Raw genomic sequence first — 72,089 nt, 5'->3', positions numbered from 1 at the left:
CAATATACAATATTAAAAATGTAATATGTTGCACTAGTATGTTGTTTCTTTCACATTTCACCAGGATTAGGTTCAAACACTGCAACAACAAATAACCTCCTCACACATTATCATTATCACCTAAATTCAGACACTGGCTTTTACAATGATCAAATACAAACACTATCATCTACACGGTGTGTCCAAGTCTGGGAGTCCCAGGACATTTCCTCTGGTGTCAGTCTTGACCTTGGATGTGGGTGTCTGGCCTTGGATACCTTTAGACAGAGGAATTCAATATATTGAAAGAAAACAGTTCACATTGATCTACTCTAAAATAATGAAGCAGTTTAATTTGCTCTGACTGTTTACAGCTACAAGGCTTCCAGCCTCAGCCTCAACCTTGACCGGACGGCTTGTGGCCTCATGCTAACCTCCGCTGCCTGCTATTTACCAGCGTCAGGAATCGTGATGATGTTGGTGTACATTTTGTGTTATTATTATTATTTTTGTGCCAGTGACTTTACAGCAATGTTTAATAACAATAATAGCTGATGTTATTAGTTACTGCAAATTTTTTAAAAATACAGATGTTTTAGGCAGCCATATTCAAACTGCAAGCATTGCTAAATCATCAAAATATTTTAGATTAAGGATTGTAACAAAGACATGACTTTGACCCCTAAATAAAAATAACAAAAATCAAATCACACCTGCCGGTCGCCTGCTTCAATTAAAAAAGTGATTTAGGGAGCAATCAGCAACCAAGGTCTTACAAATTGGACTGGTAGGCAATCAAAAATTATCTTTACAAAAGCCCTGAATAAAACTGAAAAAGGCAAGTGCATGTTATTACACTTAATAATATAATGTATGGATTGAGAAACTATATTATTAAAAAGAAAAAAAAAGATTCTTCACGGCAGCCTTAAAATACAACTTTAAACTAGCATGGGTTAATACATATATTATATACATTAGCTTCCTAACAGGGCACCAAGACGATTCAACCAATGTTTACTTGAGGCTCGCAAAATAAAAGCCATGATAACCAATTCATCGATTGCATCTTCAGGGATTTGAAGTACATGGTCAAAACAGCATCTATTTCTCCCAGACAGTGTGACCTATTGTAAGCAGGTCATGTTGTAATGATCTCTTCTAGAACTGTACTTATGATGCACGATCCTTGAGACCGGGTTGATCCTCAGTTACTTTGTGGAAAGCTCACAGCCTTCCATTTCCAGCTGCTCCTACAGGAACACTGTGGCAGTGTGCCCTGCCCCTGTGTGGATTTTGTGTTATATGTTGTGAATGTTGTGTTAATGTTGGTGTATAGATATTGGTGCACGGGATGTAAATGGGTCTTTGTAGCATGAGTGATTTAATATATATAGTTGTATTTAGGCACAGGGATTGCCCTTCACGTGCATTTAAAGTATGTAATAGCATGTGAGCACGGGATTGTACAAATGAGTTAATGTTCTGGCATCCAAGTGAATAATGAATTAGTAATTGAATCCTGGCACAACTGTATATATAGATGCACGTTTCACTCACTCGGGGTTGTGTGTAGGTGAGTGGATAACGGGTGTGGAGAAAGAGAGTAAAAGAAAGTAAGTGGAATGACTGTTTTGACTTATCGTGTTTGTTTGTCTGTTAGTCCACTGTTTGTTTAAGTGTTAGTCCGTTTTGTTTGTCTGTTTATTTTGGCCTCAAGTGTCGTGTGCTGTTTGTTTAAATCTTTTATTTGTTTCAATAAACGCACTGAGCGCCGCAGAGTCTCAGTTTTCACCTGCCAGTACTGTCTGCTTGTGTACTCATTTCTGGCCTGACGTCACCCTGCAGCCAGCCTGTTCACAGACACCTACTGGGGAGAAACCTGGCCCCTGAGGGCCATTAGTGGAGAACTACATTCAAATATAACCACGTCCTTAATCCTTTTCTAAATATTCTGTCAGGGAGATCAAACTAAAAGCAATGTTATAAACCTGAAGAGGGTTGTTTCCTTGCCTTGCTGCACTTTGAAAACTATTGGCAACTTCACACAACCCAGAATTGTGTCCTTGGTCAAGATTCTTACCAAAGTTTGGACTCAGATCTGAAGCTGGAGTATCTACAGAGCTACAAAGGGCATTAAGGTACCATACACATTCCTTCAACAAAACCAAAGATAGTATTGAGGTTTCATTTTTCCTGATAGAAATAGTGTGAACTTTGATATTAATATTTATTAAAAATGTAGCTTTTAAATATACATTATTTGTACACCGACAATGGCTTTGGAAAGCGTTACTGGGTGTAGAAACCCAAGGAATTAATTTGAAATTACCAGATGTTTAGATGCATTGCCAAAATTTTATTCACATTCAAGGTTACTACTTCTTGGTGGTAATCTGGGCTTTTATATTGAAAATACATTTTTATTTTACAGTTTTGAAGCCGTTTATGTTTTTAGCATTTAAGATTCATTAAATTGCATTTTATATTGCTATAATGCAAATACTCAAAAAAAGAAGACTATCTTATGAGGCACAGACATCAGTTATAAAAGTTCCCATAGTAAAAGCAAAGTGTGATAAAGCATGATAAAGCATTGGGAAGCATTGGGAAGCACAGAGAGATGTGATAAAGCTTGGCAAGCCATGGTAGACTATGGCAAATGCAGAATATAACCATGAGAAAAGGACAGGAAAAAATGACTGCGAAATGACAGTGCAGAATTACCACAGTAAACTTTAAGAATGATTTCCAGCTATATATCACAAGCTGATCTATCAGGTAATCTAAACTGGATCTAAACATTGCTGATGTATAAATCAGTATAACAGGGCCCTTCCTGATGTTTAATGTATTTTGATATTCACTGACTGTGATGAATGTGGGGAGGCATGTTTTGGAAAGGTTTGATTTGGGCTGTTTCAGCCTTTGTTCAGTAAGAGCCACCCTCTTTTAGGCTCTTATTTTAGAATAGAGAGGATGGGACCATTGCAGAGGAAATAAAGGAGCAAAACAACCCAAACAGTGAGAGGAGGCTTACCGCAGATTCTAAATGGGGACACTGATAATGCTGTTGGGGATAGCTGTTCCTTCTGTCCATATTAATGTGCAGTTTGTTGATTACGCTAAATTAAGAAATACTAAAAGAAAATTAATCAACTCTTTGATAAACACGTCAACTAGAAATAATTCTCAATGTCTTCAATGAATTCCTTTACTGTTGTACAGTGCCATGTGTTTTCTCTTTCTTTATATAACATCCGGTACCATACTAGGTGAATGCAAAGTCTCAGTTTGCATGCCTTATTTTCAGGTAGTCTTCCACTGCACTTTCTCTGCCATTTCACCCCAAATTGAAGTTCTTTCCACCTGTCTACATTCCTGTCATTAAAGAGACAGTAGCACGTCTATTTAAGTTTTAACAACACATGTCAGATCCATTAGATGGTTCTGCAGTTTTTACTTGAAATACCTTTCCATATTATACTGCTCAAAAAAAGTTAAGCATGTAGCATTTTCTTGGATTCTCAAATATTCAAATAAAAACATTTCAAATGATTTACAGAGCTTGCATTTTCACTATTGTCCTTCCGTCTGCGGTTGGCACACATGATTCTGATCACTGTTAGATGCAGGCACCTGAGGCAAGATCACAGTCTCCCTTTGCAAGATACCTGCACCTAGAGATCATTGAATGCGTACATTGAGTGCTGTTGTCACAGGAAAATTGGTAGACTGATATTACCTATACTGCGCATGGGCAAATTCCTGAAATTAAACGAAGATTATAGGACTGAAACATCAAGTTATATTTCAGATACAAAAACAAAGGTTTATTTGTTTAAAAATGTGACATGTGTCATCTTATCTGTCTAGGTGTAAAGTAAATTCACGGGTAATCACTTTTTTTATCTTCAGGAGATCGATCGTACCAAAAAATAATCATATATAATAAAAAAAACGAAATGGTGTGGTTGAAATCACTTTTTGACAAATGCTTACTTTTTGCTTCTAAAATGTCGGTCCTATCATAATGCAACCGTGAGCAAGTTCTGAGTGTTTGTAGGCGCTCTTAAACTAAAAGTTACCACCGTAAATTTGCACATAGAGCTTACAGTTTTCCAAAAATCATCCTGTGCATTTGCCATGTTTTTAATATGCTGTACCATACCTCACTGCTACAATATGCAGCGTTAAGTTTGCAATGCATTGTTCAGTGGTAAACGTACAAGAGTTGCACTAACTATTATTGTGATTAGGGTTCAGTAAATAATAATGCAGCAGGGCTGAGCAGCGCTGCAGCTGAAACAGGATTATATTTCTTTTGCATGCATGTTGTTTGAAATCCACGATAACAATAAGCTAATTTGATTGGCATACAATTAACTGTATTAACGAATAATTAATTATACAGTTTAAATATTGATATATAGACTATGTAACAACTTTAACCCTCCTATTAGGTTTTGGGTCTATTTGACCCAACTATAGTTTCCAATTAGCTTAAATGCTATTTTTCGTGTCATTTTCTGTATAATATTTTATGTTCTGTTACAGTGTTTGTTTACTTTGACCAATGTGCCCTTTTGTTTTGTGTTTATTTAAAGTGTATTATTATTATTATTATTATTATTATTATTATTATTATTATTATTAATAATAATAATATTAATATTAATAAACAGTGAGCGCCATGGCGCTTCATTTTTACCCCGCAGTTGCTGTGTGTTGCCTTTACTTCCTGGTGTGACGTCACCCACTACTGCCAACCTGCCACAGACATACAGACAGAAAGTATCCACTTACACAAATATTCAAATGCTATCAAGAACAATAGTGAATGTGTTTCCATTAAGAACATCAATACACATGCATCATTACAGATTCTGATAGTATTAGCTGCACTTTGCATGGCTATACAATATGCGTGAATACGTAAAATGATGAATGTAAAATTATTAAATATTTAGATCCTACCTGGGATCCCTCTGCAAAATGAGACATCCACCAGAGGAACTTCCAGGCAGTCCTGCTCTTTGGGTATATGTGTTGCTGGTGAACTTCTGCAGCATTTGTAGTTGGCTGAAAGCTCCTGCAGTCCTGTCCCCTCCACGGCAAGCAGTATTTGACCTGTAGCAGGCTTCCCAAAGTTTTGTTTTCCTGCTAGTAACAGTGCTGAAACGTTGCTCCACTGCTTTATTTGATATTGGTAGTATCAACACAGCCAGGGCAAGCTGAGCCACATGACCAAACTACCTGTCCCTGTCAGCATCCTTGTCTTCGTAGACCTCAAACTAGAAAGACGACTCATTGGCTGTTTCTTTCCAGGTCTTGCTGGTTAAATTGAACCATTGAGTCTGCATTATGTCTTGGCATATCATACGGAACTCCTGAGCAAGAGTTGTGATGGGTCTCTTGAGTTGTGGTAATGACACTTTTGAGTGCAACATGTTCAGTTTCTCCAATATGCTGATATTGGCTGGTAATTAAGCTCTCAATTGATGTGTCATCTGCAACAGCATAGTCTTGCATGTCTCCTTCACTGACTCAACAGGTGTTTTGTATTTGAGAGTGTCTGCATAGGAAGTAAAATCATAACCCAGGTACATGGCTGCTGTAGGCATGATATACATTTCAGTTAAAAGTGACCAACTGTGAGGATGGAATTTTCTCAAGCTGATTTGGATTAACTATACGTTTCAACACTGATAGTATAGCATAAGGTCATGAAAAAGCTTGAATGGACTCCCTGTCTCCAATTGAAACAGCTGGTTCATTTTGTTGAGCTCACCAAGGATGGATTTCAAAAGGATAAGATGCAGTTTATTGTACAAGTCAGTCATCATGTCATTGAGGAAACATGCTGTATAACACCTTTCTGAATCTGATATGTAACTTGAGAGCACCCAACTGATCCAAAACCCTAGAAATGATTTCTGCCCGACTGAGGCAGCTGGTTGCTGCTGGTTGTGTCCTCTTTCTGGGGTGGTCCTCTTTTCAAGAGTGTTATACAATCCCTTGTACTCTTTAATGAACAAGGATATATGATCACAACTGAAGGTGTCTGTGTCATTGTACATAACAGTTGTCCATCACTGCGAGAAGGTGGGATAAAGAGTTATGATTTGTAAATTTTGTAGCGTGGCAGTGAATCACGGTTACCCACGTGAAGAGCATTAACTCAACTGGAGAGTCTTTCTTACAGGCTATTGTGAGACTTCCCAGAAAATCACCCAATAATACATTCTTTTATTTTAATGACTGGTTGTTGCCCTGTTTGAAAGTCATGATATTGTAGCGTAGTATACTAATAAGAATATGGAATAGGGGAATAGGGGCCCCGGAATCCAGCTTTGCATGGGGCCAGTGGGACAAATGCAGCCACTGCAACTATGCCTGTCTCAGCTATATTCTAGTTGCAAGAGATATGCAATAGGGCCTTAATGTTAGTGTTAGTGTTGTTTGCCCAGTTTACAATATACTGTATCTGTGACTATAACAGACCACATAACTCTAGAGATATTCTGACGTCTAAATCAATTCCTGCACAGGGTATGAGTTACCTTCACCAGATCGGTATCATTGGGAGGTTTGCTAATCAGAGAGGGTATAATTGGGTAAAATAGTGAAATAGTAGCTGCTATTCTGCACTAAGGAATTTGTACCCGTGGATAATGGGACTGGAATTCTTGTATGCAGCAGGATGATCCAGGTCCGAGTTTGTATAGTTTTCTGGAGACCGAATTAAATTAGAACTATTTGAAGTGGCACAAACATTGTTTGTTGTGTAGCCCCAAGCATTCCGTCTTCTCCAGCTGTTTGCTTATTTAACAAATTATGATATCTGGGAAATAGTAATGTCACCCCTATCTGAGGGTCACGGGCACTTCACGTTGAATGAAACATGGGCAGTGAATCAAAAATGTTGGGAAGCCAAACGGAGAAATGGATAATGTAACAGTTAACAGTGCAATTCCAGCCTTGATTTGATGGCATATCATCTCTTGAACTCCCATATCACTGTTCACTTTATTTTATCTGAAGCAAACCAGGCCGATCCCTGTTGCCACGTTCCTGAAGTGTGCCTGTAGCAGGTGTGGTCTTCCTACTGTGTGTCAGCTATCTCCTGGTTTACTCAATTCATGAAGTCGTCCCTGACATAAAGAACCGCTCTTTTTGATAAAACACACATGAACCAATTGAATTGACAGTCTTCCAGATGGAAGTAACCTTGTTCCTCACATTTTTCTAATGCCTCCTTTATTTCCTTTACATTCTGATAGGCCCTCAGTGGCTAGATTGCACGTTGACATCACAGATGTGACATTAGGTCACTCCTCTCACAAACGATGGTGGTCTTAACCCTGGGGAGTTTTAAAACACGATAATCTATAAGCGAGCTGATTTACCTTGAAAAACTTTCCAAGCTTGGCATCTCAACAGTGTTTCTGTGAACGTCTAACCACATTTCCTTTGTGCACTCTTCCAACAAATACCCCTTTGGAGACAGTTTATATTGCAATAAACTTATCTGCATCAAACAGCTTATTATATATTGCTGCCAGATTGAACATTCTGTCCTTCTGAAAAGCTGAAATGACTGGGTTATGCTGAGTATCCCAGTTTACCACTATTACCTCCTAGATCTGATGTTGTGTCCAGGTCGAGCAAGCACCTGTTTACTGCATCGCTATACTGCAAACATATCTCTGTCCTTGAGTTTGAAACACTACGCCAGGATTGACAGTCACTGTGGGAGGATTACCACTTTCTGCCAACAAAACAGAACCTGAACAATTATATTTGTCTTATTTTGTTTTTAAAATGAATACAAAAAAGCTATTGAGAAAAGTTTGAAAAATACTGTTGGGATATCATTATAAATACCAACAACAGCCAGGTGGCAACCCAAGCAATATGAGTTTGCCATTGTAAAAGCAGAGTGCAGTAGTGGAAGCATGGTAAAGCACAGAGAGGTATTGTGAAGTCATGGAAAAGACTGATGATGTACAAGCATGGGGAAACTGCAAAAATGTACCATGGTAAACATTTTTTAAATTCTACAAACACACATTCAGCATTTTGAGGACTCAAAAGTATAGTGCACTCATCATTTGTTTCAATGATGCGATGCTTAATATACGTAATAGTTTGCAATGTGTAAGGGACTGAAACAGAAGGAGTAACCCTAAATTAAACAGACAGTGTGAAAAGAGTTGACAGGATTCTACCTCAGCCTTGAAACGCAATTCATGAAGGCCAGGCAGAGGGGCTGCAATAGCACAGCGTGTCAGGAACATTCCTCCGCGTCCTTGGAGAACATAACGTATGCTCCTTGCAATGATGACATTGGTGATCCACTGGTGAGAGGGTTAAGTGTGATTTGTTAACTAAAAAACAACAAAACACACAATACTTGGCCTTCATATACAGCTATGGAAAAACAAACAGGGCCCTAAAGGTAGCAATACAAAATGTTGCACAATATCTAATTGAAAAAACTTTTCCATATTCTAACATGAGTGAACTTTTTTTTTTTTCAATACAGGATTGTAAACTCATGCCTGACAATGCACTCACTAACATTGCTGTAAGTGATGTGTATCATGTCAGCATCTAAAGCATGTTCATCCTGATTGTGCACAATCACTCTTCTGGTCAAAACTTACAGGGAAAATTAGGTTTCAACTAAAATAGAGGTAAAACAGAGGCAAACTGTGATTCCAGCATTACTACTGTTGATTAAAAAAAAAAACTACTAACAAGAGATAGGAAAATTTGCACAGAGGCCCGCTGCCAGCACCCAAATAATTTGAGTTATAAACTAAAACCCAGCATCTGTGCAAAGTACAGAAACGCTGACATTAACGTCTTCCTCTTCACTCTCAGCTAGGGTTGCCAACCCTCCAGGACTGGCTGGGAGTCTACCGGAATCGACATCGATCTCCCAGTGACTATTGAAAGCAATCCAGGCTATTTTAATAGGATATTTTAAGAGAATAAACGAATATAATGAATGCACATAACTCATACAGACATTCATTCATTGTTAAAATATAACAGTGTCATCCGATTGTGCTTTTCTTTCCCTTGGCAGCGCAATGACCTAATACATAATGTAAACCGGCAGTATTACCATCACTTGCACATACGATCACGAATGTTGCCGTTGCCGAACGCTAGAAGCATGACATTAGCTATTTAGCTAACAGTTAAAATATATAATCATAATGGTGGTGAGGGGCATTCGAACAGTAGCACGGTGAAAAAGAAAAAACGGATTTTTGTTGTTTTAACGACAAATTGTGCAAAGAAAATGTATTCAAAAATTGGCTTTGCAAAATCGACACGGTTACAGGAGAATGCATTCTATGTCATCAAGGATTTTCGGTGAAATACGAGGGAAGAGGAGAGCTGACCAGCCACGCAGAGAGCACAAAATACAAGGAATCAAAGAAACAGAAAAGAACATCACAAATCACATCGTTTTTTTTTTTTTACCAAAAGAGACTCATCCCAAGAACATCTGGCGACCGCAGCTGAAGTGGGCCAAGTTCACCACAGTATTTTGCACCATTTAAGTTATGTAAGCAAAGACCTTGCAAACAAAATGCCTTCAAGAATTTTACCAGATTCTGAAATTGCAAGAAAAATGTCTTGTGGACGGACAAAAGCAGCCAGCATAACAGAGTGTTTTGGCACCAAAATCGCAAGAACTTTTGCTTAAGGACTTGGATGGTGCAGTTTTTTTTCAGTTGGATCTCCTCCAACAAAGGAAATAAGACATTTTTCCTGGTAACCATGCGTTACTTTTCTGCGACACAGGGAATTAAGAATAGGTTGCTTGATTTTTACAACGACAATGACGAGATAAGTTGTGACACAGATTTCCAATCTTCTACAGGAGAATGGTCTCAGCATTAACAATGTGTCTTCTTAAGTGGCTGACACTGTGAATTTAGGGAAACACAGGTCAGTGTATCAGAAACTCAAACAGCTTAATAACCGATTGATGCAGCAGCGAGATTGACATTGACAAGCTGTGTGATGACTACTGTGTTTTACAGCAATCAAGAGAAGAGATTGTCTCAAAGGAGTAGAAAATAGATCAGCGATGGGTGGAGGTTTTCAGACAAATGCCTAAGTGAAACTGGTCTCTTTCACACTTTCCATTCATGTACCCAATGCCCACTGCGAGAGTGTTTTCAGTTTAATGGAGCAAGGACAGAAACAGACTGAGTGATAGTGTTGCGAAAGCAGAGGTGCAGGTGCAATTGAACTTTAATATGTCCTGTGCAGACTTTCATGAGTTCTTAAAACAGAACCCAGAGTCTTGCAATATTTCTTATTTAAGATTCACAATGGCGCCATATATAATTATTATATATATCATGTACATATGTATGTGTACAAAACATTAGGAACATCCTGTGGTTAAAGAAATTTTTTTATAAAAATTCGGAACCTGTTACAATTGTTCCAAACATGTGTATGTCTGCCATACAGATTGTAAAGACAAAAGATTTAAGATCCTTTGAAAGGGGTATGGTAGTAGATGCCAGGCGCACCGGTTTGAGTGTGTCAAGAACTGCAACGCTGCTGGGTATTTCGTGCTCAACAGTTTCCTGTGTGTATCAAGGATGGTCCACCACCCAAAGGACATCCAGCCAACGGCAGGCCAGTGGCTCATTGATGAAAGAGGCTGAAGGAGGCTGACATGAATTGTGCAGAGCAACAGACGGGGTACAGTTAGTCCAGTACAACATTGGTGCCGAAAGACCCATAAAAGAATGCACAACTCGTCGTACCTTGACACGAATGGGATAAGGCAGCCGACAACCTAACAGAGTTCCACTTTTTTCAGCAAAACACAAGAAACTGAGGTTGCAGTGGGCTAAGAGGATTGGAAAAACATTGCCTGGTCTGATGAATCCCGGTTCCTGCTGTTTCACACTGATGGGAGGACTAGGGTATGGAGAAAACCACATTTAGAATGAGTCATAGTATGATCAAGCTTTTTCATTTGACACTATAAATATTGGACTCTTCCTATAATATCCGTCTCCACATTCGGCACTTCCAGATTTAAAAGAAGTCTTCCTTTAAGAGTCATGGCAGCGGCTTGGCAAAGCAGTGCATTTCTGGCAGCCCCACGCCTATTCTAGGAAACAAGAAAACTGGTCAAAATGAAGAGGCAGAAGCTAACAGTCCCACATGATTGTCAGGTTGCTCCATAAATAGATTTCTGTAGCCACTTAACGGCCTGGAGAATAGTAAGCAATGGAATCAGTGAGGAAGGATATCCTGCCCAAACATTCTGGACAGCTGCAGTCAGTAAAATGCAGAGTAGAGCAGCTCAATTAATTGTGCTGCTGTATTTACAAAGTTAGCACTGTAATGCCACATAGGGGATATGTCATGCAAATTCATGATATATGGTTTTTCTGTCATGGGTTGGGCGTGGGGACAAAACGTATAAATAGGTATAAACAAGATATCAACAAGTGCATCAGTACCACATCTCCCATTGCTACAGCTAAAAAAAAGAATTAGAGCTATCAGTATGACACATAGCACCAGTATATACAGAACAGTACACAATAAGAATGACCAAGTTTCACAACAGTTTGACCATCGATTATCCATTATTATTTTCTTATGGTTTAAGAACTCTAGTGAATTTGTGAGGGTCAAGGTCACTTAGGGTTGCCAGATTAAAAAAAAAAAAAAAAATTTTTACCCCCCCCCAAATTACCATGATGGGGGGGTACTACCCCCATATATATAAATATATATAATATATATATATATATATATATACACACATATATTTTTTTAAAAAAATCTCGTTATCATGAGTCACTTGATTCTGTTTCACCAGCTAACACACAAGTGATTCTATTTGTGTGTATACACCATAAAGTGGTCAGTTCATGTGGTGTCTAGAAAGCACCCAGTGCACCCTCTTAAGCCCCCCCCCCCCCCCTCCCCCTCTCAGGCGTGATGGACAGGTGTACTACCTGTGGTGTATATACCAATCATACTTCATTCCACATAGTTCAAGCCCGTTTGCCTCTACTGTCATGAGAGTAGGTGGCGACAGCAGAGTTTAAAGATCTTATTAAAACTAAAATTATTGTTTTTTAAATGGGTTTGCTGCATTTCTTTCATGACATCTTGTTTAACCTGATGCTGCTGTAAGCTGCCCATTAGTTTGACCTTATCACCTGCTTCTGAAATGAAATCGTCTTCATAATAAATCGAAAGGAATCTTAAAAACACAGGAGCAATTTAATCGAGGCCTAGGCAGTCCTAGGAATGCCTAATATTGTCCAAATGTCTCTTTTAAGCCTAAAGCTAAACCTACCTTAAATATATATATATAAGGATGATGGGCAAGTAAGAGACACCTAGAGGTGAGATATTTAAGGTACATTACTCCAGTGTTTTCTTAAAGAGAAATTAAAATTGAGTGAATTAATGTTTCTTGAAAGATTATGGATGTTTTATTACAAAATAGTATCAAAGGTAAAATAAATATGACTACTCAAAGCCTGTGATATTTTGGTGGACGCCTTTCTTATATATTTACCTCAGTATTTCTTATTTTACTGTTTTTGCTGAATTGGTTTCAAATATAGAACACAGCAATGTATAACACAATCCTGTAATGTGTGTACTATTCTCTTAGGGAGATACTGCCGAATACTGGACAGAGCTGTTAGTTCAGTCGCTGGCTGTCCATCTGTGTGGTACTACTGTTAGATAGACACCGTTGCAGAGCAAATAAAAAAGCAACACATTGAAATCCCATTTGCTTGCCTCGTCCTTCTTTGCTGAACCTGTGTGCACCAGGTGCCACAATATGATTTTATTAAAAGACGGTTATTTATTTTTATCCTCTTAATTTTATTCTCCCTCTGTCATTTTCTCTGTGATTTAAAACACATTGACCGTGACTGCTCTGTGATTTAAGCCCAATTTTTCTGTGACAAACCATGGTTAATTAAAATCAATATAACATGTCTCTTATAAAGATTACCATGGATAATTTGCAGACGGATTTGGTAAGATACTTGGAGAATCTGTTTTTGTTTTGTTCACAATGATAGAACCAATATGAACTTCAAACTCAATCATAATAAGTAAAACTATAAGATGATAAACAGGCAAGTGCTGAAGCGTGGAAATGATGGGAATGCCAGAACACTTAAATATTAAAATGATGCAGTTAGAAAATACTGCCAGTCTGTATCCTGGTTTTGTGCCCATTAGAGGCATGGGAAGCAATTTGTTTGAACAGGACAGAGAGAATCAGCAAAGTGGAAGAGCACTTCTTATTCTATAAACAGCTAGTTTTTGTGCAATATGAACAGGAGAGGAGGCCATGCAAAAAGGATGCAGCTGGTCCTAATGCTGAACTCATTCTAACCCATTATCTGTCAAGAGCATTTCAAAATGTTATCAAGTACCATTATCTCTGTAAATATCACAGATAATGTTTATACTAAGATGACCTTTATCCTACATATTTTTTATTATTTTTTTGGACAAGCCTGGTGCCTAAAATAACTATGCCAAGATGTCATTTGCTTTGTCAGCTTTTATCCCCCCCAATAAATAATGTGCAGGGGCCAGGGTCATGGCCATGTGTTTGAAAGCGGTCGGTTTTGTGGGTTACTTTGTAGCTTGAGAAATACAAACCAATTGGTAAAATGTGTTATTTTAAGTAAAGGTAATTAAGAATTAGAAATGAATGAAGTGAACTGTTTATACATTTCCAGCACGTCACACTGTGCAGCAGTCTAAAGAGTCTTTCATTTTCAAGTTGGATACAAAAAAAAGGGGCACATTTTGGCTGCTGCATAGACACATCGTGTCCACTTGTGAAACCAATCGATCGCTCGCTAAATCCGAAACATTTAGGTCGAAAAGATAGTTATGAGATGATTATCTATTAATGGATGCCAAGGGGCATGATGGAGTACAATGGACAATGAAATGCATCTTGTAAAGCACTTTGTGATGGTGTTCCACTATGAAATGCGCTATATAAACTAAAGCTTGATTGATTGATTGAAAGTTGTGTACGCCTGTCTGTGTTTTAAGTACACTGTTCATTTTCCAACATTTAAACATGGCTATGACTTCACTGTGATATTTTAACTGTTCCAATTCAACTGAAAAATGTGATTAGTAGCCATCAACATTTGCATTGTTATTTTTTAGATTAATAATATATTTATTGTGATAACAGCCCTAGCAGCACTTGAAAACAATGGATAATTTTCAAAGATTCAGATAAATTCCTTCTAGTCTTGTGTATGGTTATCATGGGGATAAATATGAAAAGTGTGTATATCCCCTTGCACCTACAAATATAGCTCAGATTAAAACTTTTAAATAAAAAGACAACACTTTGCATAAGATTCACATTTATTTTTCAAGTTCTAAGACATTGTAAACATGCTTTTAACACTTATTGGTCATATATCCCACAGGTAGTTAAGCTGCAGTGCTCACAGACATTCACAAAGCCATCATTCTGGGATATTAAAAAACAAACAGTGTTGTTATACAGAGCATTGATTTCAAAGGCAGCAGTGACAACATATACCGACAACCCCAAAATAACACCCTACATCAGTGCAGAAACTGAAGCAATGAAATAGATCTGCTTCAATGTTTTATTGAAATTCGTTGTATATTGAGCATTATCCTCAACAACTGTACAATCAGCCATCGTAAAATTAAGAAGTGGGATGTAATTTTTCCCTGAATTTTACAAGGGAACATGAGAAATCCTGACATTGTTGGTGCTGTTTAACTGACTTAAAAGACACACCCCTTCCCTGTGACACATCCTTCAAAGAACCAATCAGCATACCCGTAACAGTTTAGAAAATAAATGCTGGTCAGTCAGGCTGTGTCACACAAACAGGTTACATGTTTTTAATTTTTTTTTTTTTAAATGTATTTTCATCACGAATAATTGAACAGCCTAGAAAAGTTTGAAGTCTTTACAAGTAGTGGTATGGAGAGCAAAACTTTCAAAAGCAATATAGTATTTGTTACTTTCAACAAAGGTTACTGATAATTTATCTAAAAAGATCTACTTCAAAACACACAATGAAATAAACAAATATTTAAAACCCATTCTAGAAATGTTTACAATATACTTTGTGAAAATGAACACACTGAACTCAAATTAACCAAGTACTGAAATGTAAATAGCAGTGCATGGAATATATATATGCACACGGGGGAAGGCAGCAGCAGGGCTGGTAGGTGGTTGAATCACACTCAAAGACCGGTTCTTTTGTACAGCGGTATCGGCGCTATGCTTTAGTGTGAGAGGTCCCGGGTTCGCGCCCGCCCTCCGCCTGTGTGTGGATTGCCTCGCCCTGTGTGATACGCCTGCCTCCATGAACCGAGATCACTACAATATATATATTTTAGCAGATTACATGTGTGGAAGTATCATATATGAACAACATCATATACACCAAACGCAGTAAAGAAACAGTCAGTTACAAACAAATATTCTCATTTGTTACAGCTGAAGGGTTTGGTGTAGTTTTGAGTTCACTTTGAGTATGTGGACATTAGGCAAGGTATATGCAAATATTTCATTCAGTTTACACAACATAAGGAAATATGAGCTGATAGCAGTATTGGATGAGGTAGGGTTATAATGTGCTTTAGGCAATTCAAAAAAATAAAAAATAATGTTTCTACATTTATGTATAGGGAAAGATTGATACCAAAATGAACAGATGGTGGATTTGACACAGGAGTTTCAATAACAGCAAATATTTTCAGAATTTTTCACCTGATCTCTTTGTGACAATAAACAAAAAGATGCCACACAAGAGGTAGATTCGGCGTTGAAATAGGAATCAATTTACGCATCAATTAGAACAACACATTCCACAATTAATAATACTGGTAATAATAATAATAAAAAGACAACAGGCAATGTCAGCTGACCTGGACTGCAAGCCTGAGCGCTCATTTGTACACACATTGTACTTCTTTCATTAACTTTTAAGGAACATCATGTATAATCACAGAAAATGGTGGGGCTATTCAGCAAGACTAAAGATGGAATTCTGTTAAATAAAACTAGAAAGCAATGTATCTAATGCAATTGATCTAGGGCAAAATTTGAAATGTGACTTGTAACAATAATTTTTTTAATTTTTTTTTTTTATAAAGTCCTAAAATCAAAATAATGGACAACTAGCCTGCAATAAGCTAGATTTCACTCATTGACGAAATGACAATTTGTCTGGGAATCCAGTTTGCAATGAGCTCCTATAATAAACTTTCGGTTCTGATGTTTCTTAAACAGTGCACGAAAGAAGCTATCGACCCAAAGAATGGCTCCGCAGTGGACCAGTACAAATACAAATCCCTGAGCTACAAACCCACCCTGCAAGCAAGGAGGTTTGGGTCCACAGGAAACCAGCCATGGGGCTCTTCAGCAATGTAGCATCACTTTGTTTTACACTTTGTCAATAATCTTATACATTAGTTCAATAGTTTTAATATACAGCAAGTCTGCCCCCCTCCCCCCACACACTTTTTACTGCCCTCGGCTACATGGCAGGAATGATTGCCATTTATCATCCTGAGAAAAACAAGGAGATACATCTTCACAGACACCCATCTTTAATTAGCAAATTAATACAACAACAACAACAGAAATAAAACCCTTCACTTAACCAATGAAAACAAAAAAGTAAATAAAGCCATTCAAGTTTAATAGAAGTCATGGATTTGAAGGACTGGATTGTGTAAACCATTAAGCTAAAATCGCAATTCTACAGTACTTCTGTTTGTACACTCTTGAAGCATGCAGCTATGCAAGGACACTGGAAATCTGTTCTACAAAGTGGCAGTAAAGACTTTTGTAACACAGTGAAACATCTTTAGCAGATGTTATGCCAGCTTCATCTTAGCGACCATGTCTGTGCATTAAAGATGTGCATTTATCATTGTCTGGTGCAAACATTATAATTGTAAACACTTATCTTTAAAACTCAATATTTCCTCTTCCATCTACTGTCTAGACCTGTATTATACTGTTCATAATAATTAGCACAAACCCTTGGCACCTAACCCTGAAAACACATTTTATTCCCGTTGTGAAATTTTAACCAAGTTTTTCTTTATAAACCTCAAGACCTAAATACCCTTCAAACCCATAAAATGCCTACAAAATGACCTAAATGTCTCCAAATCTAATCTATCACTACTTAAACTACTGTACTTCAGCAATACAATACCTGAGTAACTTCAGAATGCAACACAACACATTCACTTTACCCTGTTCAAAACACAAGTCATAAAAAGGACTTGAGAAAGCATAAACAAAACAACAACAACAACAACAACTGGTAGGGACCACTTCTTCTGCATAGCGTACATGAGTGCAACATGCCTTCGTATCTACCTCCTTGGATTCACTCAGGAGCTGGATACGCAATGTTACTGTAAACTTGGAAATCCCTGCTTTGTACCGAGGCCTAAAAAGAAAGGTCTAAACCACCTTATATTCAAATCATCACTGTGATTCATGGGGTTGCAAAGCACAGCCATACTAGAACAGGACTAAAGACCACCTACAGTAAGAGGCTGAAATAAAAGGAGGACGGCAGGGATGAAACAGTATTTTAAATGCATACAAGCCTTTGCATTCTTTCAACAAGGTCATTCTGCAACAGCACTGCCTTTAAGAATGTACTTCACTTCTGTTAAAACACTGGGCATAGCATTTCCTAGCTGTGGTCCCCAGTCAAGTTTTTTTTTTTTTGAATACCCGTATTTATTGGTCCCATTTTGTACTCTGTCTTTCTAACAGCTCAGTGAGGTAGAATTGCACATGGAGGGGTTTTGCATTTGAATTCTGCAGTTAAACCGATAACAAAACCACCTTGTAGTTCATTTTGATTATTATTGTTATTATTATTATTATTATTATTATTATTATTATTATAATATAATTATTAATCAATAGCATTGATAACAGGCAAACAAAAATGAATGATTTCAGTAACTCAAAGGATTTTCTTTTAAATGATTTGTAATTCTAATTTTAATTAGGTTGTAATAAACAAAAGTTTTTAGGGCAGTTTATTTAAACAAATTCTGGTAAATCAAAAGATATTTACTTGGGGCGTCATTCGGCTTTTGTTTGTTTGGTTTTCCATACAGACCAAAAGTAATTATAAGGTGCATCGTCCCCCAAATATTATTGACATATTTATCTAAAATATCATCTGTCTAGGCCAGTGCTTCTCAAACTCGGTCCTGAGGACCCCCTGTGTCTGCTGGTTTTCATTCCAACCGAGCTCTCAATTACTTAACTAGACCCTTAATTGAACAGATAATTTGCTTAATTAGACATTTTTACTTAAACAGCTCTTAAACAGTTGCAGTTCTAGTTACTTATCAAATGTTACAGCTAACTTGAAATATGTTGAAACAAGTAAAACGGTCTAATTAAGCAAACTAACAGTTCAATTAAGGGTCTAGTTAAGTAACTGAGAGCTTGGTTGGAATGAAAACCAGCAGCCACAGGGGGTCCCCAGGACCGAGTTTGAGAATCACTGGTCTAGGCGTTGCCTGTAAAATGTTAAAAAGCAACACAAAACACCAAGCAGAAAATGTGCTGCTTCCCGAGTTAAAATACAGCTTGAAAACACCCTCCTGCTTGTACGAGTGGCAGAGCATGCCTGCTTGACATGCAAAGAGGCTGGCAGCCTGCAAGAGTAAAGGAAGCTTATATCCCCACTATTAGAACTACCATCTGGGTAGGTAAACAAACTGGGCATCTGCAGACACACATGCACTTCTATTGTGGTGGACAATTGATCAGGACTGTGGCAGCTTGAATCTTCTTTGGGTAAAGAGGAATGACAGCTCTTCAGAATGAAATCTTCAAAACTGAGAGCACTTACCATTATCCCCATTTGAAAGATAACTTGCTGTTTAGGGTGTTTTCAGCCAAGGAAGTGGAAGTGAATCAGCAAATGATACAAAAGACAAATATGCAAACAACAGGTAACATTAAAACACATTCTGAATTGGTCGAATTCCAAAGATTGTAGTATCTTTGGCAAACAATTAGCTGTGCAATGGAACTAGAAGACGACAGCTTTCAAACACAGACCACATGACAGCGGAGAAAGTACTTGACTGGGAGATGTTTAAAAAGCAAAATGGTACCCAAAGTAGCAGCACCATATTCCTGAGGTAGTCTTAATAAAAAACACAATTCCAATATTTGTCTCAGCCCCTACTCAGAAAGAAATAAAAATCAAAAACAAAAATATAAAAGAATAACTAGTCCTAAAAATGGCAACACTTTAACAATTTAACACGGAACACACTGTAAACTGCAAGAACAATGCATTTCTGCATTTTTTTTGTACAGAAGCATGTGCACTGTGTTGAAGATCATACATTCAGCTCTGTCGTGAAATAAATATATAAGAACAAAAGTAAAAAATAGCTGCTTGTCACATTCCTGGGGAGTCCCCCGTCCTCCCACCTTCAAGGTTAATCTCGGTGGTCCTTTCGTGTGAGTTCCCTGCTGGAGACAACACTGTAAGGCAGAGGAACTGGAGGCCTGTCCTCTTCATTCTTTGTTAATGCTGGACTTGCAGGAGTGCAGAACGGCTTTGAACAGGAGAGGCAGCTGCTCCAGGGGAACAGTCACCATTTTTCCTAAGGAGAGAAACACACAGAATTAGCAACTGAGCTGACAAAAGTTACACACACTAAAGGACAACCTGCAAAGAAACATTAAAGGATATCACTGCCTAACGAACATGAAAATGTACTAGTCAGATTGTTGGCCCACATGGCAATAAAATTACAAAACAGGGACAAGCAATAATAGGGACGAGATTACAGGGGTTTTTTGGCAGTAATAGTGTTCCGCTGAATGACTTCATTAAGTTAATTTTTCGGTGCTTATTTTTAGATATTTTCAAGTTATAGGTAAATCGTTTTTTTTTTGTTTGTTTTTTTTTTTTTTTTTTCCTGGGGCTTTCACTTGTTACACATTGTATGAAAATATTGTTTTCAGTTACTTTTGTTTTTTTTCTGTCACAATATGTATAGTAATCGACAGTACTTGCACATTTTTCAATTGTACCTTCTTTCCTTTGCTGTCTTCCACAGCTAAATCCTTATGGGCATATTCAGTTAAAACAAAAATTCAGAAGCCCTACTTATAATTAAAGAAGTCAGTGTACTTATAATAAAGAAGTCAGTGTATTTTTTTTTTTTTTATTTATATTTTTAAGTTATATGAATATATTCATAAAACATTAAAAATACAATTTCTAAACATTACTTTAAACAGTGCTTTGAAAGTGTAAATTAATTCTAACCCTCTCTAAAATGTTACAAAAGGTACAGTATTAGCTTTTTATATGCTCCTTGATAGCCTGTGTATGGATTCTTTTGAATATCCCAGATAATTAAATCTATGAGTGCGCTTTAAACCCCCTGCTGCTTGTGGGGTTTTGTGTTTTTTATTTTTTTTTTATTTAGAAGTCGCCAATTGATTCTCCCAATTTGAAATATCCAATTGTATTTCAGGCTCAGCTCACCGTTAGCACACCTGCGCTGACTCAGAAGCAGTGAAGATGAACATATGCTGTCCTCCAAAATGTGTGCTGTCAGCTGACTGCTTCTTTTCACTCTGCAGGCCCGCCATGCAGCCAACCCAGAGGACAATGCAGCTCTGGGCAGCTTACAGGCAAGCCCGCAGGCGCCCAGACAGTCTACAGGGGTCGGTGATATGTGGTGAGCTGAGAACGCCCTGGCTGACCTAAGCCCTCCCGCCCCGGGCAGCACTTGGCCAATTGTGCACAGCCCCCTGGGAGCTCCCGTCCACGGTCAGCAGTGGAATAGCCTGGACTCGAACCAGCGACCTCCAGGCTATCCTGGAGTGCAAATGGAGCGCCTTTACCAGATGCACCACTCAGGAGTCCTGCTTGAGTTTAGTTTGAGCAGTGAGGGGAAGCTTGAATGCAGTCAGTGCTGTTGCTCCCCACCCTCAGCACCACTGCTCTCATTACCTGCAATGTAGCGGATCTCAGGCAGACACATCATGAGCTCTGGGAAGCGCTTGGGCTGGTGCGGATACCTGAACTCCGTGCAGTCCTGGCACACATACCAGTAACGCTTGTTCAACTGCTCCAACTGGGACACATTCGTGAGGCCTCGGATATCTGCTTAGAGACGTCAAACCATTGCTTTAATTAGCATGTAACATCACAAACGCTATCATGGTATATCATTTACTAACAGTACTGTTGAGTTTGCATCACTGGGATTTAGAGCTTAGGGAAGCATTACTCCCCTGTTTCTGCATCACTTTACATGTATTCAAAGTGTGTTAATCTGCCACCTTTTAGTGAGAAAGATCTTTCACAGCAATTCCTTTGCAGTTCTGCTCAAGCGGCATTTAGACCCATATTCCCTGACACTACAATGGAAAGTATAAGTGAATGAGATAGGCAATCTTAAACACCCCCACTGTAACTATATTTTTATCAATTAATACATGTCTCTGTATGTTTGTACAACCAAAAAGGAAAGCATATATTTTATAAATCAGAACAGCACAGTTGCATTTTGCTTAATTCATCAGTGCGGCATTTGCAGCTTCCCTGTTTGAGGTGCTGGTTTGCAAGGTGTGTGTAATAGAGCACCTCAGTAGAAAGACAGGGGTGTTCCTATAGAGTGGTATCTATACACTGGACTGGATCTATCTATACACTATGAATCCCTTCATTACCTTGATTAAGGAAATTAATGGCCTTCATGCAGGCATACTCTTCATTGCTGACCTTCAGCTGATTGAATTTCCGAAAGAGGTATATCAAACGCTCCATCACCTCAATGCCATCCTCGCTAAACCTAAACAAAGAAAAACCATTAACAAAAACAGGCATATCAAACACTGCATCACCTCCATGCCACCCTCGCTAAACCTAAACAAAGAAAAACCATTAACAAAAACAGGCATATCAAACACTGCATCACCTCCATGCCACCCTCGCTAAACCTAAACAAAGAAAAACCATTAACAAAAACAGGCATATCAAACACTGCATCACCTCCATGCCACCCTCGCTAAACCTAAACTATTAACAAAAATGTTTAAATTGGAAAACTCATATTGCCCTTTTTGGTGTTTTGCTACTCCCTATACAACATTAAAACACAGTGTACTTAGACCCCCTTAAAATAAGTGTTTAATCCCTTATTAACACTTAAAAGAAAATACAATATAAGTTATTGGTGTAGCTGTATTAAGATCTGCAGCTATGTTTAAAGGAAAGGTATTTGGGATAGTCTTATACACTGCAGGTGCAAAGCTGCAAGGACAGTCCTTGTAATGAACCAAGTGGAGACTCAGTCTGCAATAATAAATTCAACCTAATTGAAGGAATGAGTTACTTTTAAAAATTCATAAAGTATCTGTCCAATTTTCATGTCTTTCTTTTCTCATGTCTTCCTCCCTTCCATTCAACAAAGCAGGTCTGTTCATTTCACCCCAGACCTCACTCCTCCACACCTCCTCTCTACGTGGTGTTAAACAGCTCCAGCCCTACAACTGCAACACAGTATTCCACATGAGGGAGAAAGCTGCATTGGAAAAACAGGGGCCCCCTTTTTATCACAGCTGAAAGGAAAATAAAGCTAGCAATGTTACTGAATTAGTCTGAAACAACGCAGGTGGTTAATTTAAGTACTCCAAAGTCAAACTAAATGCATATTTTTAAAACACCTCTAAATGACCGGTTTTCAATTGTATTGTAAAGTGGCTAGGTTTTTATTTTGTAATAGGTTCATTTAATCTGTGCTGTCCTGGCTGCCTATGGGGTCCCTAAAACCATTTGACTTGTTTTTAGGTTGTATTCAGTTAGAAATTCAGTATTTATTTTCAGTGCAAAATGCTCAAAAGCTCACATAACAGCCCTGTCTTAAATGCATTTCAAATAAGACTTTAGTAGTACTTACAGTAGTAATCAGAAAAAGCATACTGGACAGTTTCCCACTATATGAAGCAATGCAGCATTAAATCATCCATTCTTTCCAAACATACAGATTAGCTGGAGAAACAGAAGCCATAAATCTGATATAATATTAGGGGCAGAGGATGAAAAAAAAGATAATTCAGATATAATTTACCAAGAAAGAAAACACTGATCTAATAATTCCAAATGTATGTACATTTTAAAAGACAGCGATTGTCCTTGTTCCTGATACTGATGTTATATTAAACTTATCCTGTTTCCAGTTTCTCCCTTGTACAATGCCACCAGTGTAAAGGCTTTTAAAGATATAGGACCCTGTTCAGCCAAAGGAACATTTTCAGACAGGAATAAAAACAACCATTTACCTGCTCTCTCTGAAACAAAGGTTTTTTTTTATTCCTATTTGAAAATGTGAAATTTTGCCTTTGCTTTGATTAAAATATATTATAATCATATTAAATACTGATAGGTACTTTTCTGTGCTTATCTTTGTTTTGTGCTTGTTTCACTATTTCTTGGATGTAATGTTTTGCATTTTTTTAGTGGTGTTTTGGTCTAGCTTTCACCCACTCCTTCCTGCAAAATAACAAGCCCAGCTGTTCTCCTCAGAGAATAGTTCCTTACGGCCACTTACTTGTAATCAGCGGGCCCTCATAATCGCAAAAGTAAGAAAATGAAGGAGCACTTGCACGGGTTCAAATATTTGTATAAAAGTATCGGATTCTAGCCAATCACTTTGAAAGGACTATGCGAGGCTAGGGGTGTATGATAAACGCTGGGTGAAGATTGGATGAAATTAAGTCAGTTATAGTGCACACCATGTAGAGTTTGACAGGCAGAGTCCAATGGACACAGATAAAATTATACAAAACTGTGAAAGCTCACGTGACAATGACACTAGAGGTGTGTTTCTGTCAAAAAGCAGCATTACAGTTACCGCTAGCTGTTCAAATGGCCCTTCCAGTTGGACATATGGGCATAACTGCTATATCACTGTAACATAGACAAACATATACAATATTGTATAATGAAAGCTTCAGAAGCATATGTACAATAGAAAACTTTTTTTTTTTTCTTGATACCAGTATTTCTGAAAACGCTTTATGAAAACTTTTGTAATTCTGTACAGTAACTGCAGTTGTGTCCTCCAACTCCAAGATTGGTATTCATTTTAAACAACATGACATTCAATTAAAACTACAGATATTTGTTTTTAAATCACACGATTGAAGGAGAATAAATTCCATGCTTCTTTTTTCTGCACGGATTTCTGATTGCTTGAGGTAAATTACCTTTCAACTACAGTAGAACCCGTCACATCTGACTGGTTCCAGGGGTCCAGCAGATATGTAAAAATAGCCTCAGTGAAAGTTGTTATATTACATTGCAGTTGCTTTATTAACATCGGTGCATTATAAACGGCACATCAGTGTATCTAAAACAGCACAGCACGTATAGCACACAAAATAAATCAGAGACAATAACTGCGAAACAAAGCACTGCAATACAGGATCTGGCCATTTACAAAAGAGCACTACAAAAACAGTTCTTACTGTGATTTCACAGTCTACACAGAAGTAATCCGTCAGGTTTTTTGGGGTGTTTTTTTGCAACGTGCGTGTTAACCTGAGACTTAAAACAACAAGAAAGCATGCACACGAACCCAAACTGGCTTTGGAGGTTGGAGAGAAAATCTTGTTTTAGCTTTTCAAATGGTACAGAATATATTAACCCCTTGTTTTCTTTTATTTAACAGGGTTAAACTGGCCAGGTATGGGAAGTGACAGCATGTAAAAAGTGAAACTGAAATCCCAAACCCAGTCTTTTTTTTTTTTTTTTTTATCATCAGCTGAATTTATACTGTCCTGCTAAGAACTGAATTTACTGTTTTAGACCCATAATACCGTGTCAGTACCATTCAGTTGGTAGCAGAATACGTAAATGACATGTGCCGGAGGTCCGTTGGTTAATAGAGGGTATTGTATAGTACAGGACCGGATATGACAGGTTCTACTGTCGTTTGGTATGGTGGGGAAAACAGAGGCAATTCAGACTGGCCCCACCCAATCCTCAAGGTTCTGAGGATGAAAATGTATTGACTTTGCAAGAGCAGGGAAGTGTTTTAACGTTTTAATGTTCACACTGCATCCACAAAGCAGGGCAATCCATCGGAGTAATGGAAAACGTGTATGCAACGACAGTAAACATGCAGACCTTGAAATACTCCCTTTAACTTTGTTCTTAATAACTGGGTGGTTTATTTTGGTTCCATCGTTCAGCATGAAGATTGTTGGTTTTGCACTTTTTTGTCTTAAACTCTCCGTTTAAATGGATCCCGATAACTTTAAGTAAACAAATCAATTAAAATAGAACTGGATACTGTAGGACACAAATATAACAAGGTTTGTGACTTTGCTTTAAATGAGGAATGACGTGTATGATCATTAAAAGTGGACTACAACTTGTTTACATTGGGCAGCGATATGTACATGTGTATTTATTCATAACCATGCCCAAATGATTGCTATAAATACTCTTAATTTTATGAGAAGAGTGACAGCTCAGATAGCGAGGGTCAAAAAGGGCATCTGATAATGCTGTTTCCTGAACATTACATCTTCCACAGTGCTCTAGAATATGAACTGGTGAAACCAAATCCATCTTTCCTGAGCACATGATCACCACTGAATGATGTGGTGCTCCCCTGATAGTGCGTTTCAGTGTCATGGCCAATGCAGTCATTATTCTGAGTCAACACGAAGCAGGAGGTCCTGATGAAAAAGCAGTTTTGCATCGTAAATGAATGTGAAGGGGATAATGCACGCCATTCGTTCACCCCAAAGAAATACAAAACAAACTGACATGAGCCTGCGATAAGCAAAACAGCATACTGTATATCATTAGATTTGTATCATGTCATAAGTCATTGCTGAAGATTAGGCAATTGCAAACATAGAAGACGTTTTCCAATGAAAGTGCCATTGCTCGAAGGTGCATTATTAATCACCACTACTAAGACTGGAGTTTTAAAGTCTCGTTTTCTAATTCAACGTGAAACACGCACTTAATACATAAATTAAGAAACTGTGTTTTTGTTATAAATATTGTCTCAAAGCTGTATTTAGTAATTTAAAGAGCAATCAAAGATTTTTCTTGTAACCTTGCAATCATCATGTTATAAAACTGAGGTACAGTGTTTGGACATTGAGAAAGATGTTTGTCCTTGTATTGATTCTGTTTCTGAACTCCATTTGAATTGCTCGTGCTTACCTGTGCAGATCAGAGGAGGAGGGGGGGGTGTATTTGAATTGCTCATGCTTACCTGTGCAGCTCAAAGGAGGGGTGTGTGTGTGTGTGTGTGTGTGTGTATTTGAATTGCTCATGCTTACCTGTGCAGCTCGTCGTCGGAGGGCGTGTATTTGGAAGTGATGACGCCCAGGTCTCCAAAGATCTGTGTGCTGTACACTGTGAGGCAGGACAACAGCAGCAGCTCCTGCCACGTGGAGCTCAATAGGCACGTGTAGTCTTTGATTGACAGATCGCAGAAAAAGGGCAGCTTCTTGATCCAGGCGATCTGCCTGAAAAGCAGCTCATCCGCCAGCCGGCACAGCAAGGCGAAGAGCTCAGCCTGCGTCACTTTGTAGCTGCGACATGGAGAATGCATATTACAAAATGGCAGAAAGTGCTTGATTAGTGGATAGCTTCTTGTACTGTCTATTACTTTACCTAGATACCTTGTACCTAGATTACTTTGTTGGAAGTACAAAACACAGAATGCTGCTGGTACTTTGAGCTAGATTCTCAAAGCTTGTTAAAGGAAATACACACCCAATATCAATCAATCAAACAATCAATCGTTACTTTACATAGCGCCTTTCATGGTGGACCACCATCACAAAACATTTTACAAGATGCAGTAATGCTAAACCAGAAATAAACAATTCAGATATTTAACTAAAGCACTGTAACAGTGTTTCTTGCTTGTTTAAGAATTGTACTGACGTTTGTCCTTTCAGAAATATATTTTTGAGTAAAAGCTTTGAGAATCTGTCAATGTTTGTATTATGATAAAGCAGAAAAAAGGGTAAATGTACTATATAGAAATGTATATTCTATGTTGCCATGGAAACATAAAACTATATTGAAAATATATCCTTGTAATCTTCATGTACATATCCAGGTACATGCTAACAATACAAATAGAACAATATGGGTCAGAATATATCATTGTGATTTGCATTACCCTGTAGAATTAACTAATTTTGCTTCATAAAGTCGAACAAAACCTGCCGAATAATGTTACATTAATATATAGAATTACATACCGTTTTGTAGTTTTCTGTATACTTAACGAATAAAATTGACAAATGTGACATTTTGAAATTTAACATATATGGAATACTGTACTACTATTATGTCTTTTGGTAGACTTTTGCAATATCATTTTTTAGTTTCTTTGATTACATGATGTTAAATAAAAGATTTTGTCATGCTGTATGTCTCTTGGCAGTGATGCACGAGTGGCTCCATGCTTGGGCCACACAGGTATGCTATACCATTGTGGGATAATTAGGGCTGTCAATTAATCACACTTCTGCGATTAATGTGTACATTTTTTTTAGATACATTTTTTTAAAATTACATTTATTAACTTCTGTCTTGACCCTCTCAGCATACCTTAATTCATTCCCAGAGGCACTATTTTAATATACTCGAGTGCATGCAGCACAGTAAGGGCGCTTTCTATTTTAATATACTCGAGTGCATGCAGCGCAGTAAGGGCGTTTTCTATTTTAATATACCAGAGTGCATGCAGCGCAGTAAGGGCACTTTCTATTTTAATATACCCGAGTGCATGCAGCGCAGTAAGGGCACTTTCTATTTTAATTCAGGATCGCTGCAAGCCTGTGACACAAGCTGCATCATGTCAGTTCGATACAGGGTGTCCTATGTGAAAGCAGCCCTGTAAGTATTTCAGTTAGATGCTGGCATTCAGTCCATGTTCATGTTGGGAGTGACATTCCTGTATAAAGCATGTTTGTGATAACGAGGATTCCTGTACATGTCTGTGCTGCTCCATCATGAGATTATGTATTTATTATTTATCTGTACGTTATAATATGTGTATTACTAACTGGGCTATTTTCAGTGGGACATACTTTTTTTTTTTTAATGGCAATGAAAAATAGTTTATGAGTATGTGAGTATAATGGATACCCTTTTAAAGGAACCTGATAATATACAGTTTAATTTGAAATGCTGTAAGGGGAGTAACAGACTGACTGTTGTGATTGAGCACTTGGTTCAAACAGTTTAACAGAAAACGCTGGAGTTTTTTCTGTATAATTCTGTGTAAATAAATATAAAACCATAAAGAGGGGCCAACAATATGAATCCAGAAATAAGAAAACAGTGTTTTTATGATGGGCTGTTTTTTTGGATGATGATGACAATAGAAATAATAATAACAGTAATAAAACACATTTGAGTGAGATGGATGCAGTAATTGTTTTTAATCGCTTGACAGCCCTTTGATAATATATTCTGAGCCATACATTATTCTATTTATATAACCCTAATCTACCCAAAATGTAAATGTAAAGGTTCCAAACGCTTGAATTCATTAACACAAAAAATACTGGCATTTTCTTTTAAGTTTGCAATTTCATTCCTGCTTAGATGACTATTTTCTATTATAAAGTGACATGCCAATGTAAGAACCACAGTGTTACCTGGGCTGTCTCAGGAGTTGTGATCACGTAATCACTTTGGCAACACAAAAAGCATACTTTGAAGTATAAAATAAGAGCTAAAAAATGCTAGTACTAATGGACACTGACACACACACAACATACAATAACTTCAGAATCACCTTGAGAATACAAAACAACTGCAGAATCATATCTGTCGCAATTACATATTTCTTCATTTTAACACTTTGTATCAGTGCTATGCAACTGTGGGCAAACTAAACACAATAGGACTTACCCATCTTCTATCAGCATCGGTGTGCAGAGAGGCTCCAGGTCTTCAGACGCCACTAACTGAGTGACCAGAGATTGGGACTGAGGGTCCAGGCTGCGTGACTGCTGGGGCAGCAGGCCAGACTGTGCAGCGTAGCTCAAAAGGTGCGGCAGGTACTGGTAGTGCGAGGACACAGGCATCCCAATGTACTGGTCCCTGAGTGCACTGGTGTATCCATTCAGCTCCACTGACCTACTGGAAAAGGCAAGTCCACACATGTTAGATTCTAGCCACCACTATATCACTTCATCGTACACAAACTTAGCTTCATACTAATAAACCACTTGGTTCACAATTGTTGACAGGGTTCTCTTATACATGGTTTCGAAAAGCTGACTGGTGCTAAAACCACACTTTAGTATGAATTTTACCCCCGTGCCAACTTTTTATTTTCTTTGTATTTAGTGCCATTCAGTTCTCTCAAGTGAGTCTGCTGTATTATGTATTGGATTTGTTATGGGGGCTAGACTGAAAGCACTGACCCTGAGCTGGTTTCAGTTCCTCCAGGGTCCTCTAGGCCTGCTGAATTAGCCCCCTGCACTTTTCACTGGATTCGGCCCTATATCTAAATTGAAGCTTAACATCACTGTGAAGAGACGCGAGTTATTTGTGAACTGTACGTGTGCATATTGGTTAAGGGTGCTGAGCAGGGAAAGGGCCGCAGGCTTTAGCTCGGAACACCTCAGTGCGACTCCCACCTTGATGATAGAGTGGAAACAGGTGACGGCTGGTTGCCCTCGGAAACCCCATTGCCTGGGGAGCTGTGATCACTGTCTCCATTATTACTCCAGGGTATGCTGGCCTCCTCCTCAAATTCTTGCCCAGTCATAATTCTCTCAATCTCTTCGTCTGTTATCTGCAAAACACAAAGGAGTCCAATTCAAGCCTGCTTCCTCCCCTTCTCTCAGGAGTAATTAAATTAAACAGGAAAAATCAAACTGGTGATGGACAGCACTAGGAAGAACCGCCTAAGGTGTGTATTTTTCATCTGGTCATCAACATCATACTCCGACGACTGAACACTGTACACATTTGTATTATATTAAATATAATTCCAGTCTACTAATTGCAGATAATCTAATTGTAAATCACATTCCCAAGTGCAGCAGTAAATATTTGCAAGCCTTTTATTATGTGTTTTTCGCATATGAAATAAATTCCACTAACAATACATACTTTGTATATTGCAAAAGGTCACCAACATTTCTGCAGCAAAATAGGTTTTATGGGTGTGATTTGCCAAATATTTTGGTTGCAAATATTGATGGCTTTACAGTAGTTAATAACAAATATTAACACTGCTGTCACTATACACTGATAGAGACACACTGTATGTAGCAAAAACTACTAATAGCTCTGTATACAATAAGTAACTCAAAATCTTTAAAGTACATTTTGAGACCCTGTCACTGGTTCAGCTACACTGCTGCTCTGATGAACAGCTGAGCTGATTGGTAGGTCCTGTTGGCTGGGAGGTGTGCCCGGGAAGCTTGAGCCTGTTTAGAAGCAGCAGAGTGAAAGCCTGCTGTGCTTACATCAAGGAGGAGAGCGTCCACTTTATGGAGAGAACTACTAGATAAAACCCTTCCGCTCCAAAACGGTGCTCATGAAGGCAGTGCCCAGCCGAGCTGTCAGAAAGAGGCCAGAGTCGCCAGGACGACGCCAGGACTTCACTAGGTCAGTTTCGGGGATTTGATCCCAAACTAAAAAGGTTTTCTAGTGTAGTAAGTTACTGGAGCAGGATGTCTCTTTTAGTGAAGTAAACTTTTATTTTTAGCTTTGTTTTGTTTTCTTTATTAAGTCCGGTGCTAGGATTACCATTGTTGGTACCCTAGCATCGGGCCTGTGTGGCATGTCAGCACCCAGTGCTCTGTGTCTGATTCAGTGTTATTCAGCGACAACCCAGTAGGTAACATCACCCTGTTACAGACCCCTTTCAATCCAGTTAGTAACCTGCGTTCACCTAAACAGAGTAGATTATATGAACCAGATAAAGAATATATACCCTTGGTCAGAGGGCAAGCCTTGTGCTCTGTAGTAATGTAACATACAAATGAAAAAGATTGCAAATATGTTTTCCATTTTGAAATGGAGTTGTTGTACTGTATTATCTGGCTTTTATAAGATACATACTGATGACTCAGCACATACATCAAAGGGACATTTAGTGAGCGGTTCACTTTCAATGCATTAGAGGCTGTCGTGTACAAACAAGTCACATGTTTCTTTAGTGTTTTCAGAATACAATGCTATTTAGACAAAAAGAAAATAAATGCTTTTGCCACTGGATTGTAGCTTCCACCCCAGTCAGCGCCACAAAGAACAACAAAACCTGTTTTATCTTGTGAAGTGACTGTCCCTGAAACATCTCTACTGGTTCCTACACGTTTATTCCATAGGGATGGGTCTCGGACAGGGGGGTATTTGTATCTGCCGCAGATAGGATCATTAAAATAGACTCCATTCACTGAGTTACATTTTTCAAATGAATTTCACCACGCACCAGGAGTGGCCACTGATGGGTGAAGTGTTATTTAACGTGGTCACAGCGAGGTTGACAACATGTAAAAGTTACCTGGACAGGCCCAATGCTTTTGTTTCTACCGCCTGGCATCCCATCTTCCCTGATTGCTGCAAAATAAAAAGGGAACAGGTAAGACAAGTTCCATAAGCACTTCTGATATTAAGCTCTGAACCAATTTCTGAAATTCTGTAATAGCAGCCTGCCAATGATTCTTTTATAATTTAATATGAATGTTAGTTCTATTTGCTGGGTATTATTTATTAGACAGCAATGTAGGGTAAAAATACTTTATTATTATTATTTTTTTTTAAATTTGTAACCCTGTTCAACAAACCATTATTCAGAAACAAAGATGATGGCTCCTTCTTGTACTTAGTATCTTATATAGGGCACTATAATACTTCTGCTTGTGAGAGCCTGGGTCCCTCTAGTGTTGATCAGAGTGAACGCTCTACACAGAGCAATTCTCACTGCACTGTAGTCACTCCAGAGGGGAGGGCTGGAGCAGGAGGTGATTACTTGAGCAAGGCCACATTCAGATGAGATAAGGACACAATAAACATTGTCTTCAAATGTATAATGTATATTAACAGGAACTGTCTTCCATGGTGTACCCCTAAGAGTACTGAGGTATACCAAGGTTAAAGAATAATGTAGGAAAGCACAGACAATCAAGGTAACAAACAGGAAAGGAAAGGAAAGGAAAGCATAAGGGAAGACTACTGAAACCTATGGTAACAATATATGTTATACAAAATAACTGTGAAAATTGAAACTGGTAAACTTTTATGTGGAATCAAGTTAAAATATGTTGGTCTGTAGTCAAGGTTAGGTGTTTTTCAGTTGAACAATTGAGAAGCTTCACAGAAAGACTACCCTGCTAACGTCAAGGAATGAATACGTTTGAGTGTCTTCTACTAAAAAAGAATTACGAATGGGCAAATACAGGAGTGACATTCACAACCCAGGGACTTAACAGGCAAAGCAGCTGCCAATGAAAGACAGACAGGTACAGGGGGAAACAGCGGCACAGCGCTCACACCAAGCAAACACCCGGCCTGAAGTACACAGGCAGCCCTCTCTCCAGTCCAGGCAGGGGTAGCTGCGACTCACAGCAACAGCAGATCTTGTCGCCGTGGGTGATGGACGAGACAGCGCAAACACAGGCAGGCAAGGACAGTGGTGTAGCTTGTAGCTCAATGCAGGATACCACCCAGGTAAGTGGTGGACAGGCAAGATATACGAACTAACCCTCCCTGAATGTTATTAAAATAAATAATCAATCACCAAAAAACGAACTACTAGTACTTAAAAGCAGGACAGAGTAAGATAAGATAATAAAACTTCCATACATAAACAAAAGCGTTAAAAGAATAAAAAAGTATCACTGATCTCACTGCCTCACATCAGCTGTAACAGGAACAGATGTTTACTGAAAAGTTTTTCTTCCCCAATCTCGCCCCTCCGTTAACAGGATCAGTAAGCAATCAGCGCAGTGCACAAATAAACTAGATGCTGATAAAAGCCTGGTGTATTACAAAAATACATTTAAAAAAAGGAAAAGTCAAAAAATAATAAAGACAAACATGCATTTAAAAAAGCCTTTTAATAACTTTTGAGCCATTTAACGGATTTGTCTGTAATCCGGTATGCACAGTCCATTGGGGAGATCTCTTGATGTGGAAAGTAGCGCTCCAGTTGCTTGTGCGGTTTCTGAGATACAGATAGTGAAAAAACGCAAAAAAAAAAACTGATATTTTTTGCAATTTATTTTCCCTTCGCCATGGCGGTTTGGATTTTAAACTGAATGTTTTAAAGTGCTCCCATTCCCCCTATCCATGTTACTATGAATGGTAATGCTGGCCCATCACCCCTTCCTCTCTTGTAAAAGACACTATTATGCCATTGAACATCTGCAATTCCATACAAGAAAGTTATGCTAGGACATAGATTCATATTACAGCATTATTGGTAGTCCTCCTGTCATGCACCTGTGTCTCATGATTTTACCATACATATACACTTCCCCTCATGTTGCCCTGCATGCAGTTCACCACACCCCACCCAACAAATGGACGCACATGAAACGTGGATGCCACACTAGATCATGGCAGTGGAATTCATCGAGGTATAGTGTGATGTTGGTGCCACTATAAAGCATCCATCTCCTACTAAACCTGCATAAGCAGCGACCAGATATACACGACCCCCCAACACACTGGCGTAGCAGTAGACCTCATACACCTGGTGTATCATGATGGATGTCGCTTGTGTTATCTGCAGAGTTGTGTGTTGTTCATCTTAACTGATGTTGGATGTCAGTGGTTGCTTGTGTTGCCTTGCCCCTGCCACTGCTTATAAGGGGGTGGGAAGGAATGCATTTCCCTACTTTTGTCATTTTGCAAAATAAAATGTATATATATATATATATATATATATATATATATATATATATATATATATATATATATATATATATATATATATACACACACACACACACACACACACAGTTGCAGACAAAAGTATTTGGGCAGTTGAAAAAATGAGAACACCCACAAAGAAAGCGATTTCTATCATTTCTAACTGTTCTATTAAAAGATATACATTAGAGATTTGGCTTTATAATAAAACTAAAAATTTTTACATAACATGTATGAAATGAAAAATATCATGCAAAAACTCATTTCATACTTTGACGAAAGTATTTGGGCAATCAACATATTTCGGATGAAACCCATTCGTTGCTAATTATTCACAATTACCATGATTAAAAATCAACACCTGATGATAATTATAGAACAAACACATAAGCATCAAGTGCTGAAAAATAAATTGGTAATTTAAGCAACAAAAATGGTTAAAATCTCAAGATGTCAGCGATACAACTAATTGAAAAAGGAGAAACTACCAGAAAAATAGCAGAAAGTCTCTGTTTACCAAAAAGCACTGTGTGGGCTATTATTGACAAACACAGAACATGAACTACTGCAACTAGCTCCAGGTGTGGAAGACCAAGAAAGAGTTCTGCAAAATCTGGAAGAAGAGTCATTCAAGTAGCCTGGTACAGTCTTCGGATTACTGCAAAAGATTTGACACAAGAATTAAGAGAAGATGCTCAAGAAATTCACAAGCGAACAATTCACCTTCAGACGAATGTCCATGGGTGAAAACCAAGATGCAAAAATTTGTTAAAAACAATACACAAAAGAAAGCGATTAGAGTTTTCCATCGAATACACCAAGAATCCTGATGATTTCTTCAAATAAATTTATGGTCAGACAAATCCAAAGTAGAACTTTTTTCACCAAGAAAGCAACAATCTGTTTGGAGGAATAGAGGATAAGAACTTAAAGGAAAAATTCATCATTCCCAGTGTTAAACATGGTGGGGGTTGTGTGATGGGATGGGCTTGTTGTTCTTCCTCAGGCACTGGCAACCTTTGTATTGTAGAAGGATCAATGAATGCTGCAAAATATCAATACATTTTGCACTCTCCTTTGTTACCCTGTGCTAGAAGGGTTTTGGACGGAAGTTTGTATTCCAGCAGGATAATGATCCTCAGCATTCTGCAAAGTATAAAAGGAATTTGTGGAGAGAAAAAAAGGAAGATTACAGTTATGGAGGCCATCTCAGTCCCCAGACTTGAATCCCATCGAGATGTTGTTGGTTGACTTGAAGGCTGCTGTTGCAAAAAGAAAACCAAAGTCGATTGCAGAACTGAAAGCTGTATGTGTCGAAGAATGGGCAAAAATATCTCTGGAAAGATACCAGGAACTGGTTTCCAAACACAAAAAAAAGACTGCAAGCTATAAAGGAAGCAAAGGGTGGGCACACACAATACTAATGTAAGGGCGCCCAAATACTTTCGTCAAAGAATGAAATTAGTTTTTGCATGTTATTTTTCATTGTATGCATGTTATGTCATAATGTGTTGTTTTATTATAAAGCAAAATCTCTAATGTATATATTTCAATAGAACAATTAGAAATTACAGAAATGACTTTGTGTTTTTTCTCTTCTTTTTTTTCCCATTGGTATATTTGACTAGTCTACTGGTCTGCAGTTTCGAGTGGTGTTATCTGTATACAGGCAAGCACTTTGTGGAATATCTTCCACTGGTAGGACAAAGAAAGCTGGGATACAAACCCACAGTCTCCCATTTCTCATAGCCCCAATCTCCCCCACACATGCCTCCCTGATTTAGGATTTATTTATCTTACAATGTGTTGAAGGTATTATTAGTGAACAGCAGAGGGCACTCAATCACTTCTACAGAACATTCTACCTCAAATTTAACAATACTGCACATGCCTAATAATCTAAACACACAACCTGTAATTAGTACAGTGCAATGTGAGAATCTGGTTTTACTCAGGGCTTGGTTTTTAAAACTTTCCTTAACATCTCTTGTTAAATACATTCAGACAATAAAGTATTGAAAACTATATTGAAATGTACATTTTAATAATTGCAGAACAAATAAAGTCACTGTATACTTTTACCTCCTTGTGTAGTCTTAACAGCATATTCAGTATAAACTATATGAGACAGCAATTCAGAATATGCATTTGAAGATTGAAGTTAAAAGTAGAATTTTGAGTGCATGTACTGAAATGACCTTTTGTTTGGTGACACCACAGCAGGACAGTATACATTCTCATATTAATAGGGAGCATTCACATCTAATTACCACAGAGAGGGGCCTAATACCTCATCTAACACCACAAAACAGCACCCTTAAAACATTGCATTGCTGACTTATATTTAGCACCCTAGATATTTAAATCCACCTATGAAAACCCCTCCCAGTATGAATGCGACCGGCAGGATTTCGTCTGATACTGCCATAAATGCTGATCACACTACTGCAGCCTAACCGTCGCTTAATGGTCTAACAGCACAGCAAATCATTATAACAGCTGTGAGCCTGTGATATAAGCTTGGAGCTCACGCTAAGGCTATTTAATCCACCGGTTTCAGTTATAACAGCACACTGATGCAATCTGACAGCTTGTCTAAGTGTTGGAAAAGTATAAAAAGGGGAAAAGATTTAAAACCGTAATAAACCTCTAATGATTGTATATATCTTTGCTGTCAGTACAGGATATTTTCAGGACACACCGGGCAGATGAGTCTGGGAGACTGCAGTGCAAGTGGTCTATTCCTTGGCTAGTGCATTCTGCAGTTATGCTGGGGTTTCTAAGCAAGGAGATCTAAGCCTGACATGCTGTTCTAGCTCAATCTAGCTTTTGAGCCAGCCTGATCCAGATTAGAATCTGCCTTGTGGGGCATTTTGTGCAGCAAAGAAAAAGGCAGGCAACTTAGCAACTGGTGACTTCCTCTTGCTGACACAACAATGCTAAACAGTTGACTTTGGGATTGAAACAAGCTACATTGTTTAAAAAGTTGTGCAATACAATATTGGGAAGACTACAGAATGCAAACCAGACCAGCTAATGATTGTCTCTACCACAGTGAAAGAGGATCCCTAATATTTGTAGTAGGGAGTGTATATTGCACCCGCATAAGCCAGACAAATGCACATTTCAACTGGAACTAATCATTGTTAACTGCTTGGTAATTTCAACACTGTGCTTGCACATGAATGTCAGCGTGGCTTTGACAGGTAACATCAATACATTGCTTTCTATAGTGATTGCAGATCCCAGTGGAATATTTTTGTAGTGGATTTCTCCTGCTTTAAGACTCAAGGAAGCCGCTTGAAATGTCAGAATACTGTACTATAAAGAGGATGCAAAGCAATTTCATTGCAGGATGTCATTCTATCATGTCACTGGGGACCAAATCCATTGTGCTAATTATGCAGCAGCCTGTCACCCACATACAATGAACGACTTCAAACCTAATGTCTTCATTTCCAGCTTGAACCAGTACAGTGAGAGCCATTTGATCTGGGGTTCAAAAGGCTTTACAAAGGGAGCACCCAAGATCTAAATAAATACACAAACAGCAACAGCTAGTGCCTGCCAGCGTATCTGAAAGAGATTCCACCCATTACTATAAACACTCAGTCTAATATCTGAATCAACTAACAACACTAGCACTGCAAAAGGGGAAACAATAAAGCCAGAAACAAAACTAGAATGCATTAGATTTAGTATCTTCATTGTCTAGAATGATATTTGTGTGGGTTCACATTGCATGACTGGCTCAGGGCTACAAAGGAAACAGACATTTACAACAAAAAACAAGCCTGCCAGCTCTAGACTCATCCCTTAGGCTACACTGTATCCACATAGTTTAAAAGTCCTGTTTTATCAAAGAAAAGCTGCAATTTGAGGATTTTAAAGAACCTGGCTTTGTGCATGCTACACATCAACACTGCTGGGATAGTATCAACCATTTCAACCCACGTCAAAGGGCAAACTGCATTTCTCGATGCATACAAATGTTAGTATTACTAAACTAGCAAACAGCTTTAACAGTTTTATAAATGTGTCCCAAAGTAAACAAACACAAAGAAAACCTTTAGATAATGAAACGATTTCTTATACAGTCGTCACCGCTTAGAACGGGCGCATTTGTGTTAACGCGATTCACCCGCAGTAAGCGATGGGTGGCATAAACTCCCACAGAATAACCTGACATTCAAAATGTCCTCCAGTCACCAGTACAGTAATCCATACAAACAAGCGTGTATGCGGTTAAATCTTTATTAAGACACTCATTACACTAATAAAAAAGATGTGTTAAAACCTATGAATGTAATAAAAAGTAATGCATGTGCAGAAATGTGCAGAACAGGTAGGCTAGGGTAGTTCTTCCAGCCAAGAACTCTGTGATGCTTTTTTTTTTTGCAAATAGACAGCAAATTTTCAGCGTTTAAAAAAGAAATCCCAATTCGGCGCTATATCCGGATGCAGCTCCATATTAGCAGTGTTACAAGCGCAGCACGCAAGCTTTCGTCATCGGTGTCTGTTCCAGGCAGAGCGTCCTGGTCTCCAAGGTGACACAGCTGAAAGTTCTTCCTCCAATATCGCCTCTGGTGTTGTCAGTGTTTCAGTTTCAATTGTATTTTCATCAGCGCTCTCCTCCTCAACTACAGAAACCCCAGCTTTTTTGAAGCAATGTTGCATTGTTTTCTAACAGAGTTCCAAGCATTCTCTAGCAACCGCACAGCATCTAACGGAGACATTTTATTTACACACTGAGTTTTCTTGCTGATGCTCGTCGCTTTTCTCTTTCCAGCCATGCTTGCTTTTGCATTCAATGCTGTTTTTTCAAACTATAAACCTGACACTGCGTACAGGGATTGAATAGCCAATGTACAATACAAGGGTAATCGCTCGGTAACGAGATGCAAACAGCTGACTGATCGATTGATCTGTAAAGCTTTTACTACAGTAAAGTGTTGCCTTTTGTATTGAAATTATGTGAATGGCAAGGCAACGGGTGAAAACAGCTGATTGGTGGATTAGTGAGAACGGTTCCTACAGTAATAAGCAGTGTGTTTGTTATTTCAATCTATGTGAATGACACATAACAAGATCCAAATAGCTGAGTTTGCCCGAACTACGCGGAGTGCTTAACATGATGCGGTTATTGAAATCAATGGGAATGACAAACGGCAGGTGTACGTTCATTGTTCTGGGTAGTGGTTAGGGGAGAATGGTCCTGGTTGCTGCCATAATGTTTTTTTTTTTTTTTGTTTTTTCTCGGTATATGTATTTATTTTGTGTTTCAGCTCAAAGTGCGCTATGGATTTGAGTTTCGTCCACAACGCTATGACAGCTCTGCTTTCTTGTTCTCCCCAGTTCACACAGCGGTTGTCAGAAACAAAACAACAGCAAAAAAGAAATAAAAAAAAACACATTTGTAAAAATATATATATAAAAAAAAAAAAAAATCAGTGTTTATAAATTAATCATTGGTGTAATCAAAATATTTATGTAAATAACAATAAAAACAAACAAAAAGACGGTGTGTTAAAGTGTGTTTGAAACTAAACCAAAAACTAAGTGGTTTACATAAAATAACTGAGAAAAACACAATCCAGTATAGTTTTTGTATAAAATGATTTCTGATAGTCTTTTTTTTTTTTTTTTTTTAATAATTCTCACTCAAAATATTACACTTTTGTTTCTTTGATAACCACCGGGGTGTACACCTGTTTAACAAAGCAAAAAAGTTATCGTCAAAAGTTTACATAGCCCAATGCTGGATATTTGGGGTATGTACACTTTTGACGACAACTTGATAATAAAATGTAGATATTTACAAATACACCCCAATATAAACAGTTAATAAATTTCAAATATTCAGGACGCTTGCCTCTCTTCTCTTTTTGTGATGCGGCAATGGCACTGCAGCGTCTTCCTGTTTAGATTCTATGGTGGAGGAGCCGAGCCGCACTCGCGTTGTGCCCAAAGCCGTCCTAGAGTCGGGTGAGTTTACATTGCCTTTTGGACGGAACTGGTGCTGAGCCATGCCTTTAATTAGCCATTTTTAGAGCAGCTGAGTGTAGGCCCAAAGTCATCTTAAAAACAGCCAGTGCAAACACACCATTAGTTAGGGGTTGTTTATAGGGATTTAATGTTTTAATCAATAACTTCTGGAATTTATTAAGCTATAAATCATGCTAGATCTTGATTAGGTACTCAGTGATTTTCTATTTCAATCTGCAGAATTCCTTGTTGGCTGTAATCAGCCTCTTGCATATCAAACAACGTCTGGAAATAAATCTTTGTCTTTGCATAGCAACCTTATCTCTGTCTTATCTGAATAAAAAAAACAGCAAATTTATGGTGTGCCTCTTTTCAGTTAAAGCTGAAAGATGAAAATAACACTGGGATTGAATGGGTAGCAGAAAAATAACAGATTGTGGACGATCCCTCATGTTTAAAATGCTGTTTTGTAATTTTGGGGATCTAAAAAGATCTTTAATGCAATTTGTGGCCCAGAAGCACACTTGCACAGATAACAGTGAGATAGTAAACACATTCATTGATTTTATTTATTTATTGCATTTCTAGAGCGCTTTTTATACAAAGTATCGCAAAGCACTGTACAGTGCATAGAAGAAAAAAAGAACAAACCACAACACTCTTGCATACCATGTCACACATACTGTACGACTGCCACATTCAGCCCATTTAAATACTCTTAAACAGTACACACAATACAAAAGCAGCAATTAAAAAATTACATTAAAACCTACTAAGATCAGAATGCCATTTTATAAAAGTGTATTTTTAGTCTTGACTTGAAAACTGTAATGGTCCCAGCTTCCCTGACAAACGAAGGCAGACCATTCCATAAATTACCTCCCGTGTTGCTTTTGTTGACCCTAGGAATAACCAGCACCTGTGCCTTCTGCCAGTTCTGTTGTTAATGCAACACTGGTCTTCTTTCTGTTCCTTATGGATATTATCTAAGTATTGCTCATCCTTGTTAGACAGCATTTTGGGTCTTACTGTCCTGTGTTTGTCAATTACAGATGATGTTTCTCTGTAATTCTAGATTATGCTTTGGATACCACACCTTATGCAAGTTAAGGTTGTTATAATAGTAGAAAACACTAGTGGAGGTTTTGAGTATATATATATATATATATATATATATATATATATATATATATATATATTATTCCAAAACAAGTGACACAGATAAGTCAAATAATTCCACAAATTAAGACGACACCGGAACTGTGTTGCTAGACAATAATCCTAGCGTATCGTTAGCTATGCCACCAGCTTCTACAGAGAAACACTGAAGCTTCTAACAAATCATATGGGAAAGAATGAGCGCAGAGAAGCCAAGTTTATGTGTTGTAGTGAATGTTGCTACATTGGTCATCTTGTAACACTCTAGAACTGTTGAAACACATTGAAACATGTGTTACCATTTCATGTAATTTGTGTCCGAAGCAGTAAATAACTGTAGAAATTAGAACCTTTTTTTTTTTTTTTTTTTTTCTTAAATAGCTCCATAGGCTATAAAGCTAAACAAATCCTTTGGAGACCGCTGTTTAATATTCTTCATCAATATATTCTTTATCAATGTAAATGCTGTATATGATTATTTTCTTGTTTTGTTTTACAAAACAAACATTTCATTTACCACTCACTACCCATCATTCAGATAACAAGCTCATTATTATGAGTAGTCAGTGTAATCGTCGTAGCAGTAGTGTTGTTGCAAACTTTAAATACGCGCCCCCACCCCCTTATGAATGCATACAGCATGTCAGTATTATTATTTGCTTATTTATCAGGTGCCTTTATCCAAGGCGACTTACAGAGATTAGGGTGTGAGAACCATGCATCAGCTGCAGAGTCACTTACAACAACATCTCACCCAAAAGAGGGAGCACAAGGAGGTTAAGTGACTTGCTCAGGGTCACACAGTGAGTCAGTGGCTGAGCCAGAATTTGAACCAGGGATCTTCTATTTATAAGCCTGTTTATCCAACCACTGGACCACACAGCAACTACTGAACTCTATATAGCCTACACATATTTGTGTTTGTCGCTTTATTATGTAGGTTTTACTAGTTGAAACGCTATTAGAAATATTATTTTTGTTAACTGAACAAAGTTTAAAGTTACTGTAGCGTTAGCAATATTGCATTTGATAAAGTAAAAGCAAGTGCTATCTACCAGTACTGCTCACATCATAAGGTTTTATTTTTTTGTTTTAATGCATTTCCATTGCTTGTTAAATACTGTTTATATACAGTACAGAACTTTACCGCAAATGTTGTTTTCCAGTACTGCAACTTAATTACAATATAAACTGCATGCATGTGATTGTATATCTGATGTTGTTTGGAAATGTAATTTTTCTATATATTCTTTTAGTGATTATTCTGATATGTGTGAAACAAGCTTTCCAACAATCTAGTGGGTGTTTCCTAAACGCACCACTCTCATTTATCCATCAGGGGAGCCTGTGGCAGGAGGGGTGGATAAACGACTGCCTGACTGTTTCGGTTATCCTGGTCTGTCTGACCAAAAGTTAAAAAAGTTACTGTGCAGGTGTGAACAGGGCGCTTATTAAAATAGCACATCTCTGTTTTTAACCCATAAGCCATCTGAAACAAGACCTTGCCTGAAAGTGGTGGAGTATACAAGACCTTTCTCTCCTGTCATGCAGCACAATCAGGGAGCAGAACAAAGGGACTTCTACTCACAGATGACTAAGAATGAATCCTGTCATGGAGATGCATCTCGGGTGGCCTTGATAACGCCTCAAGACTGTCAGTTTGATTACCTTTTTTTCCTTTTAATGTCTTTTTAGCTCCACAGACATTCCTCTTTAGACAGGCATGTAAAATGGCAGTGTACTAATGGAGCAAAATATAAACCATTTTCTGTATCTAATGTCATCTCATAATCTGGACCTGCAAAACAAACTACATTTAAAAAAGACATCATTCACATACTAATTTTTACCTTCTTTTTACATTTTATTTTGGATTAATTTTTAAATCAAAGTGGATTAGTCAAATCTAATGAATCATTTTGTGTTCTAAGTATATTAATTTAATTTAAGATGATTTGCATATTTCTTGACATAAATTTGAACGAACACTTTTGGTACCCCTTTCTAATCCAGTTTGAATAGAAACAAGAAGTAAATGCAGAATTCATGTATTTGAAATGTTTTATTTGCAGTGGAACCCAAACTGTTACTGAATGTTAATTATGTTGCAGCTATGCTTATCAAATAAATGAGATGAACATAATTGATATTTATGGATGTATTTATATGCAGGTTAACTTTAACAGCAGTTGTAATTGTGTACTTCTGTAACTATAAAGACAGCAGTGTCATAATTAAAATGCAAAGCTAACCATGCTCTCAAGAACTCCACTACTGCCTGGTAATAATGACTGGACTGTTATAAAACAAGCATTCTTGTCCTAAATAAATAGCATTCTTGTCCTAAATAAATAGCAGACTTTTCAAGGTATAATTAGTGGGAAGATACTGATCTGGGAGCAGAAACACCTGGGGTTAAAACAATCATAGCCTGGCCATGACCCTTTCACAAAGCTTACTGGCTTCATGCTTCACAGAAGACTGTGAGATACACTAATCACCTCAGATGTGAAAACTCCCTGCAAGAAGGGCAATTACATTTAAACACTGCACTGACAAGGAACCATGGCCAGTTACCAATATACAGTGGGTTAGAGTCTCAAAGCTCTATACGTTACTGAAGTTAGCAAGGGCTTGTAAGTAGTCTAATGTTGTTTCAAAGACAGTGGATGAAATTGCTACCACTTCATGTGCTGCAGTTCAAACTCGCTGCGATCAGACCTTGTGATCCACAGCAAGGGACAAGGATTGAGCAGATTATATTTGAAGCTGTTATATAAGACTGGTCTGGTAGGCTAATATTACAAATCAGCAAGATGGCTTCACGGTTCATGCCTTAATAGGTAACAAAGTCAATGAATTGTCAGTAACAGTACTGCTAATCCTGCTCTCTATCTCTGAGCTTACCAAAGAGACAGCTGGTGACAGGGAGGACCCTGTCGCTGCTGTGCTGCTGCTTAGTGGGCAGGAGGGCCTGCCTGGAGCTGAGCTGATCAGGAGGTCCTGATTGGCTGGGAAGGCTTGCCCGGAGCTGAGCTGATCAAGAGGTCCTGATTGGCTCGGGTGGCGTGCCCGGAGCTGAGCTGACCAGGAGGTCCTGATTGGAGGAGAGAGTCCGCTCCGCCAGATAAATACTATGTAACCCTTCAACTGCAATCGGTGTCTGTGAAGGCGCTGCCCAGCCAGACCCATCAAGAAGACCCAGAGGCCAGAACTTTGGGAGCAACAGCAGGAGGTTAGTTTTGGGGATCTGATCCCAAACTAAGTATAGAGAGGGTTTCGTAGTGCAGTAGGTTCCTGGAGCGGGACGTCTCTTAGTGAGGCTAGCGCTCGCCTTGTGTGGCAAACCTTTATTTTTTAGCTTTGTTTTGTTTTCTTTATTAAATCTGGTGGTAGGATTACTGTTGGTACCCTCGAATCGGGCCTTTGTGGTGTGTAAACGCCCACCGCTCTGTGTCTGATTCAGTATTACTCAGTGACGACCCACGTAGGTATTTTCAGCAGTATTCTTACTCAGCACCACACCTTATTCACAAACATCATACCAAAGAATAATTGCTATACTGTAAATCAACAAAACTAACAGGTCACCAGAACATCAAATCACTGTTAAGGTGAATTGGAGCCTCAAGCCCAATGAAAACTGACTCTTCATCACACCAACACTGTCTGTGGTGGTGTAAACACAGAATTTCATTGTTAAATGAGATCGTTGGCCCAATCCTGGTCCCATTCAGGTTTTAGTAAGATGAAATTCTAATTATTCACATAAAATAACCAGTGGTGTTTTAATGGGGGTTGTAGTACCCCAAACCCAGTATAAATTGGAACAATAGCATCCCACAGTAAATGACAGTTTGTAATATTGTTTCTACAGTACTCTATAATGCTTTATTAAGGAACTGAAATCTATTAGGCATTAATAAAGTGTTAATGATGGGAAAATGAGCTGCTCCCGAGTGTTGTATGTGCACCAGAATGCAGTGCACATTGAAAATATATAAGCTGGCCCTGGTCCCTGAGGGGTGCACTTTGGAACCACTGAATGCATCAACAATAACGATCTCTCATTACCTTTCCGGTTCATTCCCATCTGTAAACACTTGAGCAGCCGGCAGTACTGGCATCTGTTCCGCTGCTTGCGGGACATCTCGCAGTTCTTGTCCCGGCTGCAGCGGTACACCCTCTTGTTGCAGATGCTGCGCTTGAAGAACCCCTTGCACCCCTCGCATGAGATGATGCCATAGTGCAGCCCAGTGGCTCGGTCCCCACAGATAAGGCAGGTTCGATCAGCACGGTCATCTGGAAAGAACAAAGAAAAGGGCTTGATTGAACTCCTTGGCTGGCTCTCTTTATATACAGGGAAGACACCACACTTTTGCTAGCCAATAGTGAGGTCATTCCTGAAGCTGAATTACTGAGAAACGTACACAGATGTCTGTGTTTAAAAACGAGGTAGCAATTGGTTTTATATCTAAAGCAGCAGCATGCATTCATGTGTATAACTGTAGAGAGATTCTTAATGCTAAGGCTGCGTTTACTGTCATATAGAGATCAACAGCATGGGCTGATAGAGGGTATTTATTAGAGCATAAGATGCTACTGTAAATGTTGTTTTCAAATGAAAGTCCTTTAAAAAATGTATTCGACAGAGCTTTAAAAAGAAAAAAAATCTCCATACATTGTTTTAAGTGAAAATAGCATGCAAATGATTACATTACTTCAAGCAATACAAACTGGCACATTAAACTGGGAGACTGAGGCACATTTTAACATCCTCGTCATGACAGGACAGGGCTGGAGAGCAGCTGAACTGGACTCTATCAACGACTAAGACATTTAATAGGCAGGATTGACTCAAAGAATAGAACAATAATTAGAATCTGAAGTGACTAACTCGGCCTATGTATTCTCCACATTAGTTTGCTTTGATTTCCATGTGTTTCACGCTGCAGTACATTTATTTTTTTCTGACTTTGGTGGCTCCCATAAAAAATAAATAAAGCTGAAACAAGATATGGTATGCACTACTAAATGAGTAAAAGGTACTAGTATTTGGTAAGCCTCAATACGCAGCTCTTAGTGCCTGTGTGAGCTTAAGCAGAAATACTTCACATCCAAGAGGCCAGATATAGTAACATTTCTAGACCTCTGTTTGTTTAGATCAGAACAGCTTGAACACAACAGCAAGGCTCAATGCAATGACATGCTGAGATGTAGAAATAAAAAGAATCACAAGAAGGGTTAGAATTGGGCTGCACTGTCTTGATATTTGTCAAGAAATCAATGAAATGAAATACTGGAAATCAGGGAGGGCTTGGAGATACTAAACACAAACAGATGCAAGACCATTTGAAAGTTCAGGGATGGGGTTTATGCTGGAATGAAAAGTAAGGAATAGTCACTTAAAATAGCACACTGAATTACACAGTATTTCAGACCTTGGTTTCCAAATAGACCACACAAGTATAGGGCAACTATATACAAACAGCGCTTGTTTAAAAATAAAAAGTTGGCACAGCGGACAAGAGTATCCCCACCCCCATATTAAAATTCTAGAATGTTTTCCAAAAATAGGTTTCTGGAACAGCTTTGTTCATGTTGTGCTTTCAGAGAATGACAAAAAAATGCCTTTTAAATTTCACCTTAAACAGTCAATAGTCAAACATTATTTCTTTATTTATTTCACTTTTTCAATCCTGTAATCACTGTTCTGGGGGATTACAAATATTTTTGTACTGCAGTTTATTTTAGTTTTAAGAACTATTTCTCACTGCTTTACACAGGCCTTTAGAAGGACGATGTTTTCACTTTCTATTTACTGAAAAATAAAAGACTGAAATAACATGTACTTTGAGTTGGTCATTCACTGTTCAACAGTAAGTAAGCTAATTTGATTAATAAAACCCCATTCTGTGGAAAAAGGGTGGTTCTTTTATTTTAGAAATGGTAAAACAATATTTTAAAATAACCATAAGATAAATATGTTTTGATATGCTCCCATTAGAACAGATTATTTTTTACCACCCCCTTTCCCATTTGATTACCTGCATTCATCTAAGATTTTAGTGACATTTAACCCCCTTCACAAGAAGATGAACTGCATTAAAAAACAGTTTTCATATACATGAAGAAGGAACTTATTCATATCGCAACAAGGGAATCTTTCTTTATTCTGTGGATATGAAATCTAATGCAATCTGCGGCTGAAAATGCAGTCACCTAGGTAACAGCTCACAAAACACAGCACACACTTTACAGTGAGGAAGGACTAAAAAGATGCTTCAAATCTTAATATAGCATAATCCCTCCCTTCATTTATACATAAAAAAACACAAATCTTAAATAGCATAATCCCTCCCTTCATTTATACATAAAAAAACACAAATCTTAAATAGCATAATCCTTCCCTTCATTTACCAGATGAAAAAACACAAATCTTAAATAGCATAATCCCTCCCTTCATTTATACATGAAAAAACAAAAATCTTAAATAGCATAATCCCTCTCTTCATTTACCAGATGAAAAAACTCAACACTGGGAGAGTATTAGCTAAGGCCTCTTAAATTTCCTTTTCTTGTCCTGTCTAACTTGGTGGGGACTAAACTCAATCTAAACCCTACCCCCACCCTGTCATAAATCCCCCACAGATGGGAAGATGCCATGGTTACCATGACTAGCACAGCCTTGCAAGTCTTTCCAGCTCAAGAATGCAATTCTATCCAATTTACCACATTCATGCTTCAGTAATCACCAAGGATTATAAAAACACACAGACACAATTATATATATATATATATATATATATATATATATATATATATATATATATATATATATATATATATATATATATATATATATATATATATATAATGATGATATCATCTAACACTGTTTAAGAGCAGACCAATGAGATGTTATATGTTATACATATTTTAGATTCCAGTCTGCTGGACTGTAAGGGGTTATAATTGTACAAATAGTGTAATCCACACGCCACAATAGAAGTCTGAATATTGTCCTCAAGCCCAAATGCAAAATCGGCATAATTGATTAGCCTTTGCCATAAAATATTAGGCCATGAAAATAAAGAATCTTTGAAAAACAATATTTATTAGAACAGAGTGAATTAAGAAGGCTGTATAATAATAAACCTTGGTGACCTACTACAGGATCACAGATCCTATCTATCCTTCCTCTAAAGTCAAACTGCTAGTTTTAAGCCCAATTAGATAACTGCAGAAGCACAGCTACTAGCTCCTGCTCCGAATACCCCTAAAGGATTTCTCAGTGAACCCTTTCAGGAGCCACCCTTGCCTAATGGTCACCGACTCCTGACCTTTGGTATTTGTCACCCCCTCTGAATTAATGCAAGCCTGTTTTATAAGAATGCTGGCTTCAGCAGGCTTGCACTTGAGTTAGCAATGACCTTTAAACCCCCCCCCCCCCTGCTTTTCATTTTATGAGAAATAGTTTTGTGGTGGGACAGACCTCATCTGCTTCTGGGGGATGTGTCAACAACATGTCAAAAACAACAAACTGTTCTTACACCTCTCACTTAGATCAGGATAGGCTGTTTTTTATTGGAGTTTGAGATATTTGTCAAAACATCAGCCAGTTACTTCTGTTTCATTTTGTGCTACTACATAGTGTCTAAAAGACTGCATTTACAGTAATCGCTTTAATAAAGCTGTTACTTCAGTGCAAATATTTGTTCAATTATTTAACGCTAGTAAAGATGTAACTTATTTGCAATTAACATGATAATTGATTACTGTTCTGTTACCGTTTCACAAACCTTACTAAATGCCACCTTTAAAGTGTATAACTTGAACAGTTTTGTTTAACCATAATTATTTGCGCTGGTGCAAAGACTGAGCTTTTGAATGGAAAGTAAGAGCAAAAACTGTATTGTTTCTACTTTTTACTGGTGCAAAGATTAAAAACCAGGGTCTGTTATTTCACACATGGAAGTAAAATGATGATACAGATGTTATCAGCTAGGAGACAGCTTGGGGTCTCATGTTCTGAATGCAATGAGAGTGCAAGGAATGCGCATTACACAGACACTCACACACATGTGCTAAATAGGGAGTAGAGAGTTCTAAAACTCAGGGCTGAAGTTCAAACAAGATCAATATGACATGTGATGTAGAGACTGCAGAGTCGAGCTCGTGAATGGAGCAAGAGTGTTCTAGGAAGGAACTATGTGTTACCAGGAAGGCTAAACCATGCTTCATATCTATTCCAGTTTCCTACAGAAAGCTTAAAAGGCATGAAACCCAAACTAAAATGCCAAAAGCAATTGTGGTCAATTCCAGTGTAATTAAAGACGTGCAGTCTTTACATAGAGTATATCATGCTTGTTTGTTTGTTAACACTGAAGTGAGGCTGAATTCAATCAAAAAATACAGCACTTTGTGACCTGTGTTTCCTATTCAATCAAACAAAACACTGTAAAAACTGGCAAAGTGGCACAAACTAATAATAACTCCATTTAGAACCCATATTGAGCCACCAGAAAGTTTAGTTGAACTAAAACAATGAGCAGGTTGTTGTGCAGACTCATATAACATTAGCTGATTTGTGTTTCATAATCTTGACTTGAGTGGCGTGAGTTTCATGTATTTGTTGTGTGTATATTTTAAAACAACAACAAATAGTATCTGCTACTTGAGGAAGACAATAATTATTTTTTCTTACTTAAATATTTCACTTAAAATATTAATTTGTGTGTAGTTTACTATAAAACTACATTAGGGTCATGATACCTGATGCTTTGGCTTTGTTCCGCTAAAGGTATTATAACAGTAGTGTTAGCTCAAACACTGGTGCCACTGCAGTGGTGTGTGAGAATGATAAAGCAGTCACAAACCCTCAACCTCATCTTGAACTCTACGCATTTTATAGTCTTTACCTAATAAACCCTCCCCCATGGCACATTAAAGGTACATTGTTCCCTAAAGGTCACAGGAGGTTTCATACCAGATTTTAATACAAAATGAAACACAACTGGCTTTTTAAACCCTTCCAGGAGAGATGTCTTTTAATGCAAGAGTCACAGTTTCTAACATTGAGGGGTGGTGATTGTATCTTAACATGCTTCTATTGTTATTTTAAAGTTAACAATGCATTCAATCAAACTGTTTGAAGGTGTAATAAAATTGCATCCATCTGTAGATCATCTTTCAAAATTTTCCCTGGGGCCAGAGGTGGATTTCATTTAAAAACAAGCTTAAAAAAGGATTCTCTGCATATTACCCATCTCTATGGCGACATTCAATCAAATGTTTCAGAGGCGCAGTGCAGGTTTTAAATGAAGGGCTTATTGAATGTTGACACGAGTTTTGTGCTTTTTTATGTGTGTGGATGTTTAATTGGCAAGTGCCATAGTACAATGAAATAATACGGGTCAAAACGTGTTATATTGTCTAATTTAATCCATCTACCAAATACATGCAATTTATACTGCAATTTACACACCCAAATGGATTTAATGTTTTAAAATAATACGATCACTCCACTTCATAAAAAAAATAATAATAATAATTTGTGGTCCCCATTTAATAATGCAATTGTTGTATTATTAAGTAGGATACAGTACATTAAGTAGGATACAGTACATTAAGCAGTTAACAGCCATTTAACTTAGTGATTAAGTCAGCATAGTAAAACGTGCTAAACAATAATGGCATTCTAATAAAATTGTAGTTCAGAACTGTAAAGCAATTCACTCAAAAGTCTTGGGATATTAGGGAACCCTTTACCACTGGACAAGCGACATTAAAATAAAATGACTGATGTACTGAGTTGTGTTTGAAGCTTTCCAGTCCTACTCATTTGTTCATTTGTCTGGGTGGCTTCTTCCAGTCTTTTTATCAAAACAATTCCCATTGAGAAATACAAGCGGTCCAGAGGGGAGCTGCTGCTCTCAGCTGTATTTATTCAGTGTGTGTTCAACTTACTCAGCTGCAGGCAAATGAGGCTGTGTCTGACTCAGCTAAAGGCAGCGCATTCAAGCACTGGACTGGCTGGACTTGGGGTTCAAATAGAAGCAATAACAATGCAGTGGTTTATCCACGGTTTGCCAGTTTTATCTTAAGGGCTGCATCAAAAACTTCACTCCTGTTCCTGTATTATTTCACTATCTTTACCCATCTTCCCCACTGGAGTCTACCTCCTTGGGAGAGAGTGATAGGGAACACATTCAGTTTACTTTAGCTTTTATGACATATGGGCCCACTTAACCTCACATTTTAGCAATTAACATATTATTGTTGATTGAGTGTTGAATTAATCCAAATAAAACAGTACTGCTTTGCATTCCCTTTGTCTAATGCGTTACATTTTCAATACAGCCAAGCTGAACCAGATTTCATTTTAGAAGAATATTCTCTTTGTTTTCATTTCGGGCCTTTGTGCATTTTCAGCTTGCAATGTATATGCATGTATAATATACCTTTTACTTTTGAAGTTAAATATAGTTATACAGTTCAGCAGTGCTTGTTTATTCACACTCATCAGAAGATGTGTGTTTGTGAAAGTGTATTAAAACAAAATAAATAAATAAATATATAACATAATATATATCTTCTTTATGTGAGGCCAATTTCATTACTGAAGTCTTCATAAAACTAGAACAACAACACTAAAACAAGAAGCCATGTAAGAAATGTATATATGTTTTAAATGTTGATTGTTTTAATTTTTAAGAAAATGATCTTTACATTTTTTCATTTTAAAGGAAAAGTAGGTTAAGATACAGGTAGATATTTTTCTTAAATTATAATTTTTTATGGTGTCAATTTCATGTTATTATTGTGCATTCAATATAAAGAGTACATGTATATGGCAAGCCAAATGATCATTTAGAGATATCTCAAATTGATTTACAGATATATTGAGATATTTAGAGATATCTCAAATTGGATTTTAAGATATCTTGAAATATATAGAGATCTCAAATTGCATTTTAAGATATCTCACATTGAATTCCAGACACATTTAATTGTGCAGTTTCTAAGATATATAAAATTATTTTAAAAGATATCTGTAAATCAATTTGAGATATCTAAAAATGAAATACAGACATCTCAAATTGATTTACAGATATCTTTAAATACTATGGAAACTAAATGGATTTTGCTAGCATGGCACGCCAAACTGTCATTTAGAGATATCTTAAAATTAGGGTTTTAAAGATCTCTCTAAATCATTTAAACATATCTCTGAATATCTTTAAATGGACAGGAAGTCCGTTGAAAACAAACAGCATTTTCACAGGAACTCATTTCGAGATATCTCGAAATAGCTTCCTGTTCATTTGAAGATATTGTAGGTGACTGAATCACATACAAAGACATAAGCCTGTTATATGCTCTTTGCAAAGGAGCCAGCTCTTTTGTGCAGCGGTATCGGCGCTATGCTTTAGTGTGAGAGGTCCCGGGTTCACGCCCGCCCTCCGCCTGTGTGTGGATTGCCTCGCCCTGTGTGATACGCCAGCCTGTAGGAAACGAGATCGCTATAATATCTTCAAATGATTTAGAGATATCTTATCTTTAAATAAACAGAACCTTATTTAGAGATATCGCTAAATGATATAGAGATATCTGAAAGGTATGTAAAGATGTCTCAAAAACATTTAGAGTTATCATAAACGATTTAAAGATATCTAGAAATGCATTTTAGATATCTCATTTAAAGCTCCATTGTAAATGTAAATCATTTTGAGATATCTCTAAATGTATTTTAGACATCTTAAAATGATTTAGAGATATCTTTAAATATTTGAAGATATATTCAAATACTTAGAGATATCTGGAAATGATTTAGAGATATTTTCAAATATTTACAGATATTTATGAATTAATTTGAGATATCTATAAATCACAATTTGGCTTGCCATACATGTATGGGTGTTATGTACCTTGATATCTAATAATTCATGGTAACCCTTTAAAAACACAGTCAGGCTACATTTAACTCTTTACTGGTATCACATTTTGGATTCAGTTTGTGTTTCCTGGTTGTTTCCAGAAAATTGTTTAATTATTTTTTTTTTTTTTAAGGAAAATATAAATCCATGCAATAAACAAAATGCATGAGACAGAGTATTCATTTCCACGAAATCAACACATCATTGATAATGATGCCACATGAAAATAAATACAAATTGAATTGCTCTGTTTATTGCAAGAATCTGTGTTTTACTAAACAAAATTATTAGCTAAAAAATAATTTAATTGGTCCTTACATATAGAAAATAAAAATATCTAAACACTTTTCCATTTACAGTAGAAGTATAACAAAGTGAGTGCTTGGGTTTAAACCAATCATAATGTCAGAAGTAACCCATGTTGATCACTGGCTAAATATAGCCTCCATTGTTGTGTGCAAAGCCCTGACCTTACCCGCTGTTATTGATCTTCACACGAGCTTTACTTCCCTCCCCCAAACTCAGCAGCAGCTCCATCCCCCGTCACGGGGGATCCCTAAAGAAATAGCACTTCCTGCCTGTCGAGAATGACATGGTGAAAGACCAGATTGTACTGCCTCACAGATATGACTCAATAGAATGAGCTAAAACCAAACCCTGTGTGTGGCCAGCTGCAGCAAGGGTTCATTCAAAAGAACAATACCACACAGTATCAAGTGACATTCGATTCCATTCAAGTGGGGAAATAATATTAAACACATAGAAATTAGATTGAAAAAATAATGTTTTAAATAAAAAAAAAGCCAATTACAGATTAGTAGGAGGTAATATGATTCAGAGAATGAAATGTATAATCGAAAATGGGCAGAAGACAAATTACTGTACTCTGTTTTGACACTTTATCAGCAGTTTAGCAACTGCAGAAGAATTGCTTTACTAAAGAAAGGCTTCTCCTTAATGGTTAGTCCTAATCATCTTAAACTCGTCCCCAGCTGTTAGGCACAGAAGCAAGGAAATGCTGCACCACAAAGCTCCCATTTCAGCTGATCACTGCAGTTAAACACGTCACCAAGGCATGCAATGACAACAAATATCACACCTTACAATACATACAGAGAAGCCCAACATTACGAACATGCATGCATCTCACTTTTACAAGGGCAAGCCAGTTTGAATTGGATTTCTAAAACAATGCACATACATCCCAGTGCAAACATTTCCAGCAGAGGCATTTCAGCTAGCTGTGTTTAATTCTCACATCTAAATCCTTATATAAGCAACAGTATACACACGCTGAGAACAGGCTTTTGTTTTCTCATATCAATTCAAATCAAAGTTTTGCACATGATGAAGATTTGAAAATCTGCTCAGCGGAGCAGTCCAGTCATCTATGGAACATTTGCAAACTAAATCGGAATGCCTGAGGGCCCATGTTATTAAAGAAAGATCCCATTTGATATTTGTTAACCCTTGTATTCCTTGTTTCTGAAAATTATTGTCTTACCTTTCAATTTGATTCAGGAAATGACTAATAAACAACTACCAAACATTTGAGGTATAGTGCCCCAAACCAACAGCAGCTGATTTTACTTAAAGAACTATGATTAAATAAATCTAATTAGAAAACAATGTGAGTTCATTACACAAGAGAAGGGAAATACAGGTTTGACTGGAGCAGCGGGGTGTCAGCCCCAAGCTGAGGACTGGAGGCTTAATGATCATCTGATGCTTTTAGCGCTTCAGCTGGTCAACCACATAAACAAAAGAAAATGAAAGATGCAGCAGCACAGGTATTGAAACAGTAGATTTAAGCCTACACCCCACCACCCCCTTAAGCATTGTGCTTTCATGCAAACTAAATAAAAAAGATGTGAAGTGCAAAGCAGCTGTGGGGCAGTGTCAGCCCCTGGGGGGCAAAACGATCTTATCTGGAGCCACCCTGACCCTGCTGCTATCAACAGAAAGGGGATCAACATTTCCCAGGTGGGTCAGTGAGTAACAAATTAATAATACACCACTTAACCCACAAACGCAAAAAAACAAACAAAGTCTAAAAAGACAAGGATACTGTAGCTGGTTCCCCACTTAAGTTTAACAAACATGTACATTAAATAGAATATTTAAAAAAAACAAAACAACAAAAAAACAAAAAACAATGAGGTTTCTCTTCAATAAAGACACTCGAACACACTTTCATTTAAGAGGTTAAGAAAACAAAAACCATGCCATGACTGTACCTTCCCATGTATCCATTTCATGCTTCTTCCAGTTTGCCAGTCACTTGCCTGGCAGCCATTAAAACATGTATCTGCTACAAAACAGCCCCAAGCAGCAGCAGCACAACCACCTCATGTTTCTTTCTCTCACTAATGCCAACCTCTCTCTGCTAGCTGAGCTTGGGATGCAACAGTCTTACAAGCGGTCATGTGACTGCAGAGTTCAAGCCCTAAGGTCACAACTTTACTGAAGGGCCACTGCTGGCCAGGGTTATCAAAGTGGAACTGATAGCACTATTTTCTCCACTTAATGCTACCCCCACCCAAATTAACCCTGCAGCTTCAATTATAACATCTGGTTAGATATGTATGTGTATATACACATACATATATAAACATTGGATTAAATCAGTGGTAAAAACCACACTACAGCTGCAATGCATTCATTGATGAAATGTATAAAAATGGTTTTAGTAGGCTTTACTGTATACATACAAGTCAAGACAAGAAAATATTGCTACACAATAGCCAATGAAACATAACTTACTACTCAACCACAAAACTGTATGTGGTCAAGCAGACAAACATTTTGGCAAAATGTCTTCGCTAAACCTCATAATTTAAGCAGCAACTTAAAATATTATTTGAGATTAATAGTAGTTAAATCATTAATAAAATGTTTTTCTTGGAAAGAGTCATTTGTTTGTATTGTTTGAGCTAAGCAGGCCATCCATTAAGGTCTACAGTAACCTCCCTGCACTGACCTATCAATTCCACTGTAGATCCAAGGACTGGAAAAGAGCACAGTTCAATGAATGAGTTCCAATCCCCTATACTATAAACACAGAAACACATCCGAATCTGGCTGAAACTTGAGTAGAATATGCCATGTATTACAAATGCTGACCAAAAGCCAGCTGGCAAGCATTGCAGGCATTTACCTTCCATAAAGTTTGTCCCTTGCTTCATCCCAGGAATATCACAGAAGCCTTCAGAAAACCATGTTGTGTTTGTGCTCCTGATCAGTTAGCCATGTCCACATCACTGCAGGAAGCACATCTCCCTCAGCCTGCCACTATGCTGATAGCAAGAGATCTGATCCTTATGCTAATGAGCTGTAAGGGGCTTTTCACATTCAAACGCAAGAACTTGAAGTGAAGAATTTGAAAAAGAAGGTGAATTTAAGATCAAGAGATTGCTAGCTGCCGGTATGATAATGGGAGCTGGGGGCGGAGAGCATCTGCAGTTTTTTTCAATCCTTCTGCATCTGCAGAATGTGTAAACATGGGCCGCTCCTCTGCTCATCGATGTCCCTAATGTTGCACCTCTTGAAGCATTCCTCACCAGCAGGGCCCTCATTAAGCCGGGGTCAGTGATTGATCACTGTCCTCTGATTGGAGGGCAAATATTTGCAAGGGCCAACCATCAGTGTTCCCTGCCCCCCTAGAGGACTACCTTGCCTCTATACTGTGTGGCTGATCAGCTGACCTTAACACCATCCAATTCATAAGTAGTGCATCACCATATGGTGTACTGGTAAGAGGTTAGCAGTGGTAGAGGTTTTTTACTAAATTAAAACCCACAGCAAATACTACAGTAATCTGTGTGCTATACATTCCACCCCATGCAAGTATGCCCCTGCTCGCTGTCTCGCTACACCTAATTTAATATTGTATAGAATAAAAGCATTCTTTCAATACTGACATTTTAACACTCTCAATAACTTTTCTGCTCCCTTTACCTATAAAAGCAACTTGGTTAACATTTTTAGGCACATACTGGTACAGAATTTCAAACAACAAACAACTCTGTGTATATCTCAAAAGAACTCCTGCTAATAATCCCTTTTGGAACAGTTTCTTTCTTTTATACAATGGATAAAAATCCTGTTACACAACACTACAGCACATACTGTACAGACTTTAAAATAATACATACTGTTCTATACTTCATTTTAAAAGTAATTATTGTCACTATTATACAAAATATACTGCATATTACTGTGCAGTATTCGCAATACTACAAACGCTAGATACTGTTTAACTACAGAGACATTCTCATTCTACTGTAAAGTGCTACATTAAAAAATGTTTGTTCTTAAAACACACACAATTCACACCAACCCCCTTTGTTTCCTTAAGGCACGCCCATCCTTAGAGCCACATTACTAGTTTGCACTATTCTATTTAGTGGTTTGCCAAATTACATTTCATGTAAAGCAAACCTAGTAACTGTGGACCTTACATTTTTGAACTTACACAGAATTTTATTAAGAATGAGATACTCAAGTTAACACATTCAAATTTGTATTATATACTGCAAAAAAGATAATTACTTGATACTAATAATTAAAAATAACACAAAAGTATTATTAATTACATTTTATTTGCTTTTATATAAAAAGCACCTATATTATCAGTGGCTAATTACAGACTATTAAAACATGTTACACTGTACTAAGAATTTAATAAAATGATATACAAATTGCTAAATGTCTAAATTACAGTAAAGCAATTTGACTACTTACACTTTATATTGTACCTAATAATATTTTACTGTCAATGAAATTTCTGGAATCGGCAAGGATGCTATTGTTTGTATGTATTTCTGGATGTAACTTGCTGTGATGTGTTTAAAACAGATACTCAAGGCATTCCCACTCTGAATCCACTATGAGGCACTGTAGAGCAATGCCATCAAGTTAAAGAGGCACTTTACACTTGCATTAGCAAACCAAATAGAATTTACCTAATGTGACGACTTGATATGCACGGAAGCTCATTAGAGTCACAATGAAAGAAATACTTATTGTGTTATGAGATAATATTGGGTTATTTTGCAGTAATTATTGTGCTATTTCGCAATAAATATGTAGTTTGGTAATTCACAGCACTCACGTCGTTGCCATTCATCTTGCTTTAAACTGGATTGTTTCTATTCTATGATAAACTAACTGATAAAGCAAGGAGGAGGTCCCTGCTGCTTCTTTTTTGTCTTTAGGGGTCCGGACACACAAAAGGTTGAAAAGTCGTGGCCTAACCCATGTGATCATGAACATTTTTTTTATTTAACAAAAGCAGGCACTCCAACTTGCACAAACTGACACATTGAGGGAACTGTAACAGAGGTGCTTCAGAGTCTCACTGTTCAGCTGCACTTCACTTCTGCTGCACTATGACATCTATATCGCCAATGAAAACTCTCTCATAAATAACCCAATCATCATTGTGAAATAATGCAATATTATCTCGTAATAACATAATAAATATTGTTTTCTTTCGTGATAATGCTAGTGCTTTGTGAGATTTTTGTTTCTTGTTATACCTTTCAGACAACTTAATTTGCCTGAAGTCTAATGCAGAAGTAGAATGCCTCCCTGAAGAGCAGATTAACATTGCAACTCTGAAATGTAAGAATAGTGAAGAGAAGGATTTCCTCCCATCTCTAGAATACAGCAAGGTAAACTGTTTGTTTGTTTGTTTGTTTGGGGGAACAAATAGTTAAAAGCAGCCACTTTTTTATAACTACAATGAATCATAAAGGAAGACCTTCCAATGCAAAGATTTCAAATGACCTTCAGCTTTAAGCCAACAGGAAAGATACACTAAACACTGACTGTTTGGGTACCCGATGGAACAGTTTTCATTTTAACTTGGACAGTTTAAAACATTCCTCAGCTGTAGCCCAGCTTTCTACTTCAGACACTTAAAGCAGTTCTGACTGGTACCTCTTAATAGCATTAGCAACATTACCTACACCTTTTCTTGTGCATATTTTGGTACCACCAGGACAGTCGTTTTAAATATATATTTGCATATCCTAAATTAACCTGAAAATATTCCTCAGCACAGTAAAAAGGGAACCAGTTATAATTGTAATACAGGTAATAAGAAATGCATGGACTTTAAGTCTTTGTTTAGCTCTTTAAGCTTGTGAGATGCCAGTAAAACATAGATATTCACATGCATTTAGACAGACGGGCTGATAGAGTGATAGACCGACAGGCTGTTTAATGTTACTCTGTTGGTCTCTGTCATTTCGTTTTTTAATCTGGAATGATGGGGCTTGACCCTGTGAGAGCCGGGAAGAATGTTTTGCAAATGAAACAGCACAGGGATGGGTCTCATTCAGGTTCCCAGATCCACTAGCTGTGCCAGCAATCCTTTTGTTCAGTCAATGGAATCACTTGCTTTGATTACAACAACAGGAACATTTAAATGGCAGGAGGATAGTTTAAATGTGAATTAACTACCTACAGTTTGCATTATAAAAAACAGCATTATAAGCCTAACAATGCATTGTCATGGGTTTGGGGGCTTGACACTAAATATGTAGTTCAAACATTAAGTGGAAAATGCCAGCAGATATCGTGGTCATTTTTATGGGCAATGCCTCTTGCAAAGTTCAAGCTTCCACCCCACCAAAATGCCTAACTTGCTGGCTTCCGTTTGGCTGTCTTTTTGACCCGATAAAAAATGTGACATTCTTTTGGAATACACGTGGATAGCGCATGTGTCAGATGTTGTTATGATGTATTCAAAGGCATTTGTGTCTTCTAAGGTCTTATTTTAGCAATGAGATAACTGAAAATGCTACAGATACATTCCTACTGAATATTCACTATATACATGTATTTAAAATCTAAGAGTTATGTACAAAAGGAACAGATGCTGAATCTAATAAAAAAGACAGTATACAGAAATATAACAATTGCTGAGTAATTCCCATTCGGTACATTGTTTAGAATGTTCTCACAATCAGTAACAATCCCCAAATCCTCACGAATGTAACTCCCACTTTGCATTGCTTCTGCAAATCCACATGGCACCCTTTTACTGGAGACACTGGCTTGTCACTCTTCTACACAGCTTCTGACCCACTGTGTTAAATTAAACTAAGAGGGACCTTGCTTTTTGATTGATGTTGACAATGACAGAATGACAATGACTCAACTTAATCTTACGTGGATTTTTTTGTGAGCCAGCGTTAAGTAGTGATTAATTTTTTTCCTTAACTTATTCAGCTAAACGCCCAACTGCTGTGGACAGCAGAACTCTTGCCATGACCAATTTGAAAAGTAGTTTTTGTTTCCCTTATAAAACTGTCCCAACGTGTAATATGGTATAATGAAACCATGGTAAAGCATGAGGAAGCCTTGCAAAGCCCACAAAGGTATGGTAAAGCACATTAAATGACAAACCATGGTAGACTACAGTTTGAGATTGCAAAATAACTGTATTTAGGTGATACCTAGTGGTACAGTAAATCACAGCTTTAGGATATAAGACACCAAATAAAACAATGGTGCAAAGTGTATTACCCCCACTGCGACGCTCTCAGATTCAGCTGCAAACTATGCATGGGCCATTGATGAGGCTGCCCTCGGTTTCTGATTCATAGGACAGGATGGCAAGGGCTGTAGAAGTAGTATTTTGCAGGGCCAAAATGCACAAAGTGAAGCAGACAAACATTTTAACCAATGCTTTCACCAGTGATACAATGAAGGCATTATCTATATTGTCAGCGACTAAGTGGATAAATCACATTGTCCTCGACTGCAGATTTTTTAAAACATTTTTTTAGGTTAATCCATGAAGGTTGCACACTCCCACCGCTAACCCTCATCTGTTCTCTCCACTCATGCTCCCCTCATGGCAGCTTTGGTTTACTTTCCCAAAAGTAACGTTGTTAACCCTGGTTCCCTGAAAGAGAAGACGACCCTAATGACTCAGACTGGAATGACAGTGACTTGGACTGGGACCCTAATGACTCAGACTGGAATAACAGTGACTTGGACGGACTCTGATGACTCAGACTGGAACGACAGTGACTCGGACTCAAGGTTTGAGGACTCGACTACAAGTCTGATTATTATAAATGGTATCTCACTTGCATTTTGCTGGAATGTTCTACTTTCAATGCAGCCAAGTTGCTATTTTATGAAGTTTTCATCAACATTATTTTCACAAATGTTGTTACTGGCTACAAAAAAAATATATAATAAAAAAATAATTCTAATAAAAAAATTATTAGTGGCTAGCGTGTTCAGCAAATACTGTAATAAATGAAGGCTTACCTTTAAAATTAGCTTCAGTGCCATTCTCAGTGCCTTAACAGTGTATGTATGCACGCTGAGCATTTATTCTTGTACATGTTTTGTTTTACATTTTTGCAGAAGTACTCATTTTAAAAATAATTGCAACTGAAAACCTGGAATGTTTTTTGTGTTTCATTGCATGCCTTTCCCATAACACAAACATTTTCACTGGCAAACACAACAGCATTCACAAACATGCACATTTTATTTTTTATATTTCCACAATCACAAGAAAATACACAATAATTATAACATCATAAAATATCATAACATAAGCAGACAGAAAATAACAGATTAAAGTTTTAATGCCAAATATGTAAAGTAGTATCATGTGAAGTCTGGAGACATGGTCAAACCTGTACCAACTTGCCTGTTACTTGACTAACACACACACAGACTGACTCAAATTCCCACAGGAATTCAGCTTCTTTAACATTCCAGTTTTAAAAAGCAGTATTACATCATTTCCACGAACTCCTGTGGTACGCTAATGTCTGCGGTTTCCAACAGCGTTGTCATGTTTGGCTGTGAGAGTTTAACTGGGTGGAGCAGTGAGGCCTGCTGCAGTAGCCTTGACCACACCACCTAAAATACCTCTGTGGAGAGGAACCCGCTAAAAATAACTCATGTCTGTTCCAGTGGTTGACTTTTTAGGATAAGACTCCAGCAAGTCTACACTGGCAATATATAATGACAGCTTGTGCAGCAGCATTGGTCTGTTCTTCAAAAGATAATATCTATTATAAAGACTGAAGAACACAGCCATGCAGATTACAGTGTGCCTGTTGTGTTATGGCGTCTTTAGAGAAGTCTGGGCAGTTACCAAATCGTCTGTCGCTGGCTGATGCCTCTTTATAAACTCTCTGCCTCTCGTTTAACCCAGGCATCCTGAAGGTACACAGGTTTCAGTAAAGCCAGCAGGAATCTTCAAAGCTAGGTTTCCAAACATGTGGAAACTTACAGTAAAGTACAGATGTTGAAAAGAGAAATGTGTTTCTTTGTATCTTTTTTGTGAACAATTCGTTATTGTTTTCAATCATTACAGAAGAATATTACCAATTCAATAAACCAGCCAACTATTGTTTCTTTGTATCCTTAAAAAATAAACATGAACGTGTTCTGTATTAGTGAAACTAATCTGGAAATGACACTTGGGTAGAAGATGGATTTCAGATGCCATGTGATCCGGTACACTGTTGCTATGTATGGTGTGTGCTTTTGGTATGTGGTGTAAAAGGTTTTAGTAGCTCAGTTAGTTGCAGTGCTGGCTATGTTTATTGCATTACTTTAAAAAGTTTTAACTTCAGTGTGGCTCAGCTGTTAAGGCTTTTTATGATATACTGTTGTACATATTTTAATATGTTACTTTGTTTTTGCTATAGGGTGCATTGAATTTAAAAAAAGAAATAAAAAATGGCAAATTATGTTTTCCACGGGCATTGTCATTGAACAGTTCTCATATAATCTGAGAATCCGGGGTATGACCTTTGTGCTTAACAGTTTGGTCTGCCAGCACCCCCTCCTGCACCTGCTTCTCCCCTGAAGGTCACCAAGGGCTTGCTGAGCTTCTGAAAGTTGAGGGCCAGACTCCAAGGTGCTAGAACTGCATGCAAGTACTGGTACTTTTTCGGTTTAAAGGACTACTTTATTGCAAATAATTAATGAAAGCTTTCCTCTTTGTGCTCTCAATAGCTCCCAAGCTGTGTAAAGTGCAGTCATTTTCTGAACAAGACTGCAGTTCAAGGGCATTCTATAACCTTTAGGTGGCTAGAAATCTTGCAAAAGGTGTTTCTGTGCTTTGTGCAACATTCTCTCTCGACAGGGTTAGCAAGGTCTTCAAAAGGGTGAGATCAGCCATTTTCAAGAGAGTTAAAATGATTCTGATCATTTATAGTGAAAATGCTTGTGTTAATAGGCTGTGCGTCTGTTTCTTCTACTTGTTACATTATTTTGCAATTCACAATGCATGACAGAAAGGACTAACAACAACGTTTTCTATGTATGTAATACTTGTGGTGGTGATAATCAATATTGCTACCACTGCGTGCATAATAATTATATTAGGGTAATTATATAGGCATATCAAATTTCAGCTATACACGCAATTGTTTTTCATTATGCAGTGATGGTGTATTTTTATCGTCAATAATAGGGGTTAGATTTTTTCTTGCAGTACGATCATTCTAACACAAGGAAACGATCGTACACATCGTATGCATGAGTGTGCGTGAGTCAATGAACATTTCCATGCAAAGTTTTATGTTGATAAATCTTACACTTGTGCGCACGCACAGTTGACAAATATAGCCCCAGGTACTCAAAACCTTTATTATCTATTTAACATTTATGGTTTATATAACTAAGTTTTATTCTTTTGGACTGCATTATTAATGTCATAACTGGTCAGGCTTCCTCCTTTTTATTATCCATCCAGCCTCTATTTTTGCTCCAGATCTGTCAGATTTCATTAACACCCTTCATATCCACCGCCTGCAGAAATAACAAACATTGCTGTACAACCAAATTCTCTTGCTCCAGTTATCTTTTGACAAAACAGATTTTGTTGGTAAGATGCTGACATTATTTAATTCATGCTGTGTTACACAAATTTGCAATACACCATAATAAATTAAACCACTTATTAGGGAGATGGATTATTTAATAAAGCAAATAATATTAATAAGAAAAATTAATTGATTACAGCCACCTGCCAGCTGTCTTCTGTTGAAGAAAGTAGCTTGCATGCGATGACCAAAAGCGACATGATGCCAGCAGAACAAATATATGATTTGAGAACCTGTTTATTACTAACCAGACTGCTAATTCTACCTGCAGTGCAAACAGATCCAAAGTTAAAAAAGGAAACTTAACCACAGCATCATAATTGTGCCCTTGGAACAGAGATCAACAGATACATGTTAGGTGTGGCTGTATTATTATTTGGCTATAGCGCTGAAGAAGGCTTATCATATAATTCAATTATCATCACGCCCAGCTGGGGATAGGGGTTGAGACAGCATCTGTACCCACGTCACACTTCACATTGTTCTATAGCTCTGGAGAGCCACTTATCCACTTGTCATTATTTAGCAGAAGTGACTGAGATCTGTGAGTCTGTGATCCTGGAAACCACAGCGTTCCCTAGAAAAGTATGTATTTTTACAGTTTTCCCATGCTTTTCCCATGGTTATACTATACCCAGTTTACCCTGGTTTGCCATGTTATTATATATAGACTTTACAATACCTCACTATTTCTGACAATGCTTAAGTATGCTTTACCATCCTTATTACACTTTGCTATGCTTTTACTATGGTAAACTTTTACAAGGGTTCGTCCTTGTCGCTTCTTCTATGGGGCCTCTAAAAGGTGTCTTAATATCACCGTGCTTTAAAAACTAAGCAGTACCCTCCCTGAGGTTTTACATTTTGCACAGACAGAAATGCACTGAGGGGTAGATGTACTAAAGCGTTGCGTCTGTTGCAATAGTTGTGAACCAGTTTCAAACAAGTCGGAAGTCTAGGGTGAAATGTACTGAACATGCGCAATGCTGTTAGCAACTTTTCAGGGAATGCTTTGCAACAGAAGTTTTTCTTTGTGGTTTAGCCTTAGATGAATATGTAATTAAGGGCCTTCCTGCATAAATGTGCAAAAGTGTAGTGCAAATGAGGGTTGTCAAATGTTATAATGAGATGTACTAAAGCTGCGTGCAACACTTAGAATTGCATCACTTTGTTAAGAACTTTTGAAATCGTGTTTTAAACAGTCGCAATTAGCAAACCTTTAAAAGGCAGTATGGAAAACACTATCCCCTAACCATGGCCTCTGTGATTGCAGCAAGAAGGTAGGGTACATTTAGACCTTTGATGGTTTTGAACACATTACCAAAGGAAGGTTCAAACCTTCAATGGTACTAATTAGCATTATGTACTGGTGACGGCATTATAGCGACTTGTTTATATTTGCAATAATCCTATTATTTTACAGGTAATCCACATAAATGAAATAAAACAAACAGTCACTTGCAGTTTAAAAATACGTTATACAGAACATTGTAATGATTGGTTGAGCTGGACAGCAGCATGAAATGAGGAGAGGATATATAAGGGGGTGCATGAGTGACAGGGGGGAGAGAGATGAAAAGAGAGAACAGTGAGAAGGATAGCAAGAAGAGACTGTAGCAAAAGCAACAAACATAATAATAAAATGGTTTATTATTTTGGTGGCTTGCGTTCCTAACAGGAATTCTCTGGTTATTATCAATAACCGTTGAAAATCTTGAATTCCACTGTCTCCCTGAGTCCTGCTTCATAAAACAAACAAAACATTGCAACTGGATCACTAGTAATGTTTACTTTCTAGGCTTTTGCATTGTCTCTTAAACACTGAGAAGAAAATAAATTAAGTGAATAAAGTAATCTTTAGCACAGTTATTTTTGTTTTTGCAATTGCAAATAATGCAGATCATAAATAAGGTGGTTTAATGGTTGATGGTTGTGTTGGAAGTTTTGGAACAATATTTTAGGATTGCTGATTGTTACAACATTAATTATGTTTGTATCATTTTAAATAAAAATACATGTCATTTATGTACACATAAACTTTATTTTTGGTCGGCTGGGCATTTAACAAAAAAATCCCAAACAGCAGAGGGGTTTTGAGACATTTCTATCAATACATCTTATGATAAACAGCGCTTTGCTGTCAAAGATGGCAAATGAAGAAATTAAAGGTTTGCCTCTGGATAACACGAGCTGGAGGGGGGAAGAGATGGACACTGCTCAGTTTTCGAAATTAAAATTATTTGTGTTAACGTATATTTTGTATGTTTCAAACATATTCTACCACATTACATCTCTTACACTGTCTTTAAACTAGGTACTCGGTACATATTTTACTGAAGCACTACAACTGCTATAGGTTCTATAGTGCTGCACCACTGATGCAAATAATGCAAATAATGCAAAATGTGTTGCTGGTTTCTTGATATTGATACTTTTACATAATGTAATGTGTAGCCTACCCAAAAACTATTAGAGTTATTTTAGAACAATTAATTATATATTTAAAATACATTGAGCACTCTAGATGTATGTGCAATTTTATTGTATCTTTTAAAACCCAACACCTCCTTATGTCGGACAAACATGTCAGTTTAGCGAGCGGTTACTGTATGATTCTGAAAAGGTAATCAGGATGTGAAGGTGGGGCCCCACTACAGAATCTGATGGGATTAAACTGCCTTTCCTTATTTAGTCGATTCGCAATGCTACAGATCTCTGCCCAAGAGGACGCAACACATTAAAATTGGTGTATTGCGGCTCTCTTCATTAACATATTTTCTCTTAGTACATACGACAAAATGTATACTTTGCGAACTGTTGCAATGTAAATGCAATCTGCAGTATGTTTGCGCTGCGACTGGCCCATCTTAGTACCTCTACCCCTCAGTGTCTTAGGAACAGTGATGTTTCTTCCTGGCAGAGTGTTCAGGGGACTGCCCAGTGTAGATCTTCCAGGCTGTCTTTATCGATCTATATTTAAGCAATGTGTGTTTCTATTGTCCAGCCAATCCCTCCTAAATCAATCAATCAATCAATAAACCAATATACTTAAATATCATTCCTTCCTTCACTGCATTTCAATCCCCCTCTCAGAGTTTGCAATGGTTCCTTCTGGGGGTCAGTGTCAGTGCAGCCACCCCACCTGCAATGTCCCATCAATGCTCTGGTCTCATCTCTGGAGGGCGCCAATCTGGGCAATGGGCTAAACTGAGTGACCCATGCACAACCAACTCCCCTCCTTTACTGTACTAGATATGTGTTATGTGTGTATATGTTTTTCAATCAAACATATTCGAATGCTCTATCAACATGTGTATACAACCCAAACAATGAGAACAGATTGCTACAATAAGGAGAGCTCTTGATGCTAGCACCAGCGTGGACTGTAATTTCAGTTCAGTTATACACAGTTGATTCTTGATGCTAGCACCAGCGTGGACTGTAATTTCAGTTCAATTATACACAGTTGATTCTTGATGCTAGCACCAGCGTGGACTGTAATTTCAGTTCAATTGATTCTTGATGCTAGCACCACCGTGGACTGTAATTTCAGTTCAGTTATACACAGTTGATTCTTGATGCTAGCACCAGCGTGGACTGTAATTTCAGTTCAATTATACACAGTTGATTCTTGATGCTAGCACCAGCGTGGACTGTAATTTCAGTTCAGTTATACACAGTTGATTCTTGATGCTAGCACCAGCGTGGACTGTAATTTCAGTTCAATTATACACAGTTGATTCTTGATGCTAGCACCAGCGTGGACTGTAATTTCAGTTCAGTTATACACAGTTGATTCTTGATGCTAGCACCAGCGTGGACTGTAATTTCAGTTCAGTTATACACAGTTGATTCTTGATGCTAGCACCAGCGTGGACTGTAATTTCAGTTCAATTATACACAGTTGATTCTTGATGCTAGCACCAGCGTGGACTGTAATTTCAGTTCAATTATACACAGTTGATTCTTGATGCTAGCACCAGCGTGGACTGTAATTTCAGTTCAATTATACACAGTTGATTCTTGATGCTAGCACCAGCGTGGACTGTAATTTCAGTTCAATTATACACAGTTGATTCTTGATGCTAGCACCAGCGTGGACTGTAATTTCAGTTCAGTTATACACAGTTGATTCTTGATGCTAGCACCAGCGTGGACTGTAATTTCAGTTCAATTATACACAGTTGATTCTTGATGCTAGCACCAGCGTGGACTGTAATTTCAGTTCAATTATACACAGTTGATTCTTGATGCTAGCACCAGCGTGGACTGTAATTTCAGTTCAGTTATACACAGTTGATTCTTGATGCTAGCACCAGCGTGGACTGTAATTTCAGTTCAATTATACACAGTTGATTCTTGATGCTAGCACCAGCGTGGACTGTAATTTCAGTTCAATTATACACAGTTGATTCTTGATGCTAGCACCAGCGTGGACTGTAATTTCAGTTCAATTATACACAGTTGATTCTTGATGCTAGCACCAGCGTGGACTGTAATTTCAGTTCAATTATACACAGTTGATTCTTGATGCTAGCACCAGCGTGGACTGTAATTTCAGTTCAATTATACACAGTTGATTCTTGATGCTAGCACCAGCGTGGACTGTAATTTCAGTTCAATTATACACAGTTGATTCTTGATGCTAGCACCAGCGTGGACTGTAATTTCAGTTCAGTTATACACAGTTGATTCTTGATGCTAGCACCAGCGTGGACTGTAATTTCAGTTCAATTATACACAGTTGATTCTTGATGCTAGCACCAGCGTGGACTGTAATTTCAGTTCAATTATACACAGTTGATTCTTGATGCTAGCACCAGCGTGGACTGTAATTTCAGTTCAGTTATACACAGTTGATTCTTGATGCTAGCACCAGCGTGGACTGTAATTTCAGTTCAATTATACACAGTTGATTCTTGATGCTAGCACCAGCGTGGACTGTAATTTCAGTTCAATTATACACAGTTGATTCTTGATGCTAGCACCAGCGTGGACTGTAATGTTCAATTATACACAGTTCATGCTAGCACCAGCGTGGACTGTAATTTCAGTTCACAGTTGATTCTTGATGCTAGCACCAGCGTGGACTGTAATTTCAGTTCACAGTTGATTCTTGATGCTAGCACCAGCGTGGACTGTAATTTCAGTTCAATTATACACAGTTGATTCTTGATGCTAGCACCAGCGTGGACTGTAATTTCAGTTCAATTATACACAGTTGATTCTTGATGCTAGCACCAGCGTGGACTGTAATTTCAGTTCAATTATACACAGTTGATTCTTGATGCTAGCACCAGCGTGGACTGTAATTTCAGTTCAATTATACACAGTTGATTCTTGATGCTAGCACCAGCGTGGACTGTAATTTCAGTTCAATTATACACAGTTGATTCTTGATGCTAGCACCAGCGTGGACTGTAATTTCAGTTCAATTATACACAGTTGATTCTTGATGCTAGCACCAGCGTGGACTGTAATTTCAGTTCAATTATACACAGTTGATTCTTGATGCTAGCACCAGCGTGGACTGTAATTTCAGTTCAGTTATACACAGTTGATTCTTGATGCTAGCACCAGCGTGGACTGTAATTTCAGTTCAGTTATACACAGTTGATTCTTGATGCTAGCACCAGCGTGGACTGTAATTTCAGTTCAATTATACACAGTTGATTCTTGATGCTAGCACCAGCGTGGACTGTAATTTCAGTTCAATTATACACAGTTGATTCTTGATGCTAGCACCAGCGTGGACTGTAATTTCAGTTCAATTATACACAGTTGATTCTTGATGCTAGCACCAGCGTGGACTGTAATTTCAGTTCAATTATACACAGTTGATTCTTGATGCTAGCACCAGCGTGGACTGTAATTTCAGTTCAGTTATACACAGTTGATTCTTGATGCTAGCACCAGCGTGGACTGTAATTTCAGTTCAATTATACACAGTTGATTCTTGATGCTAGCACCAGCGTGGACTGTAATTTCAGTTCAATTATACACAGTTGATTCTTGATGCTAGCACCAGCGTGGACTGTAATTTCAGTTCAATTATACACAGTTGATTCTTGATGCTAGCACCAGCGTGGACTGTAATTTCAGTTCAATTATACACAGTTGATTCTTGATGCTAGCACCAGCGTGGACTGTAATTTCAGTTCAATTATACACAGTTGATTCTTGATGCTAGCACCAGCGTGGACTGTAATTTCAGTTCAATTATACACAGTTGATTCTTGATGCTAGCACCAGCGTGGACTGTAATTTCAGTTCAATTATACACAGTTGATTCTTGATGCTAGCACCAGCGTGGACTGTAATTTCAGTTCAATTATACACAGTTGATTCTTGATGCTAGCACCAGCGTGGACTGTAATTTCAGTTCAGTTATACACAGTTGATTCTTGATGCTAGCACCAGCGTGGACTGTAATTTCAGTTCAATTATACACAGTTGATTCTTGATGCTAGCACCAGCGTGGACTGTAATTTCAGTTCAATTATACACAGTTGATTCTTGATGCTAGCACCAGCGTGGACTGTAATTTCAGTTCAATTATACACAGTTGATTCTTGATGCTAGCACCAGCGTGGACTGTAATTTCAGTTCAATTATACACAGTTGATGGTGCAGCTCTGGATGAAGTGGTAATAATACCTTGTGTAATATACCTATTAGACATCCTCTGGAGAATGAAACCCTGTCATTTAAGCAGTAAGCATTATAATCTTATAAACACATGACACTCCCCATTACGTGAGCATGGTTACGATGTACTGTGTAGAAATCATGTCTTAGTGTTTTTAACATGATGAATAAAGGTGTGTGACCACCAGCTGATTATATTTGAAATTCTGATAGGTGGCTAAGCCTTCTGGAGAGGACTCACTACATCCTGAGATTGAAAAGCTGCAGTATGTTCCTTAAGCAGCGTATCAGTCTGATAATCAGTGAAGCCTCCCATTGTCTTCATATAGAATGTCTTACTGTCTGTGCTACCATGCACAATAGCCTATACAGGATCACTAATTCCAACAGGTTTCGAATCTCTAGACATGCGAGTTATTAGTGTAATTCTTACCTTATCTCTACTTAATAAAATTGTCAAAAACGGTATAAAATAATTTTTAAACTCAGTCACTTTTCAAAGACAGCTCTACTGTAACTAGTTGAACTGAGGAGAATTAAAGGCACAACAGTTATGGTTTTCAAATATTTAATAGCTTCAGAGTCATTTTCACTTCTCCAGTTGTCCAAGAGGTATGGTAAAGCATTTTTTAAAAATGGCAAATTCATTATGTAACCATGGGAAACCGGCCAGTGATGTGCCAGAAATGTACCATGGCACAATTTTAAAAGAGATGTTTGCCTTGTAGTACTTTTAAAAATACTGAACTAAACTTCAATTCAAAGACAAAGACCAGTCTGTCATTTCATGTAGGGTTAACTGTCAAGTTTCTTTTAGGGTTTCTAAATTTCACTTTTATGGACGTCTTATACTGCTGTACATCATTTATAAATTAGGCAGGCTAATCAAGTAAAATATTACATGTAAGTTAGTTGAATCAGTTTCATTATTTAAATTGATGAAATCAGATCTGCCTGGTAAACAAAACATTATAAACCAAATAAAATGTTGGACTGCCTCAAAATGCAGCATTTCAGGGCCTGCGCGTGTAAACAAACAGCCTCCGTTCTGTGTTTTAAACAAGCAGTATAAATCCACTTTAATTTAGAAAAGTAAACAAAGATATACCTGAGTATTTAGGAGCTTGACAGCTCTGTTGTTAATACTGTTACAATGGAATTCATTCTAGACTCATCTAAATAAATGCAGGTCTCCTCTACATCTCCCTGAATTGCACACATACCCACCATATCGCTCCAGTTTAACACTCAGATTACAATTCTCCTCATTTCCAGGGGTTGCACCGGTCCCCACAGAGCACTGCGGGAGCTCCTGTTAGAGTCCGTTGAACTGTTCAGTACAAGTTTAAACATATTTTCTTTTCCATACATTATACTTTTTATATAAATAAAATACTCTATGGACTTTCATGGATTTCAGTCGTGAGCAGCAGTAAACAAGCCACTCCCCCAGGGGCTCATGGGTA

At 37.8% G+C, this 72,089-nt stretch overlaps 1 protein-coding gene across 1 annotated transcript; it reads right to left on the bottom strand.

Moving 5' to 3' along the window:
- Positions 1-19,624: 19,624 nt before the first annotated feature.
- On the bottom strand, positions 19,625-55,357 carry LOC121303593 (nuclear receptor subfamily 6 group A member 1). Its single transcript, XM_041234383.1, has 9 exons — positions 55,336-55,357; positions 45,234-45,461; positions 31,645-31,700; positions 29,768-29,925; positions 29,034-29,264; positions 26,435-26,689; positions 21,800-21,921; positions 21,078-21,230; positions 19,625-19,713 (listed from the first exon to the last, which is right to left on the bottom strand). The coding sequence occupies exons 1-9, from the start codon at positions 55,349-55,351 to the stop codon at positions 19,625-19,627; spliced, it is 1,308 nt and encodes a 435-aa protein (XP_041090317.1). The 5' UTR covers positions 55,352-55,357.
- Between the last annotated feature and the right edge of the window lie 16,732 nt (positions 55,358-72,089).

Source organism: Polyodon spathula, chromosome 33 (genome assembly GCF_017654505.1).
Source record: "Polyodon spathula isolate WHYD16114869_AA chromosome 33, ASM1765450v1, whole genome shotgun sequence".
Lineage (NCBI taxonomy): Eukaryota > Metazoa > Chordata > Actinopteri > Acipenseriformes > Polyodontidae > Polyodon > Polyodon spathula.
The sequence above is the reverse complement of the archived record's forward strand: the minus strand, read 5'-3'. Positions and strand labels throughout refer to the sequence as shown.

Excerpts from the sequence above, each read along its gene's own strand:
- LOC121303593 (XM_041234383.1), bottom strand. Across the intron at positions 31,701-45,233 it reads GATGGGAATGAACCGGAAAG|CAATCAGGGAAGATGGGATG; the intron begins GTAATGAGAGAT and ends TTTATTTTGCAG. Across the intron at positions 21,231-21,799 it reads CATTAATTTCCTTAATCAAG|ATATCCGAGGCCTCACGAAT; the intron begins GTAATGAAGGGA and ends GTCTCTAAGCAG.